We start from the raw sequence: 64203 nt of genomic DNA, 5'->3' as shown, positions 1-64203 counted from the left end.
CCCCCCTATGTGATAGCAATAAAGTTTAGTGGGAAAAAAAGGAAACAAAAATTAAAGTCCCCCCGCAAAAAATGTTTAAGTTACACATAAAAAAGAATTTTAAAAAAAATTTAAAAAATGTAAAAGTCCCACCCATACATACACGCATGCAAACATGCGTCGTGGGCGCATACGTGCAAAAAAGACAATTGCGCCCATTACGCCGCACATGTTACATATCGCCGCGAACGTCGGAGTTAGAGCAATAAGTCTAGGGCCATCAATCACTGATAACACTAAACTGATGAGCGGTAAAAGCTTTTAAAGCGTCGCCTATGGCCAATTTTGGGTATGGTAGTTTTCTGCGATGTCGCAGGTGCGCGAAATTTTAAAGCTTGACATGTTTGGTGTCTATTTAACCGACGTGACCCCGACTTTTATATTTTACCAAAAAACTGGGTAATAATAAGTGTTTCCTAACATAATGTAACAAAAAAAACGTTTTTTTTCCTAAATGTTCAGTAATTTTTCCTAATTATAGTAAAAAATAAAACCCCCAGTGGTGATTAAATACCACCAAAATAAAGCTCTATCTGTCCCCAAAAAATTGTATAAAATTCATTTCAGTACAGCGTTGCATGACGGAATAAACGTCAGTCAAAGTATCGCAGCGCTGAACACTGAAAAATGGCCTGGCCAGGAAGGGGGTGTAACACCCCAGACTTCAAGTGGTTAAGGGAGATAGCTCATTCCACAAGGACAATGCTTTCAACATCAGGCCTCTGTTTCCTAGGTCTGTCTTTGCTGATGCCAGCTTTGAATGAAAGCTTTCCAGGCTGCTCTGTGGGTGCCCATAGTTATGTTTTCCTCTTGGGCCTGTTGGCTTGTGTTTCCCTCCCTTCGTTCTAGAATTTTTTTGGATGTTCTGGTTGTCTAAGAATGTTCATCAAATGATAGAGAAAATAGCATTTTTGTACTCCCTGTAAAATCCCTTTCTCAAAGTTCATCAAGGGACACAGATCCCACCCTCCTTATGGCCATTGCATTTGGCACTGCCTGTCATATCAGATACAGTTTTTTTGTCTTTTAGTGTTCAATCTCCCTGTAGGTGGCAGTATAATTCAGTTGTCTTAGATTCTGGTGTCCCTCGATGGGCTCTGAGAAATGTCTTTTATGTAAACCCTATTGGAATTCTTTTCAGCTACCTTGTCAACTCCTCCCATGCTCGCCTTCAGGACTTCTCTAGAGTCTCTCCCATCCTCTGGAATTCTTTACCCCAACCTGTCCGTCTGTCACCCACCTTGGCTGCCTTTAGGCATTCCCTAAAGACTCATCTCTTCAGGGAAGCATATCCCACCTCAACCTAACCGCTCAACCATCACGCTCTCACACAATTCATCCCCACACAGCTCCCTCCTCATGTATCACTTCCCCCTCCCTTTTAGATTGTAAGCCCTCAGGGGCACCTCCTTACCATCTTGTCTTGATTCGTATTGTGATTGTAATGTCTTCCCTATATTGTAAAGCGCTGCGCAAACTGTTAGCGCTATATAAATCCTGTATAATAATAATAACTGGAATCTGTATGAAAGTAAAACAAAACTCTTTGTATTATGTGTTCTGTTGAAGACACCAGCTCTTTTATTTGCTAAGTATTTATGTGGGGCTAGTGCACAGTAAAACCACCTTTATAGCCCTCAAGGTACCGCAGTGCAGTTAGACATGTAGTGACTTGCATGCATGATTACACATAATACCAAACACAGCCTCCTTTGTACCACAATGACCAGGGTGCAGCACCAGCAGAAATAAAATTGCATTCATGTTATATTTCCTGTCAAAAAGGGAGTATCAGATTTTTTTTTATTTAATTATAAATGGCTGCAGCTTTTTAATAAATAATTGTTCATGTTAAACCTGTGCACAGACGAAACAGGTTTCTGGGTCCATGAGATATAGGGGACCAATACATAAATATCACCATATTTAACCTTGTTGTATTGCCTTTAAGAAATAAATTGCATAACCAAGCATGATTACCGTATTAAGTTCCGCCCCTGACAACAGGCCATGTGCTTTTGGCCTAGCTAGATGAACATGTTATGATCTTCATGTCCTATTATGCAGAACATCACATTAGAGAAGTGCAGAACCAGCATGAACCCAATGATCCCTAACACAATTCTTAAAAGGTGTGAGACTGACAGAAGCGGGTGTAGGAGGAGATTGCCATGTGACATTTGGAGGACTTGATAGGTCTGTCAGCTCTTATAAGGAGGCGCAAAGTTTGTATTAAGTGATGAGCAACCAAATCTATTGCAAATCAGGCTTCCTGTAAGTAAGCAAAGTATAATTGACTTTGGTATACAAATTATTTGTCATAATCTGTCTCACTGCTCCTGTTCATCATTGCCTCACAAAATTGATGCACGTTCCCCTTTCTGAGACTTTCTCTGTACTCATTGATTACTGAACAAATTTATAATAACTTGTGATATGATTTTGTCAGTGTTCCTGAACATACAGTTCTATCTGTTGCTGTCTTCTTGGGAGATGTTTCCAAGGGCTGTTCTGAATTACCACAATGAAGTAACACAGCATGCATAAGTACATTATGTGGCCATTGTTAAGGCAACCCTTTGGCCAGTATGCCAAATGCGCACTCAACCATACAATGTGCACAACAGAAGCAAAAGACTCTCATCTTGTCTCAAATGGACATTTAGGAAATGGCCATAACAGGTGTTGCTCAAGTGCAAATGCCTTGTCCATAAAGAAGAAAACCCTTGATAAAGCTGGCTCAGTAATTCATAGTAAATAATAGTAGTCAAGCAGGTTAAAGTGGATCTCACACAGCAGCTGATCAAAGGAAGAGTGTGAAAAGCAACTGGAATCTCAGCTACTGCAATAAGAGCCAATGTCAATGCAGTTAAAGCAGTCATTTTCATCAGTAACTGTCATAAAAGCAACAGAGAAGATTTATTTTATAGTTGAAGAATCTGCAAAGGCAATTTGATTTGGATATGTTTTATCAATTACACTCATGTACAGGGGCGGACTGACAACACAAGGGGCCCCCGGGAATGCAAGATTATGGGGCCCCTTTTGGCTCTGACCATATGCAGGCCACATCCACCCACAATCTCATCTACAAGGCCCACTCACATATACATTTTTGTGTTCCAGAAATTATTTCTCCTCACTATTTTCAAAATAGCAGGTCTATTTCACTAAAAAGTGAATTGCAGGGGAATTGGTAGAAGAATTTGAATCACCAGTTCTACACCAATATAGGTGATTTGGAAAATGAGCTCATTGGCAGAATTTTTCTGGTTTGGATATTTTGACCGAGATTCTTCAATTCTGCCAATGACCACCAGCAATGGAGGACTACAAATCCCAGCAAAACATTATACATCAATACAGAAGAGTATATGAATTTGCTACATACTCTGTGCTGCCGCTCTGCTCCACGAGCCAGCCTGATGTCTCGGATGGAGGGTCTCAGTAAGGGCTAAGTAGGGGCAGATGCAGAGGGTGATACGGTGATAAAGAACGCAGAGCGCGGTGATAAAGAACGCAGAGCGCGGTAATAAAGAACGCAGTACTATTCTATTACTATACTTGTACACAACACTGGGCACCTGGAACATTATATAAAGACAAAATCAATACAATTCTCAGCTTAACAATATTTATTTCTGTAAAGAAGATATTTTTCTCTCCTCATGTTTTTATTTACAATTAAATATGCTTCACTTACCACTCTGAGGCAGTTAGAGGATGCTTGTGCTTTTCCTCTGCGGAGTGTTGCATCCGAGGGGTTCACCATTGGAGCATCTAGCTCCCTGTGCAGGTGGGGGGGCATCTTCCACAAGCTCCCTGTGCGGGTTCAATTGGATCCATGCCCTGAAATCAATTGGAAGAGCTGTATGTTTGGTGGGGACAAATAGAGGAGGTGGACACATGAAGTATAGGGGGATGGAGGCCGCTGAAGGGGAGGCTGCTGTGCCATGCCCCGCAATCTAACCAGCAGCATATGGCTACCACCACCATGAGACAGTTAACAGAAAATCCAACCCAGGAAATGGTCAACATTCTGTGGGTTCTGGCTAATATATTGGACCCGCTGATGTCTGAGGCTACTTATTGGATGAGCCTTGTCCCACTGGTTAGAAGGGTGCCTGAGAAATCTCAGATTCCAAAAAGAATGACAGTCTAAATACCCTAGCATCACCTCCTCCATTTACTGTTCCTTCTGGCTACACTAAGGATCACAGTGAGACTCTCTACCCGACGCCACAGACATCAACTTACTATACCCTTTGAGATTACACAGTGGTAGGTGTGGTGTTTTTATTATGTGTCTTCTTGAAGCAATTCTTTATTTGTTATTGTTTTAATGGTTTTGTGAAATTCGGCATGTATGCTATATTTGTTGACAACAAATATATTCAGCACTGTTTTAAAAACTATTTAGTTTGCAATGATAACCTTATTGTCTGAAGATTTTCCTAAGAAAATTATAATCAATAGGAATGACGTAATAATAGTTTAGACTGAGCAAAGTGTACCGCTGGCCATACATCGGTAGAATTACATTAGAAACAAAATTAAGTGAATGTAGTGACAAAAAAAATTGAAAGAGCAGGATGGAAAATGTTTCCTGAATGAATGAAATTCTAACAGTGAATGTGGTTTTTGCTCGGGAATCTGCATTCATCCCAAAATTGAATGTTAAAATCAAATGAAATATAGAAAACACTGTCTAGTCTCTAAAGGCATTATCAAATGTTGTCAATGTTCTGACGGGACTATTTGTATAAACCTTCATATGAAAATGTACCATTGCATGGCCAGCTTATAGTCAAAAAGATAAAACAATACAGCTCAAAGTCCAATTTGAGGCCAGCTTCAAGCTGTGGGTTCAAGTTTAGCTCCCAAGCTTGTCTTCACTCTTAAATTGCCACACCCCAAATCCAGCATTAACAATCCATTTTATTTATCAGGATGGTAAAACCACATTCCCACCTAAATCCTCCAACTCTGACATGTTTTGCCCTGGGCTTTATTTTAAAGACATAGGAAGCAGTAATGGGGCAGGAACATTTATACATCAATCCAATGTCCTATGTAGTTCTTAAATCTACAATGATTATAACCCTAGGTAATCCCACTTATCCCCCACAGGTACAATGCATTTATTAGATCTTCATAATAAAAACATAATGAAATAACAGATCATTACTCTGATGGGCCTCAATCTAAAAAGAAAGATGGAAAGATTCTTTAAAAAAGCATCCAGGCCTGCTGTCACTTAAGCCCGAGGCATCGCATGATGGGATTGAGGAAGATGGATTGCATGTTCTGTACTACCACAAAGTGGCTGCTGTTTGAGAAATAAATGTAAAATGAAGGGGCTGACAAATAAATAAAGTGAATCCGTTGACAAATATTTTTGTCAGTTGTATGACATAGTTGTTAGATTATTACCGCTGAACCCCACACACCTACAGTTTTCTCTGTAAGCATTAAAGCTCAACTGTTTATTGCACAACTTTACTAAGCTAAATGAGCTTTATTGTTTCTGAAATTTCTTGTAAAACCAAGGCTGCCTTAGAATACGGGGTTTAGATCATTTATATATTTTTACTGGATAAAAGATAATGGAGATGTGACATTGAAAATAACTGTAACACGTACTTTGATCTATTTATGGTCTGTCACAGGTTATTAATCAACAAAACATAATGTTATGAAACTTGAACAGAGATAAAATTCCAGACCATTTGGAAAATGTAAACTGAACAAGGAAAGTCAAAAACAATCAAACTTGTTCTTTCATGTGTTTATTTAAAATGCATTAGCCTTATGAGTAAGAAGTGATTTTGTGCAACACAATAGTCCAAGTCATAAACTCATACATCATAAAGGTGTTTGTCTATTTCCTGTGTGGTGTAGGAGTGTGAAGGTTTTAGACTAGTAAATAAAGGTTGGTCAAAGACGTCATGTTGCAAATAGTTGTAACATAGTTACTATCAAAGCATCATACCAGCCATGGTAACCAGAAGATTTAAGTAAACTAGTGACAGTCTAGTGTACACTTTAAAATCTCAATAATTAGGCAATACTGTCTTGTCCGCTATTCAGAGCCTATCAAAGTGTGGCTATTTGCTGTAAAGCAGAAATTTATCAAAGAAAAAACTGTGTGAAACTAAAGTATATGCTAGCGTATTGACGCATTTACTCAGAATAGAATATATTTTCATAGACATGTTAACTGAATGATCTGTGAATATGACAAGTAAAATGAAAGCGAGTAATTTGTGATGAAAGGTGTGTATGTGTATAAAAACTATCTGGGAGTTTTCATGCTCATCAGTCAGAGCAAGTCGGGTGCAGTGGGTCATGCGAGATGGTCATCAGGAGATGATTGTTAGTAGTCATTCTGGAGGGGTAAGAGGTTGCAGGTTGTTATCAGTCTTTGGGGCACTTCATGAGTGCTTTTCAGTCAGGAAGAAGGTTGCTATCCACTGTCTGTAGGCAAGGGAATTGTGGGTGGTCATCACAATAGAGCGTTGGGGTTTATTAAAAGTGAAAAGAGACTGTTCTGATAGAGAATGACCACTTTGTGAAAGACTATCCTATTTGACAAGAGAGACTGCCCTATCAGAGAAAAACTGTCCTGATGGAGAGAGACTGTAGTATAACAGGCCGTTGAGGTAGAGGGAAATGGTCGTAATGTGAGTCTATCCTAAAGGTGGCCATACACTTTACAACCATCGCAAGACCTTAGTCTTGCGATGGATGTAAAGTAATTAAAAAAATGTACGCTCTGCCCATTTTGGACAGGCAGATCGTACTTGCGATCATCGATGACCACAATGCTGAACGGGCAGTGTGCGGCATTTGTCTCCCGAGCATGCCACAAACCAGCTGAAAATTGTAGGTAATGTGTGCATTGTACTTCATGCCCTTCGGAAGATAATAATATCTAAGAATGACAACAAAAACATATGAAATTGGCTTTAATTGTGGTGTGCTGCAGAAGATGAAAATCTAGACATCTTGAATACTGTTTTCAAGAATTTCTGGGTGGAGCGACACCCAGGGATCAGACGCAATCAAAGCAGAACTAAACACACTGATTTAACTGTTTCCCAAAAGAATACTCAGTTCAGAAATGATCAATTAATTTAAAAAAATCCTTAATCAAACATACCAATGTTGTTGTTTCTTTACGTGTTTTCATTTATATTCTGCCTAATAGCGCATGTGCAGCATAAGCTACATTCAAGGCATGCCTCTGGTAATAACTGTCACAGTTGCCTGTGTGCTTATGCTAGCTCTCAACTGAACTTTTAAACCCTTAAAGTGAAACCAAAAAGTGAGAGCAGATGGGCTTTTTATTGCAGAAGAGACATATCATGCCATTCCCCCACCAGATTTTTAAGATGGCTGAAGACCTGATACCTGGAAGAAGCCAGGAAGTGGAGCTTGCAAGCTGGGCTGGTGCCCATTGGGGGGGGGCACTGTTCTTTGGACGAGAATATGTCAGCAGCAGCGAGGGAGTGATGTCATAGCTGGTCATGTGTGCAGTACTTTGGCAACTGCAGACCTAAATAAAGGCTAAGATGGTGCCATATTCAGCTGCAAAGGTTTAGTTCCACTTTAAGTTAAAGGTAATTAAAGTCAAAATTGAATGTTAAACTGGAGACTCAGCAATAGCACTTGAAGTCCTTTTAGATGAAGCTCATCGAGTATGCTCTAAGGATCCTATTGAACTCTTTCATACATTTAATGTACGTAGAATGATCTGTACTGTGCATGTGGAGCTTTAGAGATAAATCCTGAATGCATGTACCAGGCTTGCAAGGTGTTAAAAAGGTTGTCGTACAAAACTGGATGTGCCTGTCCTTAGCTGTATAGATCAGTGTGTTTGGTAACCCGATCGCATTATTATTAGCTGCCTCTTCTAAACAAAATGCCCTCACTCTAGCACGGATTGCAATGCTTTGTTCAGTAATGGCAAGTAGCTACTTAAGATTAGAATAGGATCAATCAAAGGTCAGTAAGCCAATACTGTTATTTACAGGTGGTGCCCAAGTAATTTTAAAAGCTCAAGTATATCCCAATGATTTGATCATTATGGAGACATGACTTTAAAGTATATAAGCAAACATACATTATGGCAGAAAAGCCATCCACAGCTTTGTGCTTCTATTCATATGACAACAAAGAAGAGATTTACAGTGAATGAACGTAGATTAGCATGAAGTACATCAAATGATCAATCGTTAAACCTGCATGTCATCTTCTGAAAGTGTAGTTCCACGTTTGCAGTCAAATTTGAAAAAAAAACCCACACTATATGTTTGTTATGTCTTCCCATTCACACAGCATACCTAAACATATTTTTTTTAAATATTTTTCTTATCTTTTTAGATGTTTATTTGATGAAGGCCTTTGTGCAGATTCCAGGCTACTCTGAGCAGTTTAAAAGTAAAGGTAGAGGGACAGACTGAGCGTCTCATTAACATACAATGGGGGGAATGTATCAAAACTGGAGCAGAGAGAATCTAGAGAAGTTGCCTATGGCAACCAATCAGCTTCTCTCTTCCGTGCTCAGGTAAGATTTGAAAATGAGACAGAGAAGCTGATTGGTTGCAGTGCAAATCTGCTCCAGATTTTGTGTGCTCCAGTTTTGATAAATTCCCCCCACTGTTTCTAAATCATTAACCCTTTGTTAGGACAGACAGTGTTCATATCTAGGTTGAACTCTGTAGACATGCTGGTAGGTTAATTGGCTCCTCTCTCAGTTGGCCCTCTGTGTATGCATGTGAGATAGGGACCTTAGATTGTAAGCTCCATGAGGATAGGGACTGATGTGAATGTGCAACTATGTAAAGTGCTGTGTAAATTGTCGGCGCTATATAAAAAATACCAGTAAAAAATACCAGTAACTCGATGGACATCTATCTTTTGTGTTCTAGGTTGAACTCGATGGACATGTGTCTTTTTTCATATATAGTTATATGTAACTATATCTAGTTTACAAATGATAATGAAATCTGCCAGCACAGTACAGACAGGGTTCATTAGAGTAAGCATAACATTACATAGTGGGAGGCATGGTTGGTTTTTAGGCAAGTATGAAGCACTTTAAGCAACAATTTAAAAAGAAATAGGTTATGCAATAGAAATGAGAACATACTGTATAACAAATATCAAATTGTTGTTTTCTAAAATTGTCTGTAAAAGCAGAAATGCACTTTAATTTTTTTTTATTGAATAATTTTAGGTTAATAACTGATCATTTAAATTAAAGCCCATGCCAGACATTTTCTTTATTTTGGATAGTATGGGGAAGGGTCAAAACCTTTGTAAACTCTTATTGCTGTCCATGTCTCTGCCAGGCAGATTCACCCTCACTTCCTGCCTCAGTAAAATGCTGTCATACCCTTATTCAGAGTGTCATGGGGACACCTAAGCAGGAATACACACAACAATAAAAATTAGATTCTAACTCTTCTCCACTCTACTATAAAATACTGACAACAATAAAATCCTGCGATTTTTAACCCTTACAGTTCCAAAATGAAAACAATGGGCTATGGCTGGACTTAGGCTTAAAGATTCATATAAACAATATTACTTTTCAAATTTAAACCAATGTATAAAACAACTTTACAGCAAAAATTACATTTTGTATTGAACTTTTAATTTGCAGAATCGAGCTTCATGAAGAGTTTGCAGATTATTCATTTAAAGATTTCGGTTTTAAGTCTGACTTTGAGGTCCTAATATTATAGAGGTTGATCTACTAAAAGCAAATTTTATTTCCAAGAGAATTTTTACTTTGCAAGGAAATATTCCCTTAGCCTACTGAGCGAGGTGAAGCTCTGCTGACTTCCATCATCCAATCATCTGCCAGCAAAATGACTGTCTTTTTTTTATCCTTACACGTGATTGGGTATTCTTTTCAGAGTGAATTTTCACCACATTCACTAAGCTAAGGGAAAGTTCCCCTGCAAAGTGAACAGCCTATTTGCCTTTAGTAAATCAACCCCTACCGGTTTTAATAATTCACAGCATATACTGTATATAGCTCAGCTAATACTTCTTTGTTTTATGCATACAAAATTTAGAAAATATATATCAATATTTCTTATTAATTCTATTTAAATCAATTATAGCATATTCAGTCGCATGGAATGTCAAATTAAATAATGACTGTACCATAAAGTGCTAAAACTGTGTAAAGCATTCACATATGTCTTTAATAGGGAATATATCACAGAAGAAAAGACCTGTGTGGAAGAGTGGCACAACCTGTTCACCTGTTCACACTCACTGCAAGAAATGTCCCTGTGCTAGAATTTGCAAGCAATAAGTCAGAGAATGATTGCTTCCATTTGCTTCCATTAGTTTCTCCCACAAGTATTATGCTTTGTGACAGACTCCCTTTCAAAGAAAACTGGAATGCCTCATTATACCCACTGGTGGTTCATGGTTGTATGTAATCATCCAACACATGCCTGAGAAGCATAACTTATTACATCATTTATGGCTATATACATTCATAATTGTCTATACATATTACTCTTGAAAGAAGAGTAGATGAATGTACAGTGCTATATTTTTTTAACAATAGGCTCATTTTACTGTATAGGAGTTTGGGGTATTTTAGGAGACACGTTTGGAGAGAGCCTTGGGGACATTGGAGCTCTGTTGGCAGGAATTTTACTTCCAGACTCCATATTTGGTGATGTTTGGTTAGGAGTTTGAAGTCTTTTAGGTGTAGCAGGTTTTGTAGCATTCTTTCCTTCATCTTTGGTAGGACTATTGGGTGGGTTTTCCTTCTTTTGGGGGGTGCCACTTGATGCTGGTGGTGGAGCTGTAGGTTGAGTGGGACTGGCCGCTGTTTGCTGTGGAGCTTGAGCAGTGCTTATAGGCTGCTTTGTGTCTTTCCATCTTCTGGCACCAGACTTGGAATTATATTCATAGACATTTCCTGTAACTAGAAGACCCAGATAGAACTCTTTAATGTTAGCACGTACCATGGTAGAAATAGCAGTACAGGCTTACACAGTGGAAGGTGTTCCCTAGCTGCTACTAAAACTGAATGTAAATTGTTTAACAAGCACCAATCTGTCAGCTTCCTTAATGTGATCTGGTCAGGCAGGTCTGAGACTTAGTTTGTTGCAACCTGTTGAACATACACCATTGTATGAGAGATTTCCTGTATTATCCCACATCTAATGTTTGTATGTCTAGCTAGTGAGTGCCTGCCTTTTTCTGCTAATCCATTTTAATACTCAATTCAGTCTTGATCAACATAGCCTACAGTGTGTTGCCTATGCCAGAGAATGAATATAGTACATTTAATAATATACTGTATATAAGGCATGTAGTATTTAAAGTAACAAACTCTTGATTATAGACTATTTTAATACTAATTCAGTGTCTACAATGGTTGCTGGATATCACAAGGATCATTATAGGACTGCATTCTGAAATCAAACCTAACATTATAAACTGAGCATTGGTTTATATGTGACATAATAAGACATTTATTTATTAATGTTAAAGTACCGCAGCGCTGAATACTGAAAAATGGCCTGGATGGGAAGGGGGTTTAACACCGCGGATGTCAATTGGTTAAAGAACAACAGCAAGTAGTCAGAACACTAATTTCAGAACAATAAACTATGATCTTTGGTTTGTACACATCTATACCTTTCTGTATGTGTTTAGTGACTTATAAATGTAATTCCACCAATACAATGAATATAATGATGAAGTTAACATACTGATTGTATTTGCGGAAGGATTATGCTTAGTTTAAAATGTGAGTGAATGGTAAGACATGTTAAAAGAAACGTAAAAGGTGACAAGTTTAGTTCTAGGCTTCTATTGGCCATAGTATTTAAAGCTACATTCCTGCCAATTAGTATAATACACAGTTAGAATACATATTTGACGCCCCTGCCACAAAGTACATTCTGGAGTATAACCTCACTTATCTCTGCTACAAACAAGCAAAACAACTTCTTAACAACCCAACTTCAAGAGTGCTGTTTGAACAATGAAGAAGCATCACCAAACCAAATAAAATGTCCTTATGCTCTTCCTTTCTTTTAAGCAAACTCCTAGTGTTAGATCGTCAGCCCTGTGCAATGTAGTAAAGTCCTAACTGGCCTACAGTGCCGGTCCTCCATTTTTCAGCCTTAGTATGCAGAATAGCATGGAAAGCAAATACAAAGATAGGTGTCAGGTACTTACAGTGAGAGCATTTTAATTTTCATTAAATACATTTTTAATAATACTTAGTTGGACTAGAGGCTGGTGTATTCTGAAATTGGTGCTAATACAGACCCTGCCAAAATAGCATGTGCTGCACTTAACCTTCATCGAAGATGGCCATAGTTCACAGCTTTCAACCCCATGAATCTTACTTGATGCCCTCAAAAAAGGATGCCAATCTCTCTCACAGATCTATATACAGTATGTCTGCCTACCACCACAACAGTATATACATCTCCCTCTCCCTGCTGTATGTATTGTATGTGCAATAAGTACATTTCCCCCATAGCCTCCCAGCATATTTTTAGCCTCCCCCCATGCATGCCACATACTCATCCTCGGCAACTGTTCAGCTCCCTTCTTCAAACATAATTATCTTCCCAGCACACATTCATCCTCCAACAGCTACTTACTTTCCCAGCCCTAGCAGCAACATTCACTTGCCTCCTCTCTTATGGGGCACAGAGCTTTGCACATTACACTAGTGATTCAAAACAGTCCCACCTTCTGACTGGTTGAATACATACTGACAGGTCAATACCATACATTACATATCTCAGCACTAGATACATTTGCACTGCATTTGGCAGCATTTGGCTACAGCACAGCATGCCTCTTCTGTGAGTGCTGTGCCAACAGAATAATACGCCAGGATGCACCCCCTAGGAAACGTCCCATTCACTTTTGCTACATACACAATTCTTAGATTATTGCGTGACTGAGCTGTGGTTTGTTTACTAGTATAGTTGTTTGCAAATATACTGAAGAATGCCAGTTATTTGTGAATGAAGGTGAAACTATGCTCTTGTTTTGTTCTCTGTTTACTGATGTATTAACTGAACTGTGGTACCCTTGCTTGTTTACAGAAGGGAGTGGTAACTGTAACAATCTCTGAAAATATATTACTTAATTGATACAGTATATGTATAAAGGAGGGGTGTTTATTGCACACTTTTTCTATTACCGAACATCTTTTATTATATCATATCAAACATATGTGTGCATACATATCACAATGATCTTTTTTCCTTATACTCTTGAATTGTACCACTATTTGGGGATAACAAGTGATCCTATGCCTCCTTCCCATTATTTACATTAGAAATACAGCCCTAAACAACAAAGGGACAGAAAACAGAAAAGCACCAGCTCAAACGGATGTTAGAGTCCAGAGCCAGGCTGTTTGATCAACACAATTGTCAAACCTTTTTATGGTCTTTGACATTCGTTTTGGTCTGTGGTCTTCTGTTCTCTGTCCCTGAGTTGCTCCCAGTATCTCCTATTGGAGACAGAGTCTCCGAGCTGCCTAGCCATAAGCTAATGATGTACCTACAAATCAAGTTGGGTTTATCAAAAAGGATAAAAGACTCCTTCCAGCGCCTCTAAAATATTCTCATGATTTGAACTAAACAACAAAAGGCGCTCAGTCATGTAAACATGGTGATGTAGATATGGTCCAACCATACATCACCAACTATGGTTTAACGTAGAAAAAAACAGCAACAATCATGCAAGGTTTTCCAAACTGTCCAATGTATTCTCCCCCTGACAAGCCTTTGCCACCATTATCTGCTGCTACCATATTGATATTAGAACACTTTCCAATCTGATCACAAACAGCTGGATACAGACACATAGGTAGACAAACCTCCAGCTTTGGTGAAACTGCAAATCCCAACATCCATCCTCCTCTGGGAGTCATGCCCGTGGCTGTCGGAGGCTTGCAATGCCTCATGGGATTTGTAGTTTCCCCACAGCTGGAGGGGTGAAGTTTGGCTACCCCTGCTCTATATGTTATAGGCAGCTTAGGGCAGGAGAAATACATACATCCAGAGGACACAAGCTGGATATTCAAATAAGTAGAAACATTTTGAATATACAAAAGAATGCAGACATTGGAATCATGTGTTTAATAATCTTGATGGAATTACGTGCGGAAAAATGATGAGTTTATGAGCATCATGCTGGTGGAAGGTTTTAGTGTTTTTTTATACTGTATGTACAGCAGGATGTTTAAATAAATTAAATATTATTTGTATACTGTTATAGAGTTTATAGAAGTTTAACCTAACAGTGGAACATTAGAGGAGTATAAATTGTTGATCCACACCCTATTTCCTGTCAAATAATTTTTACATGAGAAATACCAAGATGAGAGGAAATATATAAACAATAAAGCAACCTGATTTGTAAAAGCCACTACTAGTGGGTGTGAAAACTGTATTTTACTATATTTAAACTTTTCTTATGTACAGTCTTTATATGCATGTGAGTATTAATACTTTATACATATATGGCTTGTTTATATGAATTAACTGATGTTAGCTAAGTTTAATATACTGTACAGCAAAACTTACTTGGGTCTACAGCTTCTCCATCAAAGACTGTGTTCATTTTAGTCATTTCCTGTGGAATAAGTAGAACCTAATTATTGCATCAATTCAGTATATACACTGTACAGTGTGTGTATACGTATATACACATACAGTATACACACACACACACACACACATTTATTTGACAAAGAAACAGTACATGATACAGGATTCACACAGCACTACAGGTTAGCTAAAGAGACAGCAAAGACTGACTGCCTTGAGGCTCCATTTGTCTGACTGAAACCTCAGGTTAAACTGTCCAATAAGTGATTAGTCAATGTATTAAGTTAGTCCCTTTTTTTTGGTGTAAATTTCAGCTTGAGCTTTTAAGCTCTACAAACAACAGGCTTTTAACCTAAGAAGCAAATAGGGAGCTTGGAAAATGTGAAAGGGATGCTGAACCTCCACCTACTGGTTCAAAAAGCAAATTGTCATAATGCAATAATGTAAATGGTATCTACCTGACCCATAACATTTTAATTTTAATATATATATATATATTAGTTCTTATTATAATACATGAGTCCACTCTACTACTAAATGGAGTCTACTCTCCTTTAGGAGGTTTGGCACATGCTTTTATTCTGTGGGGTATTGCATCATGACCGCGGATCCTCCACCCTTCTTAATACTTCAAGGTCTGATATTTCTTCTGCTATAATCTTCATTGGCAACATTACTTACATTTTTTACCCCTAATTGTAAACAATTAAGTTACCCATGCCAAACAGTCCATGCCTCTTATGATCTCTGAAGAGATCCTACTTATAGCTGTGTGGCATCCTGATAAAGAATAACTTCTACTGTGGTTCTGTGATAACTAAATATTATAGTTTTCAACAACTTACCCACACAACATCTTGTTTAACCTTCTTTTCTGTGAAAATAATATAAAACATGTTTATATATGTGCAATGTAGTTTTTAGATGTTTTCATTTGGGAACATTAGGAATTTATGGTTAGAGTTTAACTTTTAAACTTGTAGTTTAAAAGTTTAAGCCATTGTTCCCATTTTGTTACATTTCTACATTGTCTTTGTTTATCATTATCTATATATGTTACATAGTTGTCTTTTTTGAATGTATGTAATGATTTATGTTTATAATGTATCTGAATGTTCTGCTTTTTTATATTATACACAGTCTCATGTAGTAAATCATGGTGTATTTATTTTTTATTAGGGAGGTGAAGTTAGTTTCTTATGGCTGCCTGTGTATAAGACGGTCAACCACATTTGTTAATATTCAATAAAAGTGTTAAAGACTGCTAGTATAGTTATTACTGCAGCTCAAGCAGTAATAACTATGTTAGTAGTATTTAACATTCCGAAATTTGTCTACAAAACATTTTGTACATTACATAATAGTTGAAATGTATAACGGTGTCCTTAACACTGTACAGAATGGTAGTTGATAGGCTAGTAAGATGTAAGGATATCGCTGCTACATTATTCTGTTACACGCATTATAAACCAGAGCATGTTTAAATAGAGCAGACATATCAGACTGGACATTTTGAATGACATGGATTTGAATGCATACTTCTACTGGAAACATTTTAGATGTCCAGTTTCCTAGATCACAATAGAAACAAGGCACTTGCTCTGCAATGGCATATATAATCAGCTGTGTACTTACCCACAGGTTTAATTCTGTAGGGGAAAAAACATAAAAAATATATTAAAATGGTATATAATAACACAGCGCTCATATTTCCAATATAATTTAAAGAGCATTATGATGTATTTAAACTAATAAGAAATTAAGGTCATAAGATAAGATCGAGCAACCACTTTCAGTATTGGTAAATAAACAGCAGAAGTGGTAACATCTCTTTACATTATATCCACTAATTGGCCTCTCAGGTTAGAAACATTACATTTATTTATTGTGAATCTTTTACCTAATTTAATCTAAAAGGGGACCCCTGTTTGACATCATTCCAGCTAACAGTTCGAAGGACCCTACCTCTGCATTTACTTTATTTTATTGGAACCAAAAATTTAAATTAATAGTTCCCATTAGGTGCCTCTGAATGTGGAAATAATTGTCCTTTTCAATATAAAGATAATCGACTACCTTTGGAACTTTGGAAGACATAGCATAGTCTACTGGCACAACTAGAATAACAGCAAAGCCAGCAAAAGTGCTGGATGTAAAGAGAGGCCGGTCCATAATACTATATACCAGTGGCGGCGAACCTTGGCACTCCAGCTGTTTTGGAACTACAAGTCCCATGAGGCATTGCAAGGCTCTGACAGCCACAGACATAACTCCCAGAGGCAGATGCATGTTGGGATTTGTAGTTTTACCACAGCTGGAGTGCCAAGGTTCGCCACCACTGCTATATACTGTGACAGTGACTTATGTTTTGGGTCTGAAAGATTTTAGTATTTCTACAGGGTTTTAATTAGAAGCCACAGGGCACATTGATATGATGTCTATAAATCACTTATCTTCAAAGCTTTCTTTCAGTGTAAAGGTTATAAGAATATCTGAATGGAGACACATTGGGGTTGAATTACTTTAACTGAAGGCTGTTCATTTTGCACCTTGCAGGGAAAGTTTTGTCTTAGTTTACTGAATGAGGTAAAAACTCTGCTGACCTCCATCATCAAATCATGTGCAAAAATACAGGGTTTTTTTCTTGCACATGATTGGGTATTCTTTGCAAAGTGCCTTTCCACCACATTCACCGACCTAAAGGAAACCTCCCTTGCAAAGTGAACAGCCGATTTGCCTTTAGTAAATCAACCCCATTTGTCTACACTAAATTATGGGCCATTGTTGGTGTAAACATATCAAAAACTGCAATAAAAACGGAATATGTTTTAATCTGCATACTTACAGCATTTCAGTGTCTGGCTTGGGACTCGTCCTGCATGGGCAGTATTTTGCAATGAAGTAACCCAAGAGCCCGAGCAAGCCAAGAAGAAGCAAACAACCAAGTGTGATCACGAAAGGCACATACCAGGCAGCCTCTGAATACACATTTTTAGAGTTCACTACATAGATAACACTAGGCTGTAAACATACAAAGAGAAATTATTAAAAGTACGCCTGTCATCATTTTTTATTATTATTATTATTATTGTTAAGGAACTTTTGATTGATTAAATGATTTTTTGCAAGATATAAACAGCAAGTACAAATATTTGATAAATGTGCCTTATTACAATTAATATTACTTCTGGACCTTGATTACAAGGGGTGGATTACTCCCCTTCTATGCACGGTATTGCCTCATTTGCAGGCTGGCCTCTAAGTGAAGGAAGAAGGGACAAGATGAAGATAAAGATGGCGCTGTGGTTAATGGAGGGGCAGACTACAGTGGAGAGCATGTGGGGCGGGGGTTGCCTGCAGCAGAGAAAGCGCTCCTTTCTTTGATATGTAATTAGGTAAGCACATTTATTCATTTATTTTTACATGCTACAGTTTTGTAGGAAGATGCTAAAACACTCCCAGGGGATTGTTATAATTAATGATATGGCCAGAGGGGTGTTTTTTTACTAATTACTGCTCATTTCTACCAGACCCAACCACATCTTTCAATCATTGGGCTCATATACTATTAGCCTTGCCACAGGCAGTAGATTAGAACACAATCACTGGTAGAGAAGGGGGAGGCAGTATGTGGCAGTCATATAGAAGGCAGCAGTGAGCAGCTTTAGTGCCAAGCTATACCAAGCCTATAAATATAGACTTGATTTACTTTCAGTTTAGGAAACTTGAATATGCTTCATAGAAAACTAGCTTTACAAATCGTACTTTCATGGCACTTACATAGTCATTATTTGTCCTTATTCACAATGACACTCATTGACTTAAATAACTAAATCTGTACATTGCTGTGTCACAACAACTCTAAAACCAAAGTGTACTTACAGAAAGATAGATATGCAGATATAAAACTATATGCCATGGACCACTGGTTAAGGACCTGCAGAGGGGTTCTGTTCTGTATGGTACTTCTTGCTATTTCGATCTGTATGGAACTATGGTGCTGCTTGTGTTCTGTATGGCATTTTTTGCTACTTGTGTTCTCTATAGTACTACTTGCTGCTTGTGTTCTGTATGGCACTACTTGCTGCTTGTGTTCTGTATGGTACTATGGTGTTACTTGTGTTCTGTAAGGTACTAAGTGCTACTTGTGTTCTGCATGGAACTATGGAGCTACTTTTGTTCTGTAATGTACTGCTTACTGCTTGTGTTCTGTATAGTACTACTTGCTGTTTGTGTTCTGTATGGCACTACTTGCTGCTTGTGTTCTGTATGGTACTATGGTGTTACTTGTGTTCTGTAAGGTACTACGTGCTACTTGTGTTCTGTATGGAACTATGGTTCCACTTGTGTTCTGTATAGTACTACTTGCTACTTGTGTTCTGTATAGTACTACTTGCTACTTGTGTTCTGTATAGTACTACTTGCTACTGGTGGTCTGCAGGGTACTATGGTGCTACTTGTGTTCTGTATGATACTTTTTGCTACTTGTGTTCTGTATGGTATTACTATACTTGCTACTTATGTTCTGTATGGTACTTTTTGCTACTTGTGCTCTGTATGGTACGACTTCCTACTTGTGTTCTGTATGGTACGACTTGCTACTTGTGTTCTGTGTGGAACTACAGTACTACTTGTGTTCTGTATGGTATTACTGTACTTGCAACTTGTGTTCTGTATGGTACTGCCTGCTACTTGTGATTTAGTAACTAGCTGTAAACAGAATAGTCAAACACACATAAAGTAAAGAGAAATGCTTATTTGCTCTGAACAATGTCAGAACACAGCTGATATATAAAGGGGAGTAGTGATAATGGTAGGGTTCAGTGTTGGGTTTGTTAGCCTTGCAAGAACTGCACACCCTTTGCCTTAGTGCGTTAAATCTCTGCCAAAAGATAATCACCTTGTCACCTAGAGAGCTCAGTAACAGCGCTATATCAGGTTTCCATACATGTCAGCAGATACACATCGCAAAGCCCTAATCCAAATCATAGACAATATGTGACTGTGCGATGTTGTGAATGTTAATCTTCCAGGGATAAAGGAACTAGCTTTGTTCTAATAGAGGAGGGAAATGTAAGCAATTTTTAGGCTGCCATTAAAAACATCAGAGGTGACAGAGTAGAAAAATGCCTTTAGAATTTTAAAGCCAATTATTTACACTAAATATGTAAATAGAAAGGGACTGGCCTTGTCCCTGCATTTCGCTTATTCAAATATCTTTAACGTTAATAATGTCTGCCATGTTGCTCATCAATCTCTACTCCATAGAAGTCACAGTGTTTACTGGCAAAATATGTGAAACCACGAATCACAATGAAAGTGGTAAAAATTACCTCACATTTATGTCTATATCTCTCCAAAAGATGTTTTTCATGCACAGTTGGCCACAATAACATAATAGGGATGGTTTGCCTGGCATCAACTCCTCTCCACATAAATGAATGTGTAAAAAACTTTGCAGTGCTACACAACACTTGGGCTTCACTGCTCCTTACCATAGTACAATTAATTAAAAAACAATGCTTTCTCTATGTGTGAGAGAGTATTTGCATTGAGTCACCTGGAGCTCCTTCTAGTGCATCATTGGGAAACTACATTTTAAAGATAACTTTATTACAAAGACAATTATCTTTGAAGGTAAACCGTGCAATGATAAATCAAAATATGCACTTAAAGCACACTTAATTTTTGCTTTACATGTACCTGTTTCTTTACCATCATAGATAGCGTTATGTCTTGTTATTCAATTGTATTCTCTGCCTCTCATAGCAGAAAGGTTAGCTTAACAGGCGTCTAGGTTCCTGCAGAATAGTCTCATTATAACAGCATGGGATGATTCTTCATGCCCCTGGCCTGATATGTATATATATATCTGCTGTTCACTTAAACATGTTGTTACTATGTCGCTCTGATGAAGGGTCCCTGTGAGGTCCCGAAACGCTAGCTTCAGCTTCTAATGACATGTTGTGACATTCTTCAATAAACATATCTATATTGAATTCATCTGTGTATGTGCCGGTGACCTGTTGAGAACATTCTGAGTTTTGCACGGCGCCATCCGTGTGATCACCAGAGCACCACCACCTTTGGAAGGTTGCAGACCTAAGGAGTGCAGGTGGTTCTTGGAAACAGTGGGTTCCTGCAAAGGCTATCCTATCACCTGCCTTAGCTCAGAGCTGAGAACCAGAGGAGAACAGTTTTCTTTCTTGTAGCCCTGCCAGCATCTTTGTTATTTGATCATTTTATGAGTGTCCCTTATCAGCAATGAGCTGAAGCAGGAGATTAGACAGCCTCCCTTGGGCCATACTTTGACAGCTGACATTTCTGCTCTGAAAGTGAGAGAATACAGCAAAATAACATAAAAAAAAACCAACATGGGAGGTAAAGATGAACTATTAAAACTATTCAACAATGGTGGTCCTCCAGCACCAAAAGGTATATGCAGAGAAGAACCAGTGCTGGTGCCAAAAACCAACATACCAATGTTTTATATTTTCAGCCATGGAAGGCTGCAGGATCTTTTTGTGGTATAACAAAATAAGAAGTCATCATCCCTTGTAAAGAGCCACCATACAGCTCATTCAGTACAATAGCCATATAGTTATTTACCAATCATTTCACATAACCAGAACAATTAAAATAGAACTGTAAATCAGTTTTCCTATTAATTTACCATGATAGTTGGCTAAAAATGACTGCACTAGTATCTAGTAGACTGCATAATATCTCTAAGTAGAAATATAGTCTCTACCAGGCAACCTATCTACCGGAGATGCATGTTTTCTCTGAATGAACTGATGTATGCATAATTAGACTGCAGAGAGACTTTGATGGGAGAATTCTGGAATCTTTGTTGTGCAAAATGGTAGTTTTAGGATTATGTTTTTGGAAGACTACAGCTTATTTCACACAGTGGAGTGCCATGGTGTACTCAGACAGTAAAAGGTTTGAAAAACAGAAGCCCTAGGCATATAGACTGTGTACCATATGTGTATTTGTAATCAGGGCAACATTTTCCAATAGACACATAAAGCATGCGCTTCAGTATGCTTTTACAGATGCGCATTTTACTGCAAACTTTGATATGCAAATTTTAACATCAACATCATTCAGCAAAGAATATTGATTAATTCAAACATCAATTAGATTCCATCATAAGAGACCGTAACATACAGGGGTATAGGTACACGTAAATACTAGATCACACATGGACTCTTATGCTCACATGCACGCACAAGAGACACGTACACACACAAAGGTTGAACTTGATGCACCTGTGTCTTTTTTCAACCTCAAATACTATGTAACTAGGTAACAATACTGATATTGATAATTAATTTTGATTGACTACTTACTGTGGTAGTTGTTTTAGTGGTAGTCAGGCCAGGAATATAGACATTAATATATAAAGTCACAGTGCCAGTCTGAACAAGGCCTATTGGCTGAGGTGAATTAGATATTAAATTGCCATCAGTAATATAAACCAATAACTTGTAATTCCAAGTTTTGTCGCCACCATTGGTGTAATCAAATGGGTTGGCAAGGATAAGGCGGGAGACGTTGGACCCAGCAGAAGGTGAGAAAGCAAAATGGTTGTTTATATTACCTGTAATTAACATGAACACAGGTTTATGTTACACAGATTTGTTGTATTACTAGACATACACTTAAGACTGTACATGCTAAGCATATTCTATAGTCATCCTACATATAGTTAGATAGATTAACGCTGAACTCCCACCTATTCTTTTTTTTCCTAATGTGCGTCAATTCTTCTACTATTTTGAAAGTGATTACTCACAATTGTCTGCATGCTGTCATGTCTCCAATACAATTGTTGAATCTGCAGCATTTCTCTGGAGCCTACTTCATTCATGGCCTGAACTACTTAAAGCAGTGGTTCTCAACCTTTCTAGGGGCGGGACCCCTTGGTAACATTTGCCAAGTTGTGGTGACCCCCAAAGGTAAAATTTAGGGATGACGCGGCTGCTGCAGCGACATCTGGTGGCGTGGCGGGAGAACTGACACTGCTGCGCTAGGAGAAGGCTGAGGAGGACTCTCACCTAGCACAGCAGAAATCACACAGCGACCCACAGGTTGAGAACCACTGGCGTACGCCGTCAGAATAAAAAAAAAAAAAACACCACAGCAATGCATAGCTAGATTCCTATTGGCTATTTCACTTTGCAATAGCCAATAGCAAACTAGCTATTGCACCCGTCCTCTGCTGCTGTCAGTGACTAGAAGAAGACCTGGGGCCGGCGGCCATCGATGTCAGAAAAAAAAAACGATCGCAGGGAAAGGTTTACTCTGCTCGAATGAGCAGAATAAACCTTTCCGGGAGAAAGTGTTTCTCTCCCAGGCGGACGGGAGCCGCTATCTAATAGCGGGTGACTCCAGGGCGACCCCTGGCAAGTCGTCATTCGACCCCCGACGGGGTCGCGACCCACAAGTTGAGAACCGCTGACTTCAAGAGTTAAAAATAAACAATAAAGGTGATCAGCCCCAGTAAGTGTAATGTGGAAGTAAGAGCTACCAAGCACTAAGGATATAACTAAATATCTGGAAATGTGAAAAACAATATTGTGCCGAGCTAATAATCATACATATCTAATAAATTGAAACATATATAAATGAGTCACATATATGAGCCTTCAAACAAATGAGGCATAGAAAATATCTACACAAAAACAAAAAAGCAATATAGACAAAAAAAAGTCCCAAGGAAAAAACAAAAGCAAACAATGGTGATTATCCTTACCTGAGAGTTATATGCAGATTGGCTGCGAATCATCTGAGGAATTCTTTTGCACAATCACCATTGTTTGCTTTTGTTTTTTCCTTGGGACTTTTTTTAATATATATTACTTTTTTGTCTTTATGTAGATATTTTCTATGCCTCATTTGTTTGAAGGCTCATATATGTGACTCATTTATATATGTTTCAATGTATTAGATATGTATGATTATTAGCTCGGCACAATATTGACTTAAAGAGTTACTTTACCCACCAATTTAATGTCTCCCAAAACAGTTATTTTGAGGCATGCCAACTTTCTATTTTAGCTCTCAACCAAACTTTCAAGCCTTCCAATGGCTGGTGTCATAGCTGATCCAAACAGACGCTCAGATGGCACCTTCCTTGGCTGTAAAGGAACCCTACCCCTACTGTTGTTTGCCCGCCTTCCGCATCTATTTGTTTTCCCTGCTACCAATCTATTTTGCTTGGATTTGTTGTGGATGTTAGCATTCAGGATTGGCATCATTTGTGGGTGTGATTACTTTGTTTACTATGTCAGTTGTGAGCATTAGCTTGTGTGGACTGTATGCAGAAACAGTCCATTCAGGAATGCCTACTCCTGGTGACTCATAGTGGTATCCGTGCAGCGCACAGACCCTACTACAATTTGCACTGTGACTACTGCTGGGAGAGGCAAGATTTGACCATGGGTATTTATTTATTAATTTTGTAGGATATTGCAATTGGCAGTATTAAAGTCTATTTCAAGGCAGCGTAATATGAGGATTATAAAGCCATCTTTTGGTTCCTACCACCATGCAGAATATTTTAGCAATGCAAAGACGGGTGAGAGAGCGAAAGATGGCTTCGCTTGGTCTACAAACAGGTATGTTTCCAAAATTGGACCTTTTAATTCAAACTTTTAATTGATTGTACATACACTACGCTTTAATCAAATGATTATAATTATAATTCTAAAAAGATAAATCTTAAAAATGTATTCAAGTACCCGTGATGGACTACAATCTCACGTTTAATTTAGTAGTTTGTATTGAGATTGTAGTCAATCATGGGAGGGAGCTTGGAGCAGTGTCTACTTTACAACACACACAAGGCCATGGGGAACAACAGTAGACACCCTCCAGAAGGAAGGGCAGTGTCAGCACCAATTCAGAAATGATTTGAGGGTCTACAGCTGACTGATGCACAAATAAGGTACATTTTTGTTAATAGCGGAGGTACTTGAATGCATTTTTAAGATTTAACTCCTGAGTTTAGTGTCTCTTTAAAGTAAAATAGTATATAGTGTAAATGTGAATTCCAGACAGCAATAAAAACCTGAACTGTTTTGTCCATAACACTGCTGACAAATGTAGCAGCTAATAAAATGATGTGACCTATTTTATTCACAACTGGCCGATATATTCACAGTATGGGGTTATCTTTACTGATGGACAGAATATTTACCTGAATTAATAGAATACTGGAATGATGTGGGTCCAGAATCTCGATCTGTACATGCCAGCCTAAAATTCTGAATATTTGTTCCTGTTGCTTGATCCACTGGTACAGACATTGTGTATGAATTTGGTGTACATATTGGTTTTTCATCATTAGCCTCCAAAATATTCACTGTCACCTAAATGGTAAAGGCAATCAGTTATGTCCTGAGGAGTCATTAAAGATTTATTTAAACATAAAACATTTTCAGAGCATGAAATAGAGGCAGCAGGATATATCATTCTACAACTATGAAAACAATTCTACACTCCTGTTGCTTCTCTGTAAGAATAAATGGACCTATTTACTTTATATTAGACCATTACTATTGCTTTTTTTTTAACATGAGCTAAGCACCATCTGAAACTGCGAAAAACAGCTCCAAAGCTCCCCTAGCTGATAGAAAACAAGAATGTATAATATTAGTATACATGTAGTATGTATAATAAATACATAAAATATAAACAATACCACTACCTAGTCCATTTAAGCTGTCCCTAATGCTGTACTCAAGCATGGCAATTTATTAATGTATGACAACACCTATTACCCCCAAAGTTCTAGATCTTTTCAAGTGGTAAAAGAAGTTGCCGGAAGGCTGCATTTATTAATTTACAGGGTTATTCCCAAAAGGGTGAAGAGTTGGGAGAAGGCAGGAGAAGTGAACAATCTAGGACAACATAGCTAATTTGAAAAGTGAGCTGGACTGGATAATTTTTCCAAATCAGCTATGTTGTCCTAGATTGTTCACTTCTTCTGCCTTCTCCAAACTCTTCACCCTTTTGTGAATAACCCTGTTAGTCTTTTTTGTGATTAAAAGCTTATTGAACTACCCCCTCTCTTTTCCCTTTCCTACCTACACCTGGCCGATGTACCCTCTATCTATAGGGTTATGACCCAGGGATTCATCACCAACTAGGGATTATAGGACTGAGGACCTTCACCGGAATGCCTGCAAGACCAGATCCCCTAACCAATAACAACACTCATAACATGATATGTGTAGCCAGCAGAACACTTAATTCACCCTGTGCAGGAAATCCCTACACTTAACACCAAAAATAAACACTTTACTTCTCCTCAACATTCTGGGGCAGTGGTGGTGCTTTCAAGTCAATGGCAATGCAGCCATGCCTCCCACCCCACAATGCGTTCGCCAGTGCAGTCTGGTGCGATGCAATCTCAAAAAATAGTACTTGCGCTATTTGTTGCGATCGCATAGGACAGCACCAAGGGCATTGCTGTCCACGCGTTCTGGGGCGGGGCGATTGGGGCGGGGGGCGTGGCTGCAGTGCCATTGACTTGAATGCGCCACCACGCCTCGGAACGCAGGGAGGATTTTATCATGCGATTCAGCGTGTTCCAGCCAGTGCTAGAACGCACTGGATTAGGTGTTAACCACTCTATGTCTAGGGCTACACAGCCATTTTAGTCAGTGTTTGAATTACTACTAACACACTGTGAAATTTTATTTTTGTATAATATTTAATTCTCTCAACAAGCTCCTGCAATAGCATTAAACATTGCCTGCGTAACTCTCCTGTTTTGAGACGCTCGGAGATACCGTGACCGTAACAGCATATTACCTGAGAGTAACTACTATCTCCGCGTCTCTTTATTATATGCATCACAGTACTGTTTACTGTACTTTGTATGATATACACTGTCAAAAAATAAAAACTTTGAAACAAAAAAACATTGCCCGCATAGCCCAAGGCACAATGTTACAACACACCTAACAAAGTTGAACTCACTGGACAACTGTTATGAAACATTGATAAAATAAAGGAGCTACAGCTAAAACAAGTTCTGATTTCCTTGATATATTACATCATTAGATTGGTAAGAAACATCTACCAATTGAATTAATGTCATTACAATGTACAATTTCTTACTGAGGTTGTAGAAGTCTTTGATCCGGAATCTGTAGCTTGAATTAAAAGTTGATATTGTCGAGTAGTCTCATAATCCGTGTAATCAGCAAGCTGCAATTCCCCAGTAGTTGGACTCATCCAGAAAATGTTTGAAGCGTCCAGTGTGCTGCCACCAGCTACAAGTGTGTATGTGATACCGATGTAGGGGTAGTCTGCATCTGTTGCATAGACTTGACCAACCCTTGTAGAAGCTACAATGACAACAAAATTATTTTACTAGATTATTAATCATTTAGTTCTACTTATGGGGCTAATGAGAGTTCCTCAGCTTGACATTCTGCTGCAGCCAAATAGCTGGCAAGGGAGAAGTGCACATTGCTGGTTCAATTTAGCAATTCTATAACTAATGAGATGTCACCAATGCTAGACTTGCCCATCTGACATGGGCATTAGAACAAATTCACAGCTACTTTGTTGGGCTTTGTCTTTCTTTCATCTGGATGAACACTGAGAAATGATATGATTAAAGAAAAACTCCGGGCAAACGTTTTTCTTAACCCTTGCCATGGGGTTGCCCCCCGCACTGCAAGGGCTAAGTGCTCATTTGTGCCTTCGTGCAAAAATAAAACAATTATACTAACTTGAACCTTGCAGCCGGTTGGCTGTTACAGAGCTCATTCCAGCCTGTCTCCCTCCAGCAGTGTCCTAACGTCCTATACACGGAGGTGGATTTATCAAACCTGGAGCAGACAAAATCTGGAGCAGCTGTGCATGGCAACCAATCAGCTCCTTTCTTTCATTTTCAAATCTTAACTGATCAAACTGAAGAGAGAAGCTGATTGGCTGGCATTGACAACTGCTCCAGATCCTGCCTGCTCCAGTTTTGATCAATTCCCTCCACAGTGTATTGGACGTGATGACTCATGGATCCTTAGACTGCTGCAGTCGAGGGGGAGAGAGAGGCTCCAGGGACTGGTTTAACAACAAGCCGTATACGAGGATCAAATTGTTGTTGTAGTCCCACTGCAAGGGTTAAGAAAAAGTTTGCCTGGAGTTCTGCTTCAGGTTGTCATCGATTAACTATGGCATGTATTTAGTTCTTGTTGCCTGTTTTACCTTGCAGACAACTGAATAAGTAATGAAATGGTGCTCTTTTATTGGAACACTTTGCTAATTATAATTCAGCCAAATGCTTGTTTAGATTTTACAGTATTGGTTGAGAAAGAAGCACTTGTTGCTTAAACAGGTGCATACCAAGTTTTCAAAATTTGGTCTGATCACAAGTTTTGATTAAAAGGATTAAATAAAACTACTCATAAAATATGTCCTTGCAAAGAAGAAAGTAAATATTCACCTCTCCCACTGCCCATGCAGCTGAATGAAGAAAGTTGCCTCCTGAAATCTCGACAAAAACCTAAGCTTCCCACTGTACTTAGTGGTTTCTCCCGCTGACTCCTATGTCACTGCAGGACACAGTAGTAACTTAGGGGCTGGCAGAATGTACCACTGAGCACTAGAGGGGACCAAGAATCTAAAACTGCCAACACTTCAGGTTGTGATATTTCTTCATTAGAATGGCATTAGGTGGGGAGGAGGAAGAGGAAATTATTTACAAGGAAGTCTTTTAGTAGCAGTCTTATTTAAGTGACAGATTTGGTTTAATGTAATGTCCATATTGCAAAATTGACCAGTGTCCGGCTGCCTGTGTAGTGCAGGCAGCTTGCATTGCTGGCTGCAGCCCTGTTTTAGTTGGGTGTGGGCTAACTAATCCTGCCTCTGTGTTTAGCAACCTGTCTTGCTAGCTGCAGAACTAGCATAGTCAGCTGTGGCTTAATGAATCTGGCCACACGCCTCCGGTTCTGGGATTGTCCTTGTCTCTGGTGGTGCCTTATTTACACGTCACTAACCTGTGCATCTGTGCTTATAATATTTCAGTTTACACTAGCCTGTGTTCGGCCTATGTGTATCTTCTCTCTGGGAATCTCTCTTTTTGCCTATGATCCTGACCTCAGCCTGTTCCTGGATTACTCTGCCTGCCATCAGTCCTGACCTCAGCCTGTCCCTGGGTTACTCTCTTTCTTAAGCCAGTCCTGACCACAGCCTGTCCCTGGGACATTCTCTGTCTGCTGCCAGTCCTGACCTCAGCTGGTCCTTGGAAAATTCTTGTCATGTCCTCCATCACCAGTCTGTACCTCTGCTTTGTACCAGGGGCTAGCCTGCAACATTATTAAGTCTGAGCATATCGGCACTTCGGGGCATCCAGTACCAGTAGGCACACTTACCTTGGGGAATGGCAGCTGCTATAGGTGATGTAACATGCCACTATTTACGCTGACTGAGTTTCTGCAGCCAGTCCTGACAACCAAGATCCAGTAAACTTATAATAAGACCTCCCTTTACAATTTGTGCATTGTTCATTGCTTACATATGGAAATTTATGCAACAACTCAGTTTTTTTTATTTTCAAAGGTAGGTATTTGTAGTATGTATCCTAAAAGAATAGCCCGGGTTTCTTTTTATACAAATATAAGAAATTGTATCTCTATTTTCATTTTTTCCTTGCTACACATTGTTCAAAGGGAAACGATAATGGTTTGGGGTCTATTTTATTTAGTTGTTTTTATGTTTTTAAATATTGTCTGATAATTTCTACAAAATGCACAACCTTCATTGGACAACTGCACATTTAATAGATAACAAGGACATATGGGTTAGTCTAAATAACTAGCAAAGCACTAGCAGCCTGTAAGTTGATAATATTTCGGCATTTGAATAGGAGCTGAATGATTTGCCATTCATCTAACCAAAAATATTTTGTATTTGAATCTTAAATACTATAAATAATGTGTGTAGAAAGTTATGCATTCCCTTTGACATAGTTCCTTTTTACATTTTCTTCCACAACTACTTATCTCCATACTATGTTACATCAGAATATTGCACTGTGATCTTACTTACGTGGTGAGAGTTCCGAAATGTTAAACACATAAGAGGAACTGTTGAACACTGGGGGATATTCATTAACTGGGGTTGTTTTCACATAAACATAAATATTTTCTGAAAACAGAAAGGGATATCAATGTTTGTTATTACAAAATAGGCTTTAGTACATGTGAACCAGATCTTAAATAAAAATAATGCTACGTACGTCTGTAATATGGATATGCGATGTCTTGTACTGAAACCGTTAGACTATATTCATTGCCAGCACCAATATTATTTGGGTCTTCAAAATCCAAGTTACCTGTCAACTGAGAAAATAAATATGTCATGTGATTATCTATAGGCTGACATTCACGTATGACAACAATCACTTAGCAGGACAACATGAAGTTGGTTAAAAAGGTTTTAGTTATGCATTGATGCATGGTCTGACACAGACTAGCAACTAATATTAGTAATACCAGCTGCCCAATGACAAGGTGTTTTTGTTTAAACTGTCTTCGGCAAGCAGCTAAAACTTTCATTAAGTTTTGTGTTCTCAGTGAAATCTGACACAAATGAGGCATAATATAAGACCACGGGAAGAGCCAGGGGCTGGTTTTACTAAAGGCAAATAGGCTGTTCTTCTTAGCTCAGTGAATGCGGTAAAATTTCACTTTGCAAAGAATTCTCAATCATGTGCAAGGAAAACAAAAAAAACAACATTATTTTCTTTGCTTGCACATGATTGTGTGCTGGAAGTTACCTCACTTAGTTTGGCTGTCTGAGTATGGCTTGATCTATCTATGACCACTTTTACAATGGCAGATCCACATTGGGTCAATTCTGGTGGTCATCCGTAGCCCATGGATGCACCCTAAAACCTTAACGAAGAACTCCAGGATTTGTTAAAATGAACCCTTGCAGTGGGACTACCCTCGCACTGCAAGGGTTAAGTGCTCGTTTTGGTCTAGAAGTGAAAATAAAGCAGCCATACTCACTTGATCCTCCCCCTCCGTTCCAGCAGAGGTATATCCCTTGGATGTGTATTAGATGTGATGATGTCAAGGGTCCTTAGACTGCCAGAGCCTGGTGGAGAAGAGGCTGTGGGGACCAGTCTAGCAGCCAGGCAAGGTCAGGTGAGTATATCTCTTTTATTTTCTTCTCTAAACCAAAATGAGCACATAACCCTTGCAGTGCGGGAGTAGTCCCACATCAAGGGTTAATTTTAATAAATCCTGTTCTTCTTTAAGTACCTTAGATATACCTCACACACCCAAGTCTTTCACCCCTGCAAAATGTTATCTGGCAAAATCATCAGTTCTTGCTCTGTGGTCAAGGAGCTCAGATAGATAGCTGCTTCAGTGTAGTTGCAGCCTGCAAATTGTGTTTTCAGACTTTGTTTATAAATACTTTGTAACCATATCATGGTTACAATTCACTTAAACAGTTGAGGACTTAAAGTGACATTAAAGTCAAAAAAACATTTTCCCTCCCCCCTAAGTTAATGTCAGCACTTACCTTAAATGATGTTTCTTAATCCAATCTTCTTCTTCTTTCCTGTCGTTTTCATCTGTCCCACAAGCGCTGTGGCGGGTCCCCGATCCAGTGCTGACTCCTCTGTCCTTGCTGGCACTTCCTGTCCCACGGTGTCTGCATGTGGGTGCACGTGTCCATATACTTACCTTGTGTGTCTCTTCATCTCACGGCCGAAAATGTGATCTGCGCATGCGCTCGCCCCAAGATGCTTTGTGGCCGCCCGAGAATTTTCACATTTTCGGACAGGAGCGCGCGGGGAAGACACAGGTAAGTTTAAACCGCTTTTAAGGCGTAGCTGGCAATAGATATATGCAAAAACACTGGGGGCTTTATTTATACTTTAAGATGTATGTTGTACAGCCTAAAAAATGTAATTGTCATGTTCTTCTTCTCTGGCTGCTGTACTCTTCAATGCTATTGCTGGTAAATCCCAGCTAACAGAATGACTGCAGGGACCTGCCATTACAATAGGAAGCTTAAATGAGAAATACGATATGCATATGCACATCAAAAGGATGACCTTTTATTTCCATATGATGTCAAAAAAATTAATTAATAACATATGTTCCTATTTCATCCCTTATCAACCCCCTAGTAAACCCTAATATGCCCGAATTAACTTACTCCCCACCCCCTTCTCCTTTTTGCTGTATTTGTTTAATCATTCATACAGTTCAAACATTTTTCTTTTGTTTTAGTGAATAGTTTTGGTAGCATTACAGAAAAAAAATCAACAAAAAATATTTTTTATTTTCTTTCTAAATAATTCTGATGGTGGCATGACATTTTTTTTGCAGTGAAAATTTATGCATGGTTTAATGACTTCCCTGTTGACAGTTATATTGTAGTATTCGCAGGACCTATTTAGGCCTCCTACCTGCTGCTTTTAGGGTTAATTGAGTCATATAAGCAGCACTGCTGTGGTTAGTGGCCCTAATCTGAAAACAGCCCCAGCCCAAACAACACTAAAGGTGCCCATATACTGCACGATTATCGTATGTTAATCGCGGAAAAACACGCGATCGTACGATAATCGTGCAGTGTATGGAAGGCGTGCGACCGTTTCTACTGTACGGTCGCACGACTTTTGTATTTCGAGCATGTTCGAAAGCCAGCCCAGAATCGTACGATTTTCGACTGGTTTGAATCATGATCGTGAGATGACTGACGCATGGGCCGGTGTGCGCAATCGCACACTGCCCGTTCAGCATTGCGGTCATCGGAAGCCCGCCGCTCAGCGGGGCGGGCTTGCGATGATCGCAAGTACGATCTGCCTGTCCAAGATGGGCAGATCGTACGTTTTTTTAATTACTTTACAAGTTAGCCCTCGCAAGACAAAAGTCTTGCGGGGGTTGTAAAGTGTATGGCCACCTTTAATCCACCACTGACTTCACGCACTAGATATCCTGGATTACCAAACATGAAAGCAATAAGATGGTGGCACCCTAAGGAAATCTTTTCTGTGGGAATGCTCCTCTTCCAAATTTTAAGTTACAAAAATGTATCAGTCAGTAATGAATTCACCACAATATATGGGCAATCTAAAATCTCAACTACCAGTACTGCCATAATACTACCTACTGATCACATGAAAAACAAATCATACCACTATTTTGCCAGATCCTGATGGAATAACTTGAAATCGTTCATTGCTTCCAAGACCTGAAAGTCCAGTAAAGTTGAATATATTGTTTTGTGTGTCCACATCAATGTCTGTGCACTCATTGCTAAGATCAATTATAAGGGACCCGTTTGTTTCAGTCTCTGGAACTGCAACACTGTTATAAAAAAAACAAACAACATGCATATGTTTATTAACAAGTTTTAAAGTTTAGTCATCTAGTATACACCATTTTGTATTATTTACACTTCAGCATTTTAAAACACACTGGATATATTTTTATCAAAGTCTTCCAGAAGATCTGAATAGTTTGACTCACAGCAACCAATCAAACTGTCTTTTTTAGATGTCTTTTCTATTGTAGGTTTCAATATTTCCCACTAAGGCTCAGAACATCAGATTTAAGCGGCACAAGAAAAAAATTCTGCTACTCATTCACCCTATAGTTATAGCAGAAGGCGTTTTCAAATGTTTACAACAAATCCTGCTTCCACAATAACTGCAGAATAATCTTGTTAATTCAACCCACTCTCCCTTGAATAATATAAATATATATATATTTTTTATTTTTACATAACTACTTTCAAAAGTCATTTTATTATAGAATAGATTTGGTGAAGAAAAAAAACGTAATAATCTGTGAACAAAATGTAGCTGATACATCATTACAGATATCCTCTACTCTTATATGGTCATACAAGTGCTTCCTCTTACTTCGGAACACTATGACAAATAATACATTGTTTTGCATCTTACCTGAATGCATACTTGTTACAAACTGGTGGATTATCATTTATATCTTGAATGGTGATGGTTATAGTTGTATTGTTTGAGTGGCCTGCACTTGGAAGGTCACTCACTTTGATTTGTAATGTTATAACTGGGTTAAGCCTTAACGGGCTAGCATCACGATCTATCCTTTTGGCAATCTGAATTCCACCGGTCACTAAAATTTAAAATAAGAAAACTGAAGACACACGCAAGACTGTATACTGTTTTGCATTTAAATCAAGACTATGTTAAGTGGAAAGTAAATTCACTTTCCTGATATTCCTGATATTATTAGCAACTGTCATGAAAGAAAAAATTCCAAACTTACCCCTACCCTGTGCTTTTCACTCTCCTTTGGCTTTGTTTTTAGTTTTGCTTTCTAGTCCTAATGACGCAATAAAAGAGCACTGAAATTCACAGCCTGGATTCCCCTGGATTCTTCTGTTTACCTTTTAGCTTCCCCCCTGCTCCTCTCCTTCTCTCTCTTGCTCCTATGCACTTCTTGTACATCATCTCATCCCTGGATGGCACCCACACTTCTACCTATCCACTCCTCTGCCCTAGCTGGAGTGGATTTATCCCTTTCTTGCCATTTGCCAATCCAAGTGCCTATGCATTGACGAATTATATAGTTCCTATGCTTACTCGGTTGCACTTTGACCACTGCTTCAATTATAATTTTGATGTGTCCATCCTATTTGTTGCATTTACATGATGCATTTTTTCTTTTTGACTATTTTGGAGTATTTTCTGCTACAACAAATTTTGTATTTTTGTTCTTTTGTATTTTGTATTACAGATCCCCTGTTTGTTGTTTCCTCTAATAAAATATTTATATGAGGAAAAAAAGAGCGCTGAAATTATTTTGGTTGGTGAGATTCCACCTGGCTAAACTCATTTTATAGCTGGTAATACAAATTAGTAAAGCACTAAGTGCATTGCATTGTATGTTTATATACTTTATTGCAGGTATTTTTTACATAGAAGTGCACAAGATATGGTTTGCGGGCAAATATTAGCCTGCCTACCTCAATGGTTGGCAAAAACCTGACAATTCACTTGATTTCTAGACAACATCCCTACTTGATTGCAGTATATACCCTGGTTGCCCCCTGGCTCTACTGTTTTTTAATTTAGCCTCCCTCTTGCTCAGGTTCCCTTACAATGAACCTCGCATGTGTGCAGGCAGACTGTCTTTGGTTACCCTTTTTATATGCCCAAACCATTGAAATTGTACTATCTCACAGAGCTTCTTTCAGGTTCTGCATGATGGTTTGATTCCAATGTTGTCCTTTTTAATCTTCTGTACTAAGTCATAAGTCATTGTAATCAAACCTCACCAATAAATATGTGCAGCTAATGTTTGTGTTTTATTTTTTTTTTGCTTTCATACATTTATTTTAGAACCCGTAGCCAATTTTACATTAGGATTGTTTTCCCTAGGTGAGTTGGCTTCGCCATGTTTATAAAGTCCCCACCTCTGCTCTTGTTGAATGCTATTCTTTGTCCATTGGCTTTTGATTGTCTGGTGGGGTGACTCTAATTGAGAAGAAGCTGTTACCAACTTACCTCTCTTAGTTAACTACACTTAACACTTATAAGATAAGGAAATATAGACAAGTGCAATATAATTATCATGGTGGTTGGTTTATGCCTTATAATGATATGTATGAATTAGTAGTTACAGTTGTGAAAAGGTTCCTAATAATATATATGACTCTGAATAAACAATTGCTATCATTACATAGAGAAACATAAGTGGGTAGGATCTTACATTCATTGATGGAGAAATATTGGTTTGGTGTATTGATGCTATAGTACAGTGTGCTAACAAGGCCAGCAGCATCTGGGTCCACAGCTGTTATGCTGGTGTTTATAGTTCCTGGACTCTGTTCTTCAGGGATAGCAAATGAAGTGGTTGTCCTGAAATACATAAAAACAACATGGAAAAATGTCCTTTCCAACATATAACTGTTACTATAAAAATGTCCATACGATCAAACAAGTAAAGAGCCCCACATTATGCAGATAGTTTCTCTAAATGTGAAATCTGTAGAGAAATATATGGGTTGCCATTGCTGACTTTCTTCTGGAAATGCCTGGCTTTACCAATGAGTGTCCCGACAGATACTGTTGTTGATGTCTCTGTTATATCTATCCCACCCTATCCCAAATACAATTGCCTTTCATAAAAATATGCTGTGTATCATTTTTTTCCAAGTTACATACATATTGAAGTATGGCGTTTCATCATTGATGTTGGTTATGTAGACTATCAGACTTCCATTTACAGACAATCCTCCCGAGTCCGTCACTGTCACAGTCAATGGGTAGCTGTTGAAAAGAAACAGTGTGTATTTATTTGTGACTATTTTATAGCTTTCTGTTAACATCTATTTTGTAAAGAAAAGAACTCTGGATGTTTACCTTTGTGGGTCAGTCTCATAATCAAATGTTTTTGTAGACAGGATGTCCCCCATTGATATAATAAATGTGGCAGACGCAGGAGTCAGTGAGAACTGCAAAATATTTCAAGTTATTACCTTTTATTGGCATTGGCATTAACAATAATTTGTTGTGAATAGTTCTAGCAATCTCAACCAGGGGCAAATGTATAATCCAGCAAATTATTAATTTACAGATTATTCATTGCTCATTCACCTTACATTAAGGGCCTGTTCACACCAAGCCAGCCAGCCTGCTCCCTGCGTTTAGGGGCGGGAGGGGGCGTGGTGGTGCATTGAAGTCAATGGCACTGCAGCCACGTCCCCCTCCTACAATGCGATTGCCAGGCCCGGAATGCAGGCACATTAGTGCTTGCGTTCCGGTCCAGTGCGATCTGCAAAAATAGTGCTTGCATTATTTTTGCAGATCACATTGGACCAGAATGCAGGCACTAATATGCCCACGTTCCAGGTGCAGGTGATCGCACTGCAAGCAGGGGGCGTGGCTGCCATTGACTTCAATGCACCGCCACGCCCCCTCCCACCCCTGAACGCAGGGAGCCGGCCGGCTTGCGTTCCAATGCATTCCAGAGGCCGAATGCTCTGGAATGCAGCCTTTGTGGTGTGAACCGGCCCTAATAGCCAATTCCCACCAGCCGCAGCGCAAAATGCACAGTGGCTGGTGTGCTATGCCTGACACAGTGCTGTGCCGATCCGGCACATAATTTTTTTAGACCTTCACTGAAATGTCACAGGTGACATTTCATTAAGTTCTGCGGGCACAGTGGGGTGCAAGGTGGCTGTACTGCATTGTATCTCATTGCACTGAAAAGAAGTACAGCCTGGAGTACTTTTTTCAGCGCGCACCACTGTAACGTCCATGCTCTGCGGTGGTGTGAACCTAGTCCATCCGTGACAAGGCAAATTGCCTTGTCTTGTGTTGGGGCTGCACTGGTAACAACGGCTAGCACATCTCCAACGCATATGGTGTGAACCCACCCTAACTGTAGTTATAAAGCATATATGCAAGCCATGTATTTGCTAAATTAGACTGTATTTATGAACATTTTCCACACATTCTTCAACAGGCAATCCAAGTCCCAGTAAAATTCACAGAGGGGAATTTATCAAAACTGGAGTAAACAGAATCTGGAGCAGTTGTCTATGACAACCAATTGGCTTTTTCATGTTGAAAGCTTAACTGATCAAACTAGAGTAGCTGATTAGTTGCCATGGGCAACTGCTCCAGATTCTGACTGTTCCAGTCTTGATCAATTCCTCTCACGGTATTTATAATATGATTAAATGTTACTACACCAGAACTGATATTCTTCTGCTCAGTCTCCTCTTGGAGTGGGCAAATTTATTTTTTATGTGATTTGCCCATTGTTTTCTGTAGCGCTCTTCCAACTCCTCCTCCCACAAACTCCATGGATGTTAGTAACTTTCCCACAGTGTAAAGGGAATGTCTGCATATACAGGATAATCCAAACAAGGTAATGTGCCTGCTTTACCTGCTTATAATAAACATACCCCTTATGTTGTTGAATCCTTTTATATAAAGCAGGTGAAATGTTTTCATTTACAGGATATTACTTATTGGTTTATTAAAAGTAAACATATGAATATTTTTTTTTGTGATGTGGTCTAGAAAATTAACAACCACAGGGTCAGGAATTGGGGGATCTCCAAATCGACAAAGTGGAATTTTCTCCGGCTCTGGGGAGATTTATTCTCGCACCCTTTGTGTCTCTAGGAAAGGAAGTGAACCACTATCTTGTCAAGGAACAAAGACAGCAATGAAAACTTGACAACATTTTCTAACCCTTCCCCAAGGTGAGATATAAAATTGCTGGTGTTCTAATTTAATTAGGGTATTCGTTGGAAACCCCTGTCTGTAAAGTTTAGATATTCCTCAAACCAGGAAGACAAGGATTATATTTAAATGAATGTTTATATAATAGTAAGCAGCACATGTTTCCTTAACAGTTGGCTCTTTAGCATACACAAATCTGTACATTTTGTTTTTCCGTTACAATGTGTTGATTTCCACTTATAACTCCAAATGAATGTTTTCTTCCTAGTTTTCAATTTTCCAGGTACAGTAATAAAACCATTGCTCAGTCACATCATATAGTGAAGACACAGACACTTGCCTTTAGAGCACTTGCTTGATCTTCAGGGTCAGAAGCCAACACCTGATATATTGGTCCTGCAATCATTCCTTCTTTGATGTAAATTGTGACAACTACAATAAAAATGAATTGTTCAATAAATATATGATGATTACAGTTTGTACATGATTCAAGAACCAATAGCTTTCTACCATTTGATCCGGTAACTAATTAAATGTTCTGGACACACATTTATTAATTTATTTTATGCAAAGCCAAAAAGAAACCTTTTGCTTCAATGGAGGGGTTTTTCTATCGCTATGCTGCTGAAAACCACCTTTAGTAACATACAACTGATATTAGGCCTTGTATATTGTTAAAGAGATATTAAAGTAAAAAGGATTTTAAGCTATTTCAAATGCTGAATAAATCACTTACAGTGGATGCTGCTTCTTGATGTTTCAAAGTTTTAGCTTCCTGCAGAATCAGCTGGTCCCCTGAGCACTGGTCCTGACTTCCTGATTTAGAGTGACTCCTTTCTCAAGCAGAATGCTATGCAGTCACCATTATGTGTGCTAGTAAGTCACCGCTGCCGCCCCGAGGCCGGGCCTCGGTGGCCTTGTGGGAAATCCGGGCCTGAAGCTGTGTGTGTCTCCACAAACACACAGACACAGCAAATCAAGCTACATCGCTCCTTGCCTAGCCTCCTCTCCTCCCTTCTCCAAGCTAGTAGATGAACTGTTGCTGGAGACTGCCCTGTCCTTTGTGATCTTGTACTGGACAGGAAATTCAGGGAAGCTGAGCTGAGAGACTTGGAAGCAGCTGTTCAGAAAAATGATGACTGTACGTGTGTTGGCAAAAATGTAAAGCAATGCTTTGCTGAGCAATGTATATTTGTTTGATCAAGATTCATTACTGAATAAAGTTTAATCTTTTAATATTACTTTAAAGGAAAACTGTCATTAGAGATTGCTGGAGGCTGCCATTGCTGATGTCCATTACCTGGAACAAGTATAGATATAAGGGCTTATGACTTTTCTCTGACATTCATTTGCTGCATAATTATCAAGTCAGTGATTCAGAGGTATCAAAGTCAGATACAGTCAATCAACTACCATTTTCAAAGACCATCAACCATGGCAGCTTCTGTATTTCTGTCATAACAGGTATACTTTTAGGTGTATTTTCATCCAAAAGTTTTTTTGTTCTTTTTTACATTTTGGATCAATTGGGGAAGGGTTAAAACAAGAATTTCACCTGACAGGAAGTGAAGGGAAATCTCCAACAGCAACATAGACAGCAATAAAAATGTAGAAGGCTAAAACAGCTGTCAGATTGGAATTGCTGTATGAGTCTTTGTTGTAGATTTTCCATCTTGTCACTGTGACAATAAATGTGTGGAAATCTCTCTAATGAAAAAAAAGTTTTGGCTGGACATACACTTTAAAGTTGTCTGCTTATTGGGCATAAAGGATCTGCAATGTTCATAAACAATTGTGCTGTGCTTTAGTTTTTTGCATTGCACTCAGGTACCTTTCACAACTGTAGATAGTGATGCTAATGGGTTTATTCATAAACAAATTATAAAGAGCATAACCCAGATTTTCCTGACCTCATGTGCCTGATTGGTGAATTGTGAATTAATATTAGGGGTTCCTGTACTTATGCCTTCACTTGGATAGTCTTGGCTGCATAGTAGCTCAATAGAAAAATTACTATAAAAAAAGAGAAATAGCGAAGCCCTTAAAGGGCCATTCCTGAAAACCATGTTGAAAAACACATCACATTTGTGATCCTTATTACGTTTTTAATTTTTTTTTTATAATTCTTGCAACTTGTTATAATATACTTATTATTGATTATCACAGTATAACGCCGCATCTTCCAGTATAGTTGCTCTCATTTGTATAGGTGTAGCAGTCTTCCAGCAGTATCTCCCCCCCCCCAGCTGAGGCATTGCAAGACTTCTAGAAGCAAATGCATGCTGGGATTTGTAGTTTGACCACACCTAGAGGGCTAGAATTTGCCTTCCTCTTGGACAGCAGTATTGTCAATCTGTGGAGCTAGCAGATTTAGATGGACATGACTAAAGAATTAGATCTGAACGCCAGCTAACACTTTTTAAGCAGTTACAGCAACAGATTATTTGAGATAAAGGTTTTATATAAATGAATAAAGGCTGACTATTGCAAGTGCCCCTGTCAGTGTTAAATGGTTTGTCTCAACCCTCTGTCTGTGACTTTTGCTGGGCAGTTTGGTCTGTTAAAGAAAGTTGAAAAAAGAAAACAGATTTACTGGCTGGATCACAGATGAAAAAAAAAGGAAAAAAGAAAACTAATGGAGCCGTAAGGCATTTGGGTTTAGATACACTTTAAGGCTCTATTCACACCTAAGCCTCAGCATTTTAGGCTTTTTAAAAGTATTTTAAAACCTTTTTTGCTCATCGATGCATGTTTGTCAGGCAATTTTAAAGAGTATTTCAAAGCGTTTTGTGGCATGTTTTCAGCATGTGCTGTCCTCCATTTTGTTCCCCAGTGTTTTTTGCAAAAAGGAAGGCTGGCTCTTGTAGAACAAAAGTGCTACAAAATTGTTTAAAAAACCTAGAAACCGCCTGTGTCGTGTGCTCCCATTGAAGTTTATGGGGCCCAAACTGCATAAAAATAACTCATGTACTTTTCCCAGCAACAGGCATTTTGATACAGTTGACAGGATTCTCAGATGTGAACAGGTGCCATTGAAAACAATGGAAATCCTCTCAGTGTTGTAGCGCTTAGCCCTTTCAGCTACAAAACGCCTAGGTGTGAATGGGGACTAAAGTCAGCTGAGTGCACTACACCAGTGCCTAAGAAAAAGTTCCCTTTGGTTCCGACTGACTTTGCTTTTCTGCCTGACTGTCCAAGTTGTTTCTATGATTTGTCTGTAGCCTGTTTTTTCATCTGCTTGCTTGTCTGACTACCTGTCTTTACTTCCAACAACTATGTTTCTACCTTCCCATTTGGTACTTTGCTCCTTTCGCTGTCTTATAATCTGTTGTCCCTAGTGGGGCAAACCTGAAGGCCATAATCTGTAAATGAGGAGCAAAGCTGAGCAGTTATATACCTTCACAGATATAAAAGGACAGGGACGGCAACAACTACCCTGGAAGCCATCTTTGTTTTATTATTGTTTTTATGACAAGCAGTAAAAATAGGAAAAGCAGCAGATGATTACAAAAAGCATCCAGACTATAATAATTAAAGTGATTACTTTTCCATAAATCAATTTTTAAGAAAATAGCGCTGTAAGTTTCCACTACATGTTATACAATCCTCTGTTTAGAATATTAATTCATGATAATCATCAATCCTTCTCTTTTTTTGTGTCTTTCAAAGTAAGGGCTCATTAACACTATCTCCTTTTAGTTTGTGTTGGCTGTTTTTTTCCATTCCGGATGCAAGACTAGGCAATTTGCCTTGTCATGGATGGTGACAGTTCACACCACTGCGTTCCAGTGCATGCAGTACTTTTTTAAGCGCGCTACAGTGAGACGCAGTACAACCAAATTGCACTGCGGTGTGCCCATAGAACTTTAATGAACTGTTACTGTCACACAAAAAAAGAAACAGTGCGATGAAGCTTGATTGAGCACATCAGCACTGTACGGGCACACGCACAACAGCAGTAATGTGGTTGAGCATGGCTGTTGGTGTGAACAAGCCCTCAATGCTTATGTTCTAAACTCTATTATGTTCTATTATTTAACAATTGTATACATGAGTCATGTGTTTATTTTATTGGTAGAAAAAGGCAATTTTTCAAGCGCATTAATAAATACGATGAGGGGGGAATTTAATAAGACTGCAGTAGACAAAATCTGGAGCATCTATGCTTGGCAACCAATCAGCTTCTAGTTTTCAGTTTCAAGGCTTAACTGAATAGCCTGAAGATAGAAGCTGATTGGTTACTATGCACAACTTCTCCAGATTATTTCTGCTCCACATGAAAAGTCATGTGTTTATTTTATTGGTAGAAAAAGGCAATTTTTACAGCGCAATAATAAATACAATGAGGGGAATTTAATAAGACTGCAGGAGACAGAATCTGGAGCATCTATGCTTGGCAACCAATCAGCTTCTACTTTTCAGTTTCAAGGCTTAACTGAATAGCCCGAAGATAGAAGCTGATTGGTTACTATGCACAACTTCTCCAGATTATTTCTGCTCCAGTTTTAATAAATTCCTTCCAATGTGTTTTTAAAAAACATTTATGTGGTCAATTTTCAATATGTTAAAATAGAAATCGTTGGTAGGTAAAACTGAATAGGCAAACTCAGAAATGTTCTGTTTATATGCTTTATCACACGCTAATTGCAAACGCAGCACGTTCACACAAAGGCGTTTTGCTGTCGTGTTTTATGAGAAAATGCAACGTGCTGCATCTTGGATACCTTGTTCTGCATTGTCCCAAGTAGGTCAACTGAATGGGATCCTTTAAAATGTATATCCTTTAGTGTATGTGAAAACACATAGCAGATAACATGTGTGACAACATGAATAGGCCCCGAAGCTGATACACACCTTGATTTGCTAGGCTGCCCAGGAACACTGGAGGCTCATTGACGTTGGTGAGCTGGACGGTTAATGTTTTCAGTTCAGTAGCTCCTAAGATGTCTTCCATATATATTTGTAACTCAAAGGCATTAGGCATTGTTTCAAAATCAAGGGTTAGACTGGCACTTGTGGTTACCTGCAATAAGAGTGAGAGCATGTTCACACTATCACAGCACATGTACACATAAAAACAATAAAACAACATAACATTCATTTTAGGACATCTAATAATATCATATTATGATATTATTATATCACGTGTTTTTATTAAAATATTTCTTCTTCATATATATATATACATATATATATATATGGATTATTTATATTCATATTTATATTTATGCAACATTAAAAAATATATATAATCACAATTTCAGTATTCTTACTATACAGTAGTGTGTGTTTTTTAACTCCAACTGCATGCTTGTTCCAGAATAGTGCCTACATGTGTATTAAAGTCAGGAGCCTGGAGTCAGTGAAAGCAGCTCCTTTATTTCTATTGTTACCGGTTAACTTTAAAGGACAGGAAGTAAGGCCCCTTTCACACAGGCGTAGTCCATTCTGATCAGTAGGAGATCTGTGCACAGATCCCCTATTGACCGGACAGTATGGAACAGATGTCACGTTTGTCAGATCTGTGTCCATTCAGTTTTTTCCAACGATGGAACTAACTGTATCCATACTAGGTCTAAACGGAGATGGATGTAAGCAGACATGTGTCCATTTAATCAGATTATCTCCGATCCGTCAAGGCACGTTCGCCATAACAGAACTCTGTTAGTTTTTGTTTTGTTTTTGGACCTAGATCAGCGGTTCCCAACCTGTGGGTCGCGACCCCATCGGAGGTCGAATGACGATTTGCCAGGGGTCATTCGACCAGGTTTGCTATTGGCTGTTGCAAAGTGAAATAGCCAATAGGAATCTAGCTATGCATTCCTATGGTGGATTTTGTTTGTTTTTTTTTATTCTGATGGCGTACGCTAGTGGTTCTCAACCTGTGGGTCGCTGTGTGATTTCTGCTGTGCTAGATGAGAGTCCTCCTCATCCCTCTCCTAGCGCAGCAGTGTCAGTTCTCCCGCCACGCCGCCAGATGTCGCTGCAGCAGCCGCGTCATCCCTAAATTTTACCGTTGGGGGTCACCACAACTTGGCAAACGTTACCAAGGGGTCCCGGCCCTAGAAAGGTTGAAAACCACTGACCTAGATGGACTGAGAGGTATTTCGATCTAAACAGTCTGTTTAGATCTGACTCCCCATAGACTAATAGCCAAAGGCAGCCGAGTGAATAACCAAGTCGAAGTGAAGTGAGCCGAACGCTGTTCGGCCATTCACTTTTGGCTTGTACGGCTGATTTCAGCCATACATCGGCTAAAATCAGTACATCGGGTGCTTTCGGTCAGCTGAACATGCTTTGTGTGCAGAAGGAGTTCGACTCAGCATCTGGATCGGCTGAGCCAAAGCCCCGGCAGCTAGCTTGCTGCCGTTCGCCCCTATTCTCAGAATTAATTTTGTCAGTCAAAATTTCACAGCACTGAAATCTGAAAAATTGCCTGGACAGGAAGGGGGTGTAACATGCCGCTCCTCAAGTGGTTACACATGCTGCAAGTACAGAAAAAAAATGGTTGATGTGCCAGAAATATAGTATGCTCCTACCATCCTCTTTGACATGACAACACAGTGTAGAACTTCCAAGCAGGTGGTGTCAGCCCTGCCTACTTCCTTTCTGATGGATTACAAAGAACACAGGCTTCTCATCTCCTCCAACCCTCACCCCTCATCTCCATAACCCCTCCTTGTGCAATGGCAGACAGCAGAGGAAGTTACCAGCTCACAAGATTTGTGGCAAAATCTTTTTTATAAAACAGATATAACAAAAACCCTTTAAATAATATACTTAATGGACCAAAGGGGAGAAAATTCAGTGGTTTCTTGAAAATAATGGAATCTCTGCAAATACTTTGATTAGCTGAGATTAGTTTAGATTAATGGTTGCATGCAAAGATTATACATCACCGTTGTGTTTATAAGGAGGTCTGCAATGGCTTGAAAGAATAAATTAGTAAATTCAGCCGATTACCATTCAGTTAAAGAAAAAAAACTATTATAGTGTAATACTTACATAATACATAGAAGGAGTTGGATCAATGCGAAAGGCTTGAGTGAGGGGGCTACTGTTTATTATTGTAGGACCTAGCCTTAAGTTGGCTGTAGAATTGACGGAGAATGAATACACATTGGTGCCAGCTGGGGTGTTTTCCTGCACGGTAGTTGTGTTAGGAAGTCCATTAAACAATAATGTGCCTCCACCTTTAAAAACCAAAAGGAAACACGTTAAAAATATAAAGAACATACCTTTATATAACACATCCTAGTTTAACTTTACTTAAAGGAGAACTATGGGGTTAAGGCTTTTCCCCATAGCTCTCCTTAGGGTAACGGGAGGACACAAACTAGCGTTCTCCCGTCACCCTAGGCTCAGCTACTGCTCGCGGTATACTGAGATGCCGCAGCTGAAGCGCATCCCAACAATTGTGCCGGGATCCGCCCAGCTGCGTGAGTAACAGCTGGCTCTGCCTATCTAGAGGCAGAGCCAGCTGTACCCGCCCCCCCCCCTGTCCTTTCCGCCAGTGAGCGCTGGAGGATCGGAGCGGGGAGGGGGGAATCCAGCTCCTCCCCTGTCATGGCAGAGAGCTGTGACAGGATCGAGAGGTGAGCGAACGCCGATATGTGTTCGCTCACCTCCCGATCTACTGAGCCGACCTGTGACAGTCTCATTGTCACAGGTCGGCTAGAACTATGAGGTGAGTGAAAAGCACTCACCTCATAGTTCTCCTTTAAGGTTATAATTTTGTACACACATTTGCACATGCTTTTCTAGCGCTTTTCTAGCAACAGTGCTGGTGTACAATGCTAACCATTCAATCAAGGAGAACATTTAGCGTTATTCACGGGTGAAGAGTTTGGAGAAGGCAGGAGAAGTGAATAATCTAGGACAACATAGCTGAACTTGAAAGTGAGCTGAATTGGAGAATGTTTCCAAATCAGATATGTTGTCCTAGATTGTTCACTTCTCCTGCCTTCTCCAAACCCTTCACCCGTTTGTGAATAGCCCTGATAGAGTTAAAGTGATACCATTTGTTGGTTAGTAATGAGATTGCAAATGACAGCTTTCGAAAGGTTTTTTTTTCCTTTCGGAATGATATAAATGCTATTGTATTAAAGAACCACACATTTATATCAAACAATAAATGGGAATATTATCATTTACACTATACAAATGGTATTGTCTCTTTTATAGAAAGTTAGGCTGTAGTTAAAAATGAATTCATTTTTATTTTTATCATTAAAGTATTATGTTTCTTGCATTAAAATAATTTTTCAATAAAATAACTTGCACAGAACATTTTCTGTGGGTTCAGTCTGGCCATTCTGCTCATAAGATGGTTAAACTTATTTCCAGGTGCAAAATATATCCTACAATGTACAAAAGCATCAAATGTGGTATGAGAAAAGATCCTGATATATAGCAGCATTTCAGCTTTATACATCAATCAAACTGTCAGTACCAAAAATAACAGATGTTATGTCTTCTTGAAAGCAGAGATGGGGCAAAAGAGCCTGGAACAAGGGATGGAGGAAAGTGAAAAAGAGGAGAGAAAAAAGCAGGAGGTGAGGATGGGTTTTGCCCTGGGTAAAGCCACATATTACATCTCTAGCTTGAGTTAAGGTAATTTACCCAGGGCTGTCTGATCTGATCAAGTTGAAGTGGTTTATTATTAAAACTATGAGATAGTTTTTTATTAACCGTGATCCATGTTAGCTTATCTAGTAGGAGGGTCATACTGCGTAAGGTTTGGTATAGCACGCAATTGCGCTGAGCTTATGTTTAACTAATTTAAAGTTTATCGTTTCCTGCGAGACTGTGCGTTTACAGTTCTAAAAACAGGGAACGTATAAAAATAAATGTAAGATTGCGTCAACCTTGGAATCTCTGTAGTTGCATTAAATCTCCAAGCAAAACTAAGAATACAAATTATTTTTATGTAAAAGTTTATAAACTCATGTTTTATTACATTTTTTAATTATAATAGTAAAATCCTTATAATAAAAAGCATCTCCAGTACAGGACATGCCAATGACACTTAGGCTGGCCACCCAGAGTTCAATTTTGGCCAATTCCGGCTGAAGCGTTAGAAATTCGAGCTGTGGATGGTCCTGACGGCACCACTTGGTTTGACAAAAGCCATTTATTTCAACTTTTGTCAAAGGAGCTGGGAGAAAAATGATCAAACAGTGTCTGCATCCAACCAGATGCCGTCACTGTTCAGGTATTGAGCAGCCACGAGAACAGCGGCTTCTGAATACAATTTATGAATAAGGTTTCCTCTCGTTCAGCCGTGTGGCTAGCCTTTACTATTACATGCTTGTTGGCAGCCTCCAGTGACAGGCCCCCTGACGGCCGCGGGCAGCGGCCGTTTTTAAAGGCAGCACAGAGGCCCGGGGGGCAATTGCCACCCTGCCCCCCGGCCCAGTCCGCCCCTGATCCTGACTATGGTGTTTGACTACATCTCTTCATTGTAGGTGGCACAGTTACCACTGACATTCATGGGCAGGGCATTTGTTAGGTATAAGAAGTTAAATATTTGTTCGTTATAGTTGCCGTGCCACAATCTAAAATCCCAGACTAAGCAACAAGTTTGCCATGGGGAGGCAATTAGATTACATTTTCCCTATAAAATACTGTTAAGATCTAGAAAGCTGAACATATCAGTTGTTTCAAATGCGACTTCCGGGGAAACAGGACAGCTACTGCATTCTGTACGAATCAGAACATGATGGTATTGGGATGAAAGGACAGCTTGGGATAATATGGGCACAGAGAGTATAAATAGTTCGATGTGCTCATTGTTTTCTATTTGATTGGACAGCTTGGACCAATGGTGCTTTGCCATTGGTCCAAACCATCCACAGAGCTCAAGCCTCTAACAGAGTAGAGGCTGTTGCAGCTCTTGCCTCACAAGCCGCTCTGAATGGAGAAAAAGCTGTCAGCTTCAGATTTTAAGCTGACAGCTTTTTCCTCCATAATACTCGGTGAGGCTCTGCCTCACCCGCCTTCCCTGACCACACGTCCCTGGAGCAGCAGTGGCCCCCCGCTGTCCCCATGGGTCTCCCCGCAATGGTGGGTGAGAGATTCAGTGGCTTTCAGCTGCAGATCTCTCCCCCTATCACTGGACCCAGAAGTTATATGTTATTACATCACTTCCGGTGTCACTATTTACATTCTCCGGCTCTTACAGCCAGGAGAATAAGCTTATTTGGGGTCCCTAGGTGACATTAGGGGTCTGAAAGACTCCTGATGTCTCCATAAAGAGGACCTGTCACACCATATCTGCTATTACATAGGGGGCTTGTTAGCCCTCTTTGTGATAGCAATAAGGTAAGTGTAAAAAAAAAAAGTGTTTAAAAATTAAAAAAATTAAAGTAACATATAAGAAAATTCAAACAAAATGTAAAATCCCCCACATGCATGCACATATAGACGCGTTGATGCGCCTACGTGTGAAAACGACAATTGCGCTACACATGTTACATATGGCTGAGAACGTCAGAGCGAGAGCAATAATTCTAGAGACAATAATCACTGTTAGCACTAAACTGATGAGCCGTAAAAGCATTTAAATTGTTCCCTATGGGAAATTTGGGGTATTGAAGTTTTTTTGCGGCTTAACGGACGAGCGCAATTTTCAGTCTTGACATGTTTGCTATCTATTTACCCGACGTGACCCCATCTTTCATATTTTACCAAAAAATTCGGTATTATATTATGTTTCAGTGAACTAAATTTTAATTTAGTTTTTTTATCCTAAAAATACTGGTTTGATAAACATTTGTGAACATACCGTGCAGCATAAAAAATTGCAACTAGCATTTTTTTATTCTACATGGCCTCTGCTTTCAGAACATATATCATTGTTTGGGGGTTTGAAGCTGTTTTCTAGCCAAACATTTTAATTTTATCATGTGTGCGGAAATAGTAAGAAAACTGCTCCGGACAGCAAGTGGTTAAGGATTGCAGTTTAAAAACCCTCCATGATTGTTTCAATAGATATATGTTTTCACACCAGGCTACAGTAAATCAGCACTTGTCATCAAGCCAAGAAATATAATATAAATGTAATCAACCAGACAGTCTGAAAACAAAAAAGGTGAATGTGAAAAATACGGAACTGTTAAGCTCAGTGTTCACAGACCAAATAAAAGTAGGAATGAGGAAATATAAAAGCTTAAAGCTAAGCTCCAAACTGATATAAGCACTCAACGGAATGTTGTAATGCATTTGTTTAAAATCATTATATGTATTTTAAATGCGACCAGTGTAAGTACATAAATTTGTCTTTGTATCCGATTACTGCACAACAGGCTTGGAGAGGGAGGCACAGTACTAGGAGCCAATCAGATTCCCTACTGTCTGTCTAGGGAGAATGCTGAAAGGGGATGAGAGCAGAATTCATAGAATGATGACTCCTTAGTGTTCCCTTTATTGTCCAATCAACAGGCTGAAGGTGTGTTCTGAACCAAGCTGTGCTGATGCTGCAGCAAAGGTCTTGGGTCTGTCTGTGCTTGGATGTAGCGGAACAGGAACACAAGTATTTTACCAGGAAAGACAGTTAACGTGTATTTCTAATGTGAATTTAGCTTCTTGTCTGCAGTTCATCTGTAACTTTTACATTCATTACATTCGACTTTAAAAGAAAATATACAAAGAATGTATGTTTTTGCCTCCATTCGCAGAGAACAAACGCTCACAGTTTTGCAGGGCGACTTGTTCTGCAAATTATTTATAACTACGTCCCCAAGAGTTATAATTTGTTTGGGTGGATTTAGCAAAGTGTTCATAATCTTGTTTTATATTGTACATAAAGTAAGAAGATGGCTGTACCCTTTCACACTTGCTGCTAAAATTTGTTGGATCCTATTTTCTTTGATTGAAACCTAGACAACAGTTTGCTGATTGTTTTCTAGTGTTAGGAAGTATGACTTCTTTTGAAAGCAATTGAAGCACCCATACATTTCAGATGCATTGGCTCATACTGTTGCCTAAGCAGAACACTGAACTGAAATGTTACTTGTGCTTTGTTCACTGTTACGTACACTAATATGCATGGAAATGCCATCAATGAAAGCTCTAGTTTTCTTTTCTACTGCTGAGATACAGTACATCACACAGTTATATGCAAACATGACTATATTGTTTTCTTAAGCTGTGTAAACCTGAAGAGTTGATTTTCCCCTTTTCAGTCTCTGTAAAGAGAACTTAAGCTGCCACTAAGTTACATTTGTTATTTGTTGTAATAGTGTCCAAAGGAACATGTATGATATCAGGACATGCAGCTTTGGGATGTCATTATTTCCACAATGACCGTTCTTTTTGCATTGCTAGTGGCTCAAAATATATAAACAAATGCATAATCTAAATAAACTACAGATGATATATATCAGTACAGAATATATCAGTACAGAAACTCATAATATCTACAGGTTCATTTTGCTTTCTTTGCATAGAATAATGCTTAAGGCCAAAGTCCACTGTCCATACTCTAACCGTAACGCATTTCTAAACCCAAAAAGCCAAAAATTGTATTCATTGCAGCTTAACATGTCTTCAATGTGGTGGCTGCATTAGTTTTCTTTTTTTAGGCTTTTTTGCTTTATTTTCACCCAGTGATCCGGCCAGTAAGTCTGTTATTTTTCAACTTCCTTTAACAGACCAAACTGTCCACCAATAGAGGCAGTTGGAGAGTTGAGACAAACCATTGAACACTGACAGGGGTGCTTACAATGGTCAGCTTTTATTCATTTATGTAAAACCTTTATCCCAAAAGGAAAAAATAAAATAAAACTGCAGTTGTAACTGCTTTAAAAGTGTTAGTTGGAGTTCAGATTTAATTTGTCCATCTGAATCTGATGCATCTAACAATACCCTCTACACAGGCTACGCCACAGAGTGGAGCCACCCTAAGACAGGAAGTGTGTTACTGGCGGTACCACCAGGTGAAAATAAAGGGAAAAAGCCTAAAAATGAAAACTAATACAGCCACCACATTTAATGACTAGTAAGCTTCAATATTTAAAATTTGTGTTTTTAGTTTACATTAGGGATACACCGACACCGGATTTTCGGTATCGAGTACGAGTACCAATATTTTGCTTTTGGTACTCACCGATACCAAGTACCGATACCGGTGCTTCCGTTGGCATGGACCTGGCATCCTGAGCAATCAGCTGTTCAGCCATCTCGATGCTGATTGGGCGGGAAGCCGTCTTCCCAGCCAATCAGCAAGGAGCCTGCTGTTCGGCCGGCTCAATGCTGATCGGCCAGGAAGCCAGTTTCCCAGCCAATCAGCATGTTACGGCTTCCCGGTCAAACAGGAAGCTGGGAGGTGGGTCGTTACTCGCCACACAGCTTCCTGATTGCTCAGGAACCTGACTCCATATTCCCCTATGTCACTGCCAGTCAGAGGAAATGTTCCTCTGACCAGAAGTTCCAGTATTAAAGAAGGTATCGGAGCACTTGGGCGAGTACTCTGCACCGATACCGATACTAGTATTGGTGCATCCCTAGTTTACATACACTTTTGCACAACCTTATACAAAAGGAAAGAATTCACAGACCCCTCTCTACAGAATGGAAGGCTGACACAAGTAGAGAGGAGTCACAGATCCTGTGACATAAACAGGCTATTTCATCGTAGGTTTTCCAATGTATAAATGAGTGGAAGCAATGATAAAGCTCCTTATCAGACAGAGAACAGGTTGGCAACCCCCTGCTCCTCAATGCTACTTCATGCAGTTCTAGGCTATTCTCATGCAAACTGACTTACTTGATAAAACAATAAGGATAATACAGTAACTCCTAACAACCAATCAACATTTTTTCATTCAGAATTCTCATTTCAGTAAATTGAAATGTGGATGGTTATGGGTTAATACATTACCTTATTAAATGACAATTAAGTAACCATGTATAATACAGCCTGGCTGGATTTGTGTTATTTGCCCGCATGTCACTTATTTTTATATTGTCCCTTAGGGGACCATACAGTTTTTATATTCGTTTAATTATAAAAATAACTTTATGGTACACTATTAAATGTAATCACAATAATAAAAAGACACACATTACCCACTGTCTCTCCTTCTCCTTATTTTTTATATCCCTCAAGTGTTCACCAATTCTCTATTGTAACTGACATTTCGTCTTTCCACTATAATTTTTTTTTTGCAAATTCTTTATTTCAGATTTTCAAGTATAGGTAAAGAATATGAAAGCATACTAGAAAAAAAATCAGGGTAAGAACAATATAACTTTTTTGGCAAAAATCTTGGGCAAATCTGAGAGCCATATCATCAGTGGTCTCAGCGAACTCTGAAAGGACTAGTTTTTACTGCTTCAAAACATATAGATACATACATTCTGCCTTTGATTACATTTTAATTGTAAAATATTTTGTTCTATATTTTTAAAAAATACAATTATTTTTTCCCTCTATATTTTAACAAGGAGAGGTCAATTTTTTTTTACTCAATCACTTACTGTTGTAATTTTATAATATCCATTTTAGCACAAATATGTTAGAAAGAAAGCAGCTTCAAACAACATTAAAATACTCTTAAGCTGAGTCATGGTATTCTTTGGCAATCACAGTCTCACTCCTGTGTTTCAGTGGGGAAGCCTAGTGTTTGCTCAAACTGGGTCTTATTAAGAATGCACAGGTTACATGTGATACATTTCACAAATGCAAAGCTTACATATGGTATGTATAAGAAATCCAAATGGGTCTGTTCAGTGGTTTTTGACCAAGTAACCTGTACAAACATTTTGGTTATATGCAGGGGAAGTTAGAGATGGAGAACATGGGACACAGAATCCAATCAGACAGGTCCGGGGAGGGGGACCTTGTGTTTCTTAACTTTTCCCACAAAACCAAAGATGTCACATTATACTGTAATGCTGTTTATTGCCCTTGTACATTTAAATGTGGAATCAAGGTTATTGTTTTAAAGTGTATCATCCTTTTATATATCTAGTAAAACTTCTAACCATTACCACAAGACCCTAATTTATTACAACTTAAAATCTAATGCCTCTGCGAGAGAAAGCCACGAATGCTCACTCTAGGGAAGGTTTTATCAAAGCAAATGAGCATATTTATTTTCCTGTATTGACAGGGTAGAACAAGATAAGAAGCAAACGATAAAAAACCCAGATTATACCAGGTACTAAAAGTGAAATTACTAACGCATAATTTGCAAACAAAGCCTCAGAAGTTACTTCAATAAAAAATGTAATTGTTAACTACTCTAAGTACTGATGGCAAAACCTTAACAAGGATATGACTGCATACTAGTCCAGTACTGGAAATGACCCAACCTTCAAACTCTATCATCTACATCCAAGAAAGAACATTTTGTAGTGTGGTTTATCACAAGATTCCCATTATGCAGAAACTAACTTTTAATTATGCATTAACAATGTCATCAATCACTCTGTCTAGATCACTGGAGTACTGTGAAAGGTAGGTGAACCATCATAAAACAGCAAGAAATTCACTTTGCCCACTAACACGGTTTCAACGTTGAAAAAACTAAGACCGCCATTTCACTTATAACAAATAAGACATTCAAAAAACATTCATATTCTTCTATTGACTTACTGCTTTTATTATAAATCTGAAATCTAGAGACATAAGGATTACCCTATAAACATATGTAGCCCTATTTTAATCTGCTATTGGGGCATTTCTATTCATTGAACTAGCAAGGACATGACAGAAGGTGCACATAATGAGCTGTTTGTAGAATTCATGATATCAGGGGGCCCAGTTATACCATCTACCTTTTCTTATTCACCAGCTGACTGCCAATTCTGTACAAAATTACACACAGGGTTATTCACTAAAGTTTCCAGTTCAGCTATGTTGTCCTAGATTGTTCACTTCTCCTGCCTTCTCCAAACTCTTTACCCTTTTGTGAATAACCCTGATAATGTTTCATTCTCTCTTACATTCCTTTCCTTATGTCCGACATAGAAAACTTTACTCTGCACCTTCTAGTCTCTAATTCACATACAGCTACTTTTCATAGAACAAATGTTTCTGCTCCAAATCCTGTAAAGGGCACAAAATATTAAGAAAAAAAAGTTTGTGGTTAATACTTTAGTAATCATTTACACAATGAAATACGTCTAATTTAGTTCCTTGTTGCCTATTTTATAGTATAGGCAGACGCCACTCCATGAAGCAGTCTATACTGACCGAATGGACTTTTGGCTTGGATCTAATAGTAAGAAGTGCACTTACCAGGTCCTATAACACCCAGCAGAAAAAAGAGGAGTCGTACTTTCTCCATGTTCACCTGAGAGCGTGTGTTGTGTGTGTACAGTATCACAGGATCACAGAACTGACTAGTGGAATGTCTCGCTCTACCTGCCTGGCTGTTAGCTAATCTCCTCCTCTGCCTAGAGAACAAGCTGTCAAGTTTCAGATAAAAGCGTATCTAAGGGAGTACTTACACATCACTCATGCCTTTGCTGCAAATTGTTCCCTTACTACATACAGTATTTATTCCATCTAATACTCTGCACTATAATATTTGCAATATTGGCATGTTTACAGGGTAGTATCCTATGTGTAAGCAGCAATCCTTATAATGGATGTCTTAATAGGCAGTAGGGAGGAATATTACAATGAAACAGAAGCAATTGTCTTTCTATGGGGTGGTAATAGCTGCATCTATCGTAATAATATTACAATGGGAGGTTACTACACCAGTGCTGAATATGAATAATTTCTATCAGTGAGCCAGAAATGGAAAGCCATGCCTCAAATTGCAATAGGATTATTAAATTGGCTGAATAAACACCAAAAAATAGTGCAGACTTGCATTACTATTGTTATTGTGTAGAGTCCTATGGCATAGTAATAACTTCATCTGTCCTGATCAGGGCTGGATTAAGAGCATCATGGGCCTGGTGCTGAAGATTTTGGTGGGCCTTTTTATGGAAATGTCCACAGTGACCAGGGCCCTCTTCCTCCTGTCCAGGCTGTGATTTGTAGTCTCTCTACAGCTTGGAGTCAGTGGGGGAGTGCCAGGGCTCGGCTGCAGCTGTGAGCCTGGTAGAACTGCCACTGACTCCAAGCTGTAGAGGGGCTATAAGTCTTAGCAATACATTATACAGCAATGCAGAATACCGCCAACTATAGGAGGACTACAAATTCCAGCAATAAATTACACAGTAATGCAGAAAACCACCAGCTATAACAAACTGCAAATCCCAGTAATGCATTACACAGCAATGCAAAACACCACCAACTATAGAGGACTACAAATCACAGCAATACATTATAAAGCAATGCAGAATGGCACCGGCTATAGAGAACTACAAATCCAGCAATACATTGTTAAGCACTGCAGAACAATAACATCAGCTATAGAGGACTGCAAATCCCAGCAATACATTATACAGCAATGCAGAATACTATGAAGCTACATACTCTGTGTTGGCTGCCGCTTCAAGCCCACCACTGCAAATTGGCCCGTCCGACCCAGATTGCCTTGGTATGTGGGCCGATGGCAATCTGGGCCGCAATCAGGCAGCGACGGCCTTCTATTCAGGCCAGTGGCGGAACTACCGCCGGTGCAGCTGGTGCCGGGGCACCGGGGCCTGAGGCTGTGGGGGGCCCAGGGGGGTCTGGTCCTGGGCACCCCCACAGCCTCAGTGGAGTCCGGTCCTGCAATATGGGGCAGTGCACGGTCCCGGTGTTCGAATACCAGGGCCCCGCACTGCCGACGGGCTTCTCAGTGAGGGGGCGGGTCCTGTGACTCACCTCCCCTCTAGGCCGCGTCCTAGTAACAGGCAGCGGGAGGGGAGTCACAGGAGGCGTGTGTGTGTCACAAGCCCCGCCCCCTGCAGTGCACACATCGATTAGAAACTCCCTGGCTGCTGCGATCCTGTGGCTGGGTGAGTCCCACGCGCAGAGGGGGGAGGGGGGGAAGGGTTGTGCACTGCTTTTTCATGTAATAATTAGACAAGTGGATTATAATGGGAATATTACACTGTAATGTTCCCTATTATAATCTATTTCTCTGATTAAATGATTACAGACAGGCCTCTGTTCTATCAAAGTTTGAGACTACATTAGAATGTGTGAACAGTGACGTGGTCACACATTTTAACGTAATCTCGCCCAGTTTTTCGGCAGTGGAATAGGTGAAGCATTCCAACACGTTCTCCGCTGTTCCAGGCCAGATCGGCATTGCAAATCGCATGTGCAGGAGAACCGATCTGCCCTTAAACAGCTGATCGGTCCTGAAATGTAACCACTATCTGACTTTGTGAATACGGTGAAATGTGAGATCACAGTCGGAGAGAAGTGACATTTCAGGACCGTTCAGCTGTTTTAGGGCAGATCGGTTCTCCTGCACATGCGATTTGCGATGCCGATCTGCCCTGGAACAGCTGGGAAAGCGCTGGAATTTTTTTACAGGATCTATGGTGTGCTCTGCAGGGTCTTAAGTAAGTCCAGCACGCTACTGCAACAGACCGCTGGGGGGACGGGGGCCAGTGTGATCCGCTCCTGCGCCCCCCCCCCCCGTCTTGGAAGGGGGGCCCAAGATAAAATCTTGCACGAGGGCCCTTTGTTTATTAGATTCATCACTGATTCAGGCATATTAGAGGGCCGCTCGTTAGGGCCTCTCGGGGGCCCTAGTGAGAAGCGAGTGGCAGTGCCACCTCCCTCTATGTTAATCTGGCCCTAAACCTGATAGAAACACAATGAGGGAATTCATGAAAACTGGAGCAGACAGTCAGCTTCTCTCTTCAGGTTTGTTCAGTTAAGCTTTCAAAATGAAACAGAGAAGCTAATTGGTTGCCATGGGCAACTGCTCCAGATTCTGTCTGCTACAGTTTTTATGAACCCCCCGCAATGGGAGGTAGCTACACCAATGCTAGATTTGAACAATTTCTATCAGTTAGAAAGATATGCCCCCTATTGCAATAAAATCAATAAACTGGCTGGAAAAAAGAAATAGTACAGGCTTGTGTTACAAATTAATCTCACCAATACTACAATGCACTGGTGTCCAGTATGCAAGAAGGGGTTGGATCAGGAGTCCATAAGAAGTCTCCAAGGGATTGTTGAGGGCCAACAGCAGGCTCACATTTGCCAATCACCAATTGTCTTAAAGCGTATATCAAGCAGAAAACATTATTTTTTTAAATTATGGATAGATTGGGGAAGGAATTCAAGCCCTGTGTGGTTTAAACACCCGCACTTCCTCTGGGAAAACATTGTCAGCAGCACAGGAAGTGAGGGGGAATCCCTCTAACCAAGCCCCAGAAAGCAGTAAAACAGTACACTTTAATTGTGCAGTACAACTAAAATTCAGCTAAACAATCAAACAAATTTCTCTCTCAGAACATTCATGAGATGGATTTTCTCTTGGTACACTGAATTTCCAGCACCTGGAGACCTAGGGGCCAAACACAATTAACTAGGCTTTTCATGGTAGGGATAAGTTACTAAAGAAAGACTACTAGGCTAAAGAAAGAGTATTAAGCAAAGCATGCCATGATGCCACATTGTTTGGTGCGCATGGTGAAAGGTTGATGTTCCTAGGAGACATGTTTGGTTAATTGAAGTGAATGTTCACACAATAAATTGTGTAAAGTTTCTTAACTCCTTTAGGGCCCTTTCACACTTCTCCATTCCTGTGCGCTGCATTAACCCACATTGTGTCACGCAATAATGCACGTCACGTAAAGGCAGTCCATTCATTTTCACACAGATGCCTATGCAAAAGAATGGAGAAAAAAGGACTGAAGCCAATAACAAGAATGGAGTTGAGAAAAAAGGACCAATGAAGCCCATAACAACGCACAACAACGCACCAAATGCACTGCATCACAAAAATGTGACTCGTCCCTCACTAAATAAGTCCAACTGCTTCAGAGGAGCAGCTTCCCCATTGTCATCTTGCTACATTATTGTTTGGAGTTCCTTTGTGAAATGGTCTTTTTCTTTCTTGTAGACCTCTCATTTCTCTTGGTGGAGGTGTCCTTTAAATAATGCTAACGGGGAACTCCAACCTTACCCTTTTTCCCACACTTGTAGCTCTCTAGTTTACTTTCCATTCCCTGCAAACATGCATCCCTACAGCATAACCCTTTGAAGCTGCAGCAGCTATCATGAGCCCTCTGTCATTTCCTGTCTGGAAGACTTCCATCGATTCATCAATCACTTCTCCCCCTGACCCCTACTGTTGTTGGCCCTCCTCTCACAGCTATTAGCTTTTTCTGTCATCAAATATTTTGATGTGAAAGAACAAACCCCTGGCATCCCTTTAGACATGCCTGCAAAAAGTCAACCAATTAGCAAACTGCAGTCTACAGAATCCAGTGGCCACCAAAGAGAAGCAGGTACATCTAAGGGACAACCTGGGGATGTGTTCTTTCATAAAATGATTAAAGGAAACATGTTGTCCATGGACATCAGCCATGTCATTTTCTGACCTGCAATAAAGCCCCAATCACACGTTGGAGTGTGAACGAATGCAAAAAAGTGTGAAAAGTGCATGTTAATGGCCCCTGAAATGCAACAAGGAAGACAGTGTAAAAATGCAAGGTCAAAAAATATGCAAAGCTTTCAGCTCAAACTGCTGAATGAGCGTGTTTTCTGTGTGCAGGATAGCCCATTGAAATGAATGGGCATTGGGCTGCCCCAAAGCAGAAATGCAACAAATGTGCATACCCACTGCACGTGTTCATGCATGCACCAAGTGTGAATAGGACCTAAAAGTGTGATTACATGAGTCTGGTTGCCATAGGCACTTACAGCACATGGTGAGGGGGGAGATTTATCAAAACTGGAGCAGACAGAATCTGGAACAGTTGCTCATAGTAACCAATCATATTCTATCTTTAATTTTTTTTAAACTTAACGGAACAAACTGAAGATAGAAGCTGATTAGTTACTATGGGTAACTGCTCCAGATTCTGTCTGCTGCAGTTTTGATAAATTCTCCCCACTGAGGGCTCCAGTAGATTTTTAAACATTGTCAGAGTGGGGACACCCACACTGGAGTACAAGAAGCGTGCTTTTTCACCTTTATGTTGAAAAATGAAAAAAAATATTTTAATATATGTTGAGATTTTTCAAAGCAAGTATTATATTAGTAGAAATACAGGAAAAAAAGGGTAAAAAAAATACAATGTTGCTTTCAGACAGAGATTTGACTAAAAAAAGCGTAGCTACAGTATGCTATTGTTCAGCAGGTGTTTTACACAGACTAAAAGATGTGACTTTAGTGCCCTCTTGTGGAAGAAGATTTATTTAGTGTTTTGAAATATTTTCTCATTGTAACTTTCCTTTTCAGTTTCGCTCCCCCAAAATATGGCATCTGAGAATGTATATCATTAAGGGCATTCTTATGGATTGGCATTCCCACCTTATGTCAGAAGGCATATATTTCCTACAATTGGCCAACTTATGTTATGCTAGGACTGCTTTATGTGGTGTAGTATTGTGCCAAAGGGGTCACAATTTTTGGAATATGGACAACCGTTGGTTGGGTTACTGAGGCAGTTCCTGAAGTGGCCCTGTCACCTTAGGGTCTCTTTTACTCAAACACCATCCTGTTGAAAATAAGGTAACATAACTGACTACAAGGCCAAGTAACCCTCACTTCCCACCTAAATAACACACTAAGACACCAGCAATTTCAAAGAATGTAATATAATAACATTTATTGGAAGGTTGAATGGCCACAGCGATGTAAACATTTACAAAAATAACAGAACATACTAAAATAACATTACATTGATTGAGTCCTCAATCTCTTTTTCTATAGCCCCAGCACTGAATGAACAGGAGCACTCAGTACAGAGTCTTCCTGTTAATTAACAAACTGAGGTGGCATAATACTGTCCCCAGTTATGGATGGACAGGAAGCCTCTGTACTCAGTGTTCCTGTCTATTCACAAACTGAGTAAGTGATTACTATGTCCCAGTCATGAACAGGAAGTGATGTGTAGCACTTCCTCTTCATTCATAACTGGGGATATAGTAAGCTTAGTTATTTACAGACACCTAGTGATCAGTACTGATCACAAGTCATTTGCAAGGAAAATAAAACCAGAATTTTTCACTTACTGTAAAATCCTTTTTTTTTTGGGCTACATTAGGTAAACAAGATGTAATTCAGGTATATAGGGTCATGCTGCTGCCCTGTAGCCAGAATCTGACTGACTTCTATGTGAGACTCCTGGTTGCTCCCTGTTAGTTGATGAAAACTACTGCCGTGGTATTGTGACTGAATCCTGTGCCCTAATCTTGGTTGGGTGACCCTGCAGATGAGGAGTCCAGGGATAAGTGAATCATTCTGAGTTCCAGACAGTTGTTTGGGAAGCGATCTTCCTCCAGTACACCTTGTACCAGTACAGTCCAATGCTCCTTCCCAGCCCAACAGGTTAGCCTCTGTTGTGAACCTTCCAGACCAGAGGGGGAAAGGATTTTCCTAACTACAGGGCTGGCAACCACAGACCAGGAAAACCTGTTTTTTGGGGTTCAGGTTCATGTGGTGATCCAGAGACAGGGCCTACTTGTCCCTTGCAGTCAGAATGTTGAGTCTGGAGTGAAATTGGGCATATGGTACTGCCTCGAAGGAGGCCACCATTAGGCCCAGACCCCTCTTGCAAAAGCAGAGGGTTGGTTGGCTCCTGGACTAAAGCGCCCCAAGACAGAAGCGGAGAGTTTATACCTTTTCCTGTAGGAGGAAGATCTTGGACAGGTAAGTATCCAGGGAATGGCTTAGATACTCCAAGTGATGAGTCAGTTCCCTCATTGAGTTTGGGGGTTAAGGATCCACCCAAACCTCTGCAGGGTTTGGAGAGTCAGTTAACCATTGATTGCAGAGTCTGAGTTGACTATTTTCTCATTAGGAGGTCGTCCAAGTATCCCTTTATGGGGATGCCCTGAGAGTGAAGCAGAACAAGTACAGGGGCTAGCAATGCATTGGTTTGTGTACAGTCTACACGGAGCGGCAGGGTTACTTATAACCCTGCCGCTCTGATCACTGCAGTGAGAGGTGCGGGGGGAGGGGAGAAGGCTGCACACGGTTTATATGTGAAATCGGCGACATCGCCGATTTCACATGTAAACGAAAAATCGTCTGCCTCACTCTACATTTAGTCCTGCTTGTACAAAGCAGGACTGAATGTAGAGAGGGCAACTTCCCCACAAGGACACCGCTGACGCCCCTCTGCGCCCTGCTGCCCCGAGGCCGGCCTTGGTGGCCTTGTGAGGAATCCGGGCCTGACAAAGAAACTACATCATACATGTTATAATCTCCATACCAACAATACCAAAAAAAGTCAGATGTTTTAACTCAATCTCACCAAACTGCAATGTCCCTGTCAACTGTGCAGGGTGTGAAACAGTGCACAAAAGAGAAATATATAAAATAAAATATCAAACTCTCTTGAGAACACATACAAATGTACAAGTGTATAAACCAGGGGTCTCAAACCTCCGGCCCTCCAGCTGTGGTGGAACTACAAATCCCATGAGGCATTGCAAGATTCTCACAGCCACAGACATGACTCCCAAAGAGAGATGCATCATGGGATTTGTAGTTTCACCACAGCTGGAGGGCCGGAGGTTTGAGACCACTGGTATAAACAAATAAATAAATACATACATAATAAAATAAACCATAACAAATGAGTGGCTCCTCTCACCCGAATAGACCACTTTTGGCTGGCTAGAAACTGAAAGTGTCACAGCTGATGCTCCCGAGTTAATCCCTTGGGGGATTTAAGAAGTAGTATACACACCCAGGCTCCCATAAGGTTAAAGCCGTTGACTTAGTGCAGCACTGGCGTTGGAAACACCTTACATTCCCCGCCAAGTAAATGGAGATAACAGGCAAGATCCAGGAGACATGCCCCATCCATGTAGTCTGTGCCTGGGCATACTTTCTAAGGAGCCTTCAGATACAGGGTTCCACCAGATGGGTGCACCGCAGCCCTAGATCTGTAAAGCACTCTGTGGCTAACTCATACATTACAAGGGTGTCAAGGAGAGCACGCACAGCGGAATCCAGTGCACAGAGGTGACATTACAGTCCGGCCCCGCTTCTTCTTCACAGGAGTGTCTAGGTATGGGCTCCAAGGCTATTCCAAGGATCAGCCGTTCTGGAATGCATGATGAGCCCCAGCTGTGCTCTGCATGCACCAGGAGGAAGGAGGAGGATGGAGGAAGATGAGAGGATTGGGTGTGAATACATACAGTCCGGCCACCTTCAACCAACTCTGCCATCACACCCTAGACTGTCCTTACCCCAGCAGCTCCCATATCCAGGTGAGCATGGAAAAAGTTCCTCCATTTCCACGGGTTCCGGAGAACAGAGCAGGGATCAATGCCTTTGGCCAGTCATTCAACAGGCAGAAACAGGAGGACAGGGACAGAGTTGAAAACAGAGTGCTTTTTGTAGAAAGCAAAAGTCTAGTAGGAAGAGAACAGCATTTAGGTTCCCACGTATGTCCTGTAAAGAGATATTTGAGTTTTGCTGGAAAGCAGTTCCTATAGACACTATTGGTGCCTGTACGTGGAATCCAGTGCACTGTCAGTGTCTCTGGAATCGTGAGTGAATCTGGCTCTCGCTTATCCACCATTCCAGTGACACTGACAGTGCACCTGGCTCTCACCTATCCTCCAATAGAGTGACACTAACAGTGCACCTGGTTGTCATGTATCTGCCATTTTAGTGACACTAACAGTGTATGTAGATGGCAGCCAGGGGCACTGTCCATGGTTCTGGAATGGTGTGTACACCTAACTCCCACCTACCTACCATTCCAGTAACACTGACAATGCACCTGGCTCTTACCTACAGGCACTGTTAGTGTCACTAGAATGGTTATTAGGTGGAAGCCAGGTGCACTGTCGGTGTCAATGGAATGGTTGATAGGTGCGAACCAGGTGCACTGTCAGTGTCAAAGGAATGGTGTACACACAGTGCATTTGGATCCCACCTATCCACCATTCTGTAGACTCCAGACCTATCATTTAAGCCCCTCCTTAGTTTCAAAAGCACAATATGGTCAAACCCACCAAATTTCCACCCACCACTCTGCCTGCAATCTCAGAAATTACAATGTTAAAAGTTTCCAGTTATGGTAATGGGGCACACAAGTCTGTCCCCTCTCCCCCTTGGTCTGTATGTTAATGATGGAGCAATTTGCTCAAGGAATGTGTTACATTCAAAATATTTATGTGGTATTAGCAAGCAAGCAACATTAGAAGCTCCTTATGCTGAGGACATGCATTGCTTTATAATGTCCCTAGTGATCACAACATCCAACCTCATGAGGGAGTTTTATCTCTGCCAAAGCCCAGGAAAAGGTCACAAACACGTCTCTTATTGGCGAGATTAGTATTTTCCTGCACACCACAGGAAATGTTCTATTCAGAAAAGGATGATGACATATATTTGGTGGGAATGTGTATATATTGACTTCTTATGGGAATAGATCTATGCAATTACAACAGAGATTACTGGATTTACTATAGACAACTGTCCATAGAGATTATGCTATTTAATATGATGAGAGGTTCTACTTGCTGCTTTAAAAAATCTTTGGCAAGACACTTACAGATAGCTGCCCAGCTTCTCCTCCCCAGACAATGCAAATTGACAAATTTACCCACAACTGGCAAACGGTATAAAGATAAGAAGAGAACACTTCAGGAACATGGAGAAATTCATGGTTAACATCCAAAATAAATGTGACCATTATTGAAAGGTTTGGATAAGCTAAGTAACAGAGTCCCGGCGGCAAAAGTCACCGGGAGTCTGTTTAAACAGCCCCGATGCTGGCGACGTACACTGTACGTCGTCAGTCACGAAGGGGTTAAAAGTACAGACGGCAGTAAATCAATATTCTCATTGTCATGAATAATAGCTTTTTTTCCTCCCTGCTATATGTCTAGGCACCAAGGACTAACCATACATATACCCTGCCTATAACTCTTCTTTCCTGACGCCAATCCATGGCAGCATACAATGGGTATGGCTCCGCCCCCAGCCCATTGTATTCTGCCATGTATTGGCGTCAGGAAAGGAAAATCACCGATAGGTAAGTATACAATTTTCCGTTATTTCTTCTCCTTTTCTCTCATTGATATCAGTTGGCTCTGCAATATAGATAAATTAGAGAATAACAGAAGGTTCGGCTAAATTTTGCTTCCGTTCGTGAACTCCATATCGGGTGACGAACATGACCGTGGCCATCTTCCCTGTGCACAGTTGCTGTGAAGCTTTTTTGTGTGTTTTTTAGCAAATACAGTATTTGATTCGGTTTGCA

At 39.8% G+C, this 64203-nt stretch overlaps 1 protein-coding gene across 1 annotated transcript; it reads right to left on the bottom strand.

Moving 5' to 3' along the window:
• Positions 1 to 10640: 10640 nt before the first annotated feature.
• On the bottom strand, positions 10641 to 54188 carry CDHR3 (cadherin related family member 3). The gene is made up of 19 exons (XM_018568626.1): positions 54140 to 54188; positions 44899 to 45086; positions 42748 to 42916; positions 38234 to 38325; positions 36061 to 36152; positions 35863 to 35967; positions 35408 to 35556; positions 33619 to 33808; positions 32848 to 33019; positions 29929 to 30031; positions 29739 to 29837; positions 26802 to 27031; positions 24874 to 25045; positions 22022 to 22272; positions 17512 to 17687; positions 16302 to 16315; positions 15512 to 15540; positions 14643 to 14691; positions 10641 to 10999 (listed from the first exon to the last, which is right to left on the bottom strand). Exons 1-19 carry the CDS (start codon positions 54186 to 54188, stop codon positions 10641 to 10643), a joined length of 2688 nt encoding a protein of 895 aa, XP_018424128.1.
• Between the last annotated feature and the right edge of the window lie 10015 nt (positions 54189 to 64203).

This window comes from Nanorana parkeri, unplaced genomic scaffold (assembly GCF_000935625.1).
Source record: "Nanorana parkeri isolate BGI_ZX_2015 unplaced genomic scaffold, ASM93562v1 scaffold1221, whole genome shotgun sequence".
Lineage (NCBI taxonomy): Eukaryota > Metazoa > Chordata > Amphibia > Anura > Dicroglossidae > Nanorana > Nanorana parkeri.
This window is presented reverse-complemented; position numbering and strand designations above follow the sequence as displayed.

What these genes read in the sequence shown, in the direction of transcription:
- CDHR3 (XM_018568626.1), bottom strand. Translation starts at nt 54,188, where the DNA reads ATGGAGAAAGTACGACTCCTCTTTTTTCTGCTGGGTGTTATAGGACCT. An exon ending in CAACTCCTTCTATGTATTAT is followed by an intron (nt 42,917 to 44,898) that starts GTAAGTATTACA and finishes CTCTTATTGCAG; the next exon opens with GTAACCACAAGTGCCAGTCT. An exon ending in ATCAAGCAAGTGCTCTAAAG is followed by an intron (nt 36,153 to 38,233) that starts GCAAGTGTCTGT and finishes AATATTTTGCAG; the next exon opens with TTCTCACTGACTCCTGCGTC.